This window comes from Phalangium opilio, unplaced genomic scaffold, assembly GCF_054372755.1.
Source record: "Phalangium opilio isolate 3A_F unplaced genomic scaffold, DU_Popi_V2 ptg000042l_1, whole genome shotgun sequence".
NCBI lineage: Eukaryota > Metazoa > Arthropoda > Arachnida > Opiliones > Phalangiidae > Phalangium > Phalangium opilio.
This window is the reverse complement of record NW_028324166.1, coordinates 8,261,648-8,324,176: the sequence shown is the minus strand read 5'-3', so window position 1 is coordinate 8,324,176 and position 62,529 is coordinate 8,261,648. Positions and strand designations below refer to the sequence as shown.

General features: G+C 36.7%; 3 protein-coding genes, 1 long non-coding RNA gene and 1 other non-coding gene across 8 annotated transcripts; 3 read left to right on the top strand and 2 right to left on the bottom strand.

Moving 5' to 3' along the window:
- Nucleotides 1–5,153: 5,153 nt before the first annotated feature.
- LOC149678973 (uncharacterized) lies at nt 5,154–10,315 on the bottom strand. The gene is made up of 2 exons (XR_016366176.1): nt 6,658–10,315; nt 5,154–6,133 (listed from the first exon to the last, which is right to left on the bottom strand). It is a non-coding gene; the product is annotated as an uncharacterized LOC149678973 (long non-coding RNA).
- A 5,501-nt stretch (nt 10,316–15,816) lies between these two features.
- Nucleotides 15,817–20,894, bottom strand: LOC149678972 (innexin inx2-like). The gene is made up of 2 exons (XM_089835958.1): nt 19,963–20,894; nt 15,817–17,234 (listed from the first exon to the last, which is right to left on the bottom strand). Exons 1-2 carry the CDS (start codon nt 20,892–20,894, stop codon nt 17,021–17,023), a joined length of 1,146 nt encoding a protein of 381 aa, XP_089692084.1. The 3' UTR covers nt 15,817–17,020.
- On the top strand, nt 20,634–36,468 carry LOC149678970 (innexin inx2-like). Of its 4 annotated transcripts, XR_016366175.1 has the most exons (4): nt 20,634–22,304; nt 29,871–30,063; nt 33,507–33,606; nt 34,112–36,468. XR_016366175.1 is itself a non-coding variant. In XM_089836803.1 (3 exons), the coding sequence occupies exons 1-3, from the start codon at nt 21,382–21,384 to the stop codon at nt 33,507–33,509; spliced, it is 1,119 nt and encodes a 372-aa protein (XP_089692929.1). In that variant the 5' UTR covers nt 20,634–21,381; the 3' UTR covers nt 33,510–36,468. The 4 variants fall into 4 exon arrangements, 3 of the variants coding, with proteins under 3 accessions (XP_089692929.1, XP_089692930.1, XP_089692928.1); XM_089836803.1 differs by having other exon boundaries at nt 33,507–36,468; XM_089836804.1 differs by lacking the exons at nt 33,507–33,606; nt 34,112–36,468 and having other exon boundaries at nt 20,634–20,908; nt 21,503–22,304; nt 29,871–32,545.
- TRNAV-UAC (transfer RNA valine (anticodon UAC)) lies at nt 24,286–24,358 on the top strand. Its single transcript has one exon. It is a non-coding gene; the product is annotated as a tRNA-Val (tRNA).
- Nucleotides 36,469–44,707: 8,239 nt separating the features above from the next.
- Nucleotides 44,708–57,065, top strand: LOC149678969 (innexin inx2-like). The gene is made up of 2 exons (XM_089836801.1): nt 44,708–45,591; nt 54,522–57,065. The coding sequence occupies exons 1-2, from the start codon at nt 44,921–44,923 to the stop codon at nt 54,937–54,939; spliced, it is 1,089 nt and encodes a 362-aa protein (XP_089692927.1). The 5' UTR covers nt 44,708–44,920; the 3' UTR covers nt 54,940–57,065.
- The last annotated feature ends 5,464 nt before the right edge of the window (nt 57,066–62,529 follow it).

Here is a 62,529-nt window from a genome sequence, read left to right as displayed (position 1 = left end):
AAAGTATGAAAATGGCCAAAAGTCGCGAGTCATCAGAGTTTCGCCGTAGTTGACCGTTTTATTGGCGTAGCTATACTGGGACTGTTCACTCCCTTAAAATAGGTCTTGTGTTAATTCGCGGTTACGCGGTTACCGTCGTCTGCTATTGTGTAATCTCGGTAATTAATCTATAGTGCGAGCAGCTTGCGTCGTGATGCGCGTGATCGAGTGGGCTATGGTTAAACCAAGGAGCATAAATATCTGAACTACTTTCAGTCGCGAGTTTGCAAGTCCATCAGTCACTAGTAAACTAAATAGTTATTGGCGAAACTTTGATGTCCGCGTTTTTTAACCCAGGCTCTATGGCCATCGTCATACTTTCCCTCTCATCCACATTTGACGTTACATAATGAAAGTATTAAGAGGATACAGAGTGTCATCCTTCTTCTCTTATCTCCTTCTAATCTAACTGACGGCCATAATTGTATTTAGAAAGATTTAAAATGCTTTATAATTGGGTTTCTTAACCTTTAATAAAATCCGTTGCACAAGTATATAGTAAGCACAGAATTCACGATTATTTCCATAGACTAAGACGGTACCATACAGGGCTGGATCGTGTATGGCGTTATTAGACAAACTCTACCGATGTATCGATTTGAAACAACGCATTTGACCATCTGTCATATGCAAAAAATTTATTTCTTTATAAAATAATAGAATACTAGTTAAGATATCCAGTATCATACGGGTGTTTAAAAAGAATAGAAATTGGAATGCGTCTGCTTCCAGTCTATGTAGACACTAAACATTTAATAGTCTTTTGTTCTTTCTTATGAAATATCTCCTCGATGTGATTTATTTATTTAATTTTAATAACATTTTTTTTACAACAAAAGACTAATTCAGTGACATCTGTTTAAAAATAGATTAAAGAACATTGTACTATTGCTGTTGAAAAACTTTCCATCATACGAACATATGCATGATAAAGAATCTGGGAGCACGGCAGTGCTCCCAGCCAAGTCGAGCACTGACACCCTTTTCTCGAAGCAACTCACGACACTTTTAAGCCCACTGTAACTTCGTGATGGGTATAGGTAAAAGTCTGAAATTTTGCTTGCCGCGAGGACTGTCAATCCTAGCCATATTTTCCAAATTTCAAGCTCCTACCCTATATACTTTTCGAAATATCGAAGGTGAAATTTACCTTATTTTGTCACTCACTCACTCACTCACCGATCATCAAAATTCTAAGGTACTTCTAGGATAGATAGAAACTTAAAATTCAGGATTTAGTTTTCATTTATTTTATAAAGCACAGAAAAATTAAAACATCCCGAAATTTTTATAAAATTGTTCTTTAGTTCTTTATTTTAAAACTAGATGGCGCTGCCGTCTTTTGAACAGAAATAGTGTGTGTTCTTGATGAAAGGACGTAATGGTCCAAAGTTAACCGAAAGTTAAATATATATTAAAGCTAATAAGAGTAGTAGTTTAAAAGAAATGTGTCGTAACTGATGCTACATTCTTATATTAGGATATCGCGTAAAATCTTTATTACATATTCTCTGCGGGTCGAAAGGGGTAATTCAGCGATTATATTGGCAAACGAAGTACCACGAGAGGGTCTTGTTTTAATATAACTACCGAAGTATAACGAGAGGGTCTACAAAAAGAAGTGAGATCCTATGAAAAACATTAACATGTACAAAAATGGGCCAAGCCTCGCCTCGTGCCCTTTCCGCCGTAAAACGTTCTGAGATCCCATGTAGAGCCAAGTCTGCCTTTTGTTCTCATTCAATCGCCAATTGAACAATTATGTTATAAATTAAGTCCTTTTCCTAATTAATAACCAATATTCTTTGACTCTATCATAATTATACATCTTTGTTCGTATCAAAAATATCGTGACTTGGCAATCGCAGGTAAGTAATATTAAAAGGAAGTCGAAGGGATATTCACTAAATCGTTGCCGATTTTAAAATAATCGAAGGGATATTCACTAAATCGTTGCCGATTTTAAAATAATCGAAGGGGATGACCTGCGCTTGCCAAGTCACGATATTTTTGATACGAACAAAGATGTATAATTATGATAGAGTCAAAGAATATTGGTTATTAATTAGGAAAAGGACTTAATTTATAACATAATTGTTCAATTGGCGATTGAATGAGAACAAAAGGCAGACTTGGCTCTACATGGGATCTCAGAACGTTTTACGGCGGAAAGGGCACGAGGCGAGGCTTGGCCCATTTTTGTACATGTTAATGTTTTTCATAGGATAATATTTACTAGGCATGTCTAGTTCTCACGATAAATAAGAGTATTAGATTAGATAAATTATAGTTCTCACGGTTTTCTTGGTGCCATAGTAATACAACTTCAACTTTGACGAAAATTCTCAAATTTTTTGTAATTGCTTCAAAGATAGTAACGCAAAATAAAATATTCGATTTACAAAGAAAAATATTTGAGGAATGAAAGTGGGTCGAGAAAAGTGGGTTATTCATTTTATTTAATACAACTCTCTCTACTTAATATTTCCTCGCAGCTATAAAATTATTGCTGATTTACATATTTATAGCCAATAATCTCGTCACCTATTATAAGATCTGTCTGCGAAGTTTCTTAAGTACGACCACCCCTCGAGCTATCCTTTTTCTTTGAAGATTTGAAAATAAGGTTGGGTGTTTTCTTTTATGGCGTTTTTGGAGGTGTAGAACCAGACGAATAATGTTATTAAAAAAACCTTCAAAATAAAAAAATTAATTCTTACAACATTACTTTTCCTGTAAAATGTTTCATAGTGTTAAGTTCTAAGTACTTTTTCTTGGGGTAATATTTAAATGACATGACACATTCAATTTCAATGAACACTGAGATTAAAAGAGATAATATTTTCATTTGATAATTGTCTTGATGTCATATTTTTTAGGAAGTAAAGGTAAGAAATGGTATATTCTAACCAAGCCTACACCGAGGGGTTAGTCACTTGAATAATCAGGAGTACAAAACCGCAGAAATCAATTGCTTGATTTCCAAACTTCTTAGAAAATCATCAGTAATCACTTTCATTTTTTGTGGGTAATCAAAGGTAATCAGAAATCTCCGATAATTACTGGAAATCACATGAAATCTTGAGAAAATCGGAAATAATCACGTGATTTACTAGTAATCTTCTGTAATCACACGTTTCGTAAAATAATCACACATTATCAATAGAGGAAATCGAAAACCCAAAATAAAAATCGTAATCTGTTGTAATAGAAATAATCACTGCATTCATCGTCATTCACGAAGAATCCATTGGTAATCACGGCATTCACCAAAAAATCACCGGAATTCATTGAAATTCAAACAGAAATCACAAGTAATCTGCGACAATAACGGGAAATCAGTGTAAAGATTATAAACACTCCAGGTTTCCTTCTCTTTAAACACTTTCGTAACGTTATAGGCGTCTGGGTAGCTGAATAAGCTATCTCAAGCGTTTATGTGAAATTTCAACCAGGATTTTGTAATTTTTACAAAAAAATAAACACAATATGAAACAAGTTGGGAAACCAAAATGAACCTCTCCGAGCCGAGACGAATTTACTTTCTAAACACAGGTCCACCAGCCAATGAGAAAAACCGGAAATACATAGTTCAAATTGGCGAAATATTGCCAAGCTCTTTAGCAAAGGCTTTTCCTATGTATCCTCAATAATTCTAATGAGGACCTAAATTGTATCACTGAAGGGTGTATTTAACTTTCGGCTCACTCTGAACCGTTAACACCTCCTATAAGAGGAGGCGAAACAAGGTCAATTCTAGTTTAAATCTAGGGTATCTTATTTCACAAATCCAATCGTTTCAACACTTTTGGATAGATGAAGAATTAACATCCATATTAACTAACGAATATAAAAAAATGCGATTACACTATATATAAATGTAGTAAAGCTGAATTAAAAAGTAAACACCAAATTTGAAATGTTATTATCTAAAGATGTTCTTGGAATATTAAGATGAAACAGAGCTTTATAGCTACTCAACTACTTAAAGAATCGTAATGCCGAAAAATATTTAAAATATTTCCATTTAATATTCTGCAAAAAGGAAATGTTATCGTTTTGTAAGAGATCTTATCATCCTACTCGCTTTATATTAACTTTGATATGCGTGTAGTGTTTTGATTCGGATGCAATCTTCATTACTCGTTCTATATAAACTCTCACTTGTGTCATTACATAGAAATAAGTTTTTCTTAAATAATTAATTAAATATAAGTGATATTAATTATTTTAATCGCCAGTAAATAACTTTAAAAATAGTTAAATCGTTTAAAATAAAGTTGTTCCTATTATCTTTCGAAACTTTGCTAATATTGACGTTTAAAGTGAAGGGTACCCCTCTTGCCCGCTTTCTTCAAATTTTGGGGTATATATACAATTCGTTTCCATTATAATAATAGATAAAAACGCATTCGCGTGAACCCATGGTGGAAGCCCTACCATTGGGAGGCTAGACGTTTCTCATAACCCTAGCCGATCGCCGCGTATATCTTAAAACCGAACGATAACGATGGAGAAGAAGCCGGAATGGACAAAGACCTGAAGATGGTGGTGCATAGAAGCTGGTGTCAATGTGGGATTGACGAAGAACAGAAGATGGTGGTGCTTACGAGCCAGCAAGTACAGGCTGGTGTCAATGTGGGATTGACGAAGAACAGAAGATGGTGGTGCTTCTGAGCCAGCAAGTACAGGCTAGTGTCCATGTGGGATGGACAAAGACTAGCAGATTGTGGTCTTAGAAGCCAGTTAGTAAAGACTGGTGTTGGTAGATGAATGGCCAAATTTCCGTGAACCGCGAACGCGTTCCGGAAATCGGGTATTTGTTTGCTCCGATTTGTAAACTGCGAACGCGGTCACGTGGGGTCTGACAGACAGACAGACAGACACACAGACACACAGACAGACAGACAGACAGGCACGGCCGGTGTAATACCTCTCCGTGACGTCATCGTCACTCGGAGAGGTAAAAAACCATCTTTATTCGTTAAAGTCGTTATCAGATCTTATCTATGAAAGCACACATAACTAACTGATGGAATTAACCACTCACTTTAACAAGGATTAAAGTTTGGAATAATTTTTGCAAACAATTGAATAAATACAATACGAAAACGTTATCTTTTAACATAAAAGTCTTTATCAGTTCATTTCGATGAATGTAAACACACATAATACATATTATAGTAAAAGTAAAGATAACATAACTGAGAAGTAAGGGTAAGGTGGGATATAGCCCACTCGATCACGCGTGTAAGAGGTACTGGCTAGCAGACACCATTAGACAGATGGTGGCGCAGTAGTCCTCCTTTTAAGACTAATTAAATGCAAATTATTTTTTAATAAGAGATGATTAAAAAAATTATTTTCCATTTATATTTAGACAGGGATATAATTTTAGAAGTGGGAATAGAGAACAGAGTTAAGAGGGCGAGCGTCATAGCCTCGGACCCCCTTCCACGGGACGGGGGCATGAAAGAAGAGGCGGGTCATAGTGACAGAGGTAACAAAGAAACTACGTATTTTTCGCCGTCCCCGTCGGCAACGCCATCAAAACGTAGTTTAAGTGAGCCAATAAGATAATTTAAACTTTTCGTTACGTGTTGAAGGGAGGGGCTCCATACTGGACTATGAGTCGGACTGAAGTAAATACTAACAGTTCTCCATTCCTACTTCTAAAATGTAATCTATCCCTGTTAAGACTAATTAAATGCAAATTATTTTTTAATAAGAAATAATTTAAAAAAAATTATTTCCTTTAATATTTAGAAAAAGGTCGTTCTTTTAAGGTATAAAATTATGTTAAGTAAACTTTTCCTTTAAGCAAGCTATTCAAGGGCGAGATGTTAAAGCTATAACCAACCTTGTTTAAAAGCAATTTTGAGCTTGACATATCAGTTAATCTCATATAACGAAAGGAAGTATAAATATTGTACCCTCCGCTCACTACGTCTACTCTGATGGGATACAACCATAACAACCAAATATCTTTATCTATAATTCGTTTCGGCAGTGTTTGGAGTTTAACGTTTTTTGATTATCCACCTCAGCATCCCTATTTGGAAAATACATTTTCATCATCTAACCAGAGCATATCCTACGATTAGAAATATAGAAATTCAGTTTAAGTGGCAGTGGAACTAGATTCGATTTTGTACAGAATGGAGGCTCAATTTCATACAGAGAGTGTAGTGCTGGAATTAAAGGGCCTTATAGTGGGACGGACACATATCAGATCATACATTGCAATGGTGGCGACATCTCTCGAGGTTGGAAACTTACCGGCGTTTAGCCTATCATAATATACTTCGTACAGATAAATTATATAAACCAATACGAATATTACATGGAGAAACAAACTTCCAGGGGTACGTCTCTATACTGTATAATTTCTCTACAGATGAGAAATTACCTTAAATTTTAAAAATGGTAATTTACCGGGTAAATTACCGATTACAATTTTGGAATAACAAATACTACCGTAATTTATGGTATGTTATACTTTCGCAGGTTTTTTACCGCGGTAATTTACGAAATATACCGGTAAAGTACCTTTTTAAAATTACGGTAAGATATAAATCGGTGTTGGTAAATAACCGGTAAGGTAAATTACCGACTCACATCTCTAAATTTCCCTCGTGTCACTACAAAGAACTAGAGGCAGCCAACTTGGTCATGCCGCCCTCTAGCGGTGTCTCTTGGCGTGTTACCACTTACAAGAGGAGGCCTAACTTTTGACTCCACCATGGAATTTGGCCTTCTTGTGTAACACCTGAATCCTGCATGGCCTTCTTGTGTAAATGATATGAATCCTCCTAATTTGAAAACTATGTACTATTTTTAAATTATATTTCGTATTTGGTGCTTTAGCCAAAAAGCTTGGCCACCCCACATCCAACAAAATGGGTTTCAGGCAAAGTGAAATCCATGTGTGGAATTAAAACCCTGCCGATGTCGTAGTTTCTGCAAGGGGGTAGGCAACCCTTAGTATCGGGAGATACAAGGGGTTTGCCGTGTTTGCGCACTCTCAGATCCAAAACGCCTACAGCGCAGGCGCTAAAAAGCGAGATTTAAGGCAGAGTTTTACCCCCGCGCCTTTCCCTCTTAGACTCGTCGAAAGGGTGTTGTATTGTAAAACTTCAAGATGCTCTTATTTTTCGATAATAGAAATCTGTGTAAAGGTGGAGTTCTAGCAAAAGGGTTCTAGCGACCTGATACCGAGCATCGAGACTAAAAATGGAGCGACCGTGCTGCTTTTTGAATCTTCGATGTGACAAAAGAAAAAAAATTGGGTGTTCTACCTAACTGAAAACCGTGCAATGTGGTTCTATCGAACTGAAAATAAGATTTCCTAGATAAGAATGCAAAAATTATGAATAAAAAAAATTAAACGCTTTCTATTGGTCAAAATTTTCCACGGCGTTCAGTTTGCATTCTACTTTTGCTGGAAAATCTTAGTTTCGGTTCGCTAGAAACCTTTTCGTTGGAACTCGCCCTTTCAAGGTAATTTTATGGTAAATAGTAAGACGTCCCTTATCTTTTGATAAGTTAATCTAACTACTCGAAAGTTTACAAAATAGAAAATTCGGTGAAATATCAAAAACTATCTTGTTAATCAGTTGAAGGCGGTAAGGATATCCGAAACTAAAACTTATTTTCAGACAGCTCTAAAGAATTTTGAAGATTTTGTATTTCTTAGAAAACGTTTTATTGTGGGATTTAGGAAAGTGGCAAACGCCTGCCAGATTTCTTTTCTAATGATGCTAACGATTCATAAACACGTGCAAATTAAAATTATTCTGGTTTCTTTCAATTCTTCAAAGACTTTCTTCTGTTTCACACTTTCACCAGAAAAACTAATTAAAAGTTTATCTTTCGGCAAGACTTGAGTGTTTAAAAAGAAACACTCTACATACATTTAGGAGTTCATTAAAACACACCCTGTCCATTCCAGTGGCATCATTAATGCTAATTTCCTCTGCTTTTAATTTTCTCGGTAATGACCGTGAAACAATTGGCAGTTAAGATTTTATTTTGTTCGTAATGTTCAACGGAAAACGGAATAATTTTAAGTGAAAGTTCAAGAACAAAGCTTGTTTGTTTCATTGAGTTTCGGAACAAGATTTTCAAGGCTACGTTAAAGGCCGACTTCCACCGAAAAGGGTTCTTACGAACTGAAGACCGTGCATCGATTCTTAACAATAGAGCGACCATGCCAATTTTCGAGTCCCCACTGGGGCAAAATTTCGAGGGGTTCTTACGAACTGAAAACCTTGCTATGCGGGTTCTTACGAACTGAAGATAAACAATAGAAAGTCTCTTAAATATTTTATTCCCGATTTTTACGACCCTCTGAAGGAAAATATCTATTGTTTATCTTCAGTTCGTAAGAACCCCCGTATCAAGGTTTTCAGTTCGTAAGAACCCCTCAAAATTTTGTCCAGCGGGGATTCGAAAATCGGCACGGTCGCTCCATTGTTACTCTCGATGCACGGTTTTCAGTTCGTAAGAACCCTTTTCGATGGAAGTCGGCCTTTAATTTTTTTGGCAAAAAGGCTGTTGAACCTCAAAACAGTGCCTCTTTCTATCAGCCCTAATAATTCTAACGGCTTTGTTTCCTAATTTCGATTGGTTCAAAGAACTATGTTGATAAATCCTTACGTTAAAAGTAACGAGCAATTAAGAAATGTGATTAAAAGTTTAAAACATGAAGTTCGAAGCTAAATACTGCACATGGCTTGAGAATTTCCACCAAACTTGTAACTTATTTGAAGAGGTCTAAATGGAAAAATCTTGCCTACATGAAGGTGACATATTTAGAAACGTAGATTAAAGATTCGGGTTGTTCAAGAACCTCGGACATCACATTCTTTAGTGTTTTCAAAACTAATATCAAGGAAGAAATCAGGAAATTTCAGTTGATAAGTAAAAATATTTTATTTTTATCGATATGTGGTCGCCATGTGGGTGGGAATGTGCTTAACACATTGCTGTTTAATTTTTTCGACACGCCCTTCATAGTGTTTCTTAAACGTGGTAAGCACATGTCGGAAAAACTAAAATATTTACATTAACTTTGTTACAATTAATCGTATTTGCTACGATTACACCACACATTTCCTATTCCCAAAAATATTAACCCCTTTGAAATTTAGCCAAATCAAACTTGATCATAATCTTACGTAGACTGAGTTTCTAAACCCATTAGTAACACGTCCTTGACCTGTGAGCACCTATAAGAAGGAAGCTCGGAGAGACCAACTACTCCGTTAGGTCCCCTTTCAAGACCGGTATCAGAGCACCGCACCTGCGCAATCGGTGCAACAGAGGGAATGAAATCAGAGAAGTTTGTTTACGGCCAGTAGGTGATCTACTCTGATCTGGTGTCTTTTCGTATTCACCCTTTTGAATTTCCTTCTTAACGGATAACGTGACGTCTGGCTTCTCAGCTCTGCGCCGAGGTAGGTGCGCGTGAGAGACAGATCGGACTGTGCCGTTATGATCACGTTCCCCCTTTGACACTCCTTTCTATACGTGCTCACTGCACCTCTAAATTGCCTCTTAACATGACGCCATCTAGATGCTCTTAATAAACGAACCGGACTTCAAGAAAATCTTACCTATGGGGATTTAGCATTATGATCCACTCATAAATAGGAGCGCTATCTGTAAGACCTGTTGATTATCTTGGATTTTCTTCTCAAACAATCGACACTCAAAAAATATCTCAAGAATCTCAAGTACAAAAATTGAGATGACTTACTGGAGTATACGAATTACTTATCTTGAGGTACACCGTATCTACAAGGGCTTACCGGTCATTTAGAATATTTCTAGAAACGAAGTGGGTTGATATGATAAGTACAATTGAAAATTTATATACTTACTTAAAGGTAAAGCAACCATAACTTCGACTCCCATGAGGTATTAACAGTTTTTAAATTTGACCCCAAAAGTTAAATTTCTTATTTCCAAAATACGAAATGAAAAGTGGCAGAGCGTTTTAACTGTGTCTCTCTCTGGTGGAAAAGATTGGTAGGTTGCGGCTGGTGTTTCGTCCAAAAGGCATGCCGAGTTCGACACCGTAACTATAGCAACCATAATACAGCGCCATTTTCCATTAAACTTGTTAGTTGTCTGCTACCATGGAGCAATAATTACGGAGACTAAGTGGCAATGTAATTCACTTTAAAGCAATGCTTTACTTCCACTCCAATGGATCTTCTTTTAATACTCGGCAAATATGTTTCCATGGAACATTTTATGATTCATTGATGGACTACTATTCCTTTAAACTGAGCTGAGCTTAAGTCTAAAATATGTTAAGATATATGGTCGGTAAAACTCATGAGTCAACTATACTTGATTCGTATTATCAGAGGTAATATAAAGATTAAAAGTTAAGATCAGGAACAGAGGTCATTGAATGTGTCGAGTGGTACTCTTTGGATGAGTGATAACTGAACCTTTCAAGAAGCCTTGATAGAACCTAAGACCATTAAACACTGATGCACTGGAATGGAAATACGGCGCTTCGTTCTTTTAGAGCAGCGCCTATCTAGCGCCGCGCAGCGACCAATATTGAAACTTTTTCGACTCAAACCATAGCCATAACATGATCTATGAGTCGAAAGGTTTAGGGACTCTCCCGCCAGGGGCGACAACAGGCGATGCCATTTGAAGAACGGGGTTTTTCGCTTATCATTCCAGTCCATTAATGTGTTTAATGGTCTTCGATAAAACCTTCGGCAGTTTAAGCACGCACATGGATTTCAAGAAAGAAAAACATGATAAATCCTTCGCTTTAAAAGATTATAAAATATGCCAAATCTTAAAATTTGATTTTCAAATTTCTAGAGTAATTGACATATCTTATCGTTAATAATCCACAATACATTTTGAAATAAGAAAAAACTGTCATATATCTAGGTAAGCCAGATGAACAAACATGTCGGAATACTTATAAATTCTTCTTAAGTCATTGTTCCAATCATATCCAGGACGCAGTATTTTTATCAGAGTCTAATCATATTTTATTAAATTATCGTGAGGCTCTTAAAAGAACAGAGAATTTTTTCTTTAATTTATTCGATTAAGCAACTTAAGTTTTGTGATGACACTTATTTTCTTCCGTGTTTTAAATTTAAAGCCGTTGGAAACGGTTGAAGTTTGATAAAAACCAAGCGCGGCTTCTTTTCAAATATTAAACTTAGAATTTGAAAAATAATTTCTCCATTAAGAACCCAATTAAAATGAGCACGATTGCCTTATTTTGTTTTTTAGCGCCGAATAACATTACGAAATTTTCTTTTCTTAAGAGATCCAAGAATCACCCACGCCTAGAATAAAACACTCTTTTTCTATCTAATCAAATCTATGGACTATTTACACCCACAGGGACTCACAATCACCTGCAGCTTTAGATTTCACAACGTTTTACGTAATATCAGGGGAATTTCTTAAGAAATATTTTTGTGAAATACCTGTGACTGTTTTCGAATCGAGGTTTCAATGAATACGGTAACTTTGAAATTTTAATACTAAATTTCAGGACAGATCTTTGAAGGAACAGTTCAGCTATCATAACATTATACATTAAAAGAACGGCCTATTTCTAAATATAAAAGGAATAATATTAAAATAAAATAAATGATCTCTTATTACAAAGTAATTAGCATTTAATTAGTCTTAAAAACAAGGACTACTGCGCCATCCGCCATTGCAGGTTTATTGGCGTCTGCTAAATCGAACCACATACCCCTTACCTCTCTCAGTCTGTGAGGATTCAAACAATCCCGTAAGGGTAAGAGGTTTGATCTAACCATGGTTGAAAATGTTTCATAAAATATGATTTACAATTTGTTGAATTACGAAATGTGGCAAGAGTGGCTTTAGTAAAATCAGGGATAGATTTAATTTTAGAAGTAGGAATGGAGAACGGTTAGTATTTACTTCAGTATGACTCATTGCCCAGTATAGAACCCCTGCCTCCAACACGTAACGAAAAGTTTAAATTATCTTATTGGCTCACTTAAACTACGTTTTGATGACGTTGCTGCGGGGACGGCGAAAAATGATTAATCCCTTTTTACCTCTGTCGCTATGACCCGCATCTCCTTTATACCCCTCCGTCCCGTGGAAGGGGGTCCGGGACTTTGACACGCGGCCAGATTATTCTGTTCTCCATTCCTACTTCTAAAATTAAATCTATCCCTGGTAATAACGACGTATTTTTGAATTTATAGTAGAATATAGCTGTACCATTATGTTTAAGGTTCATTTTCGATCTTATAATTGGAGACATGTTGTGCGCAAACTGGCAGAACGCCATTTTATCGCTTTGTTAACTATGAAGAATTCTCAAACAGTTTTACACGAGAAGACTTGGTCAACAAAAAGGTTATTACGATTCCCTCTGTGTTTAACTGGTCTTAGAGTTAATGTAATACTGGTAATTCCAATTTAGGTCAATGTACTATATCTCTTGCAAAACCTTTAAAGGGCTAAGAAACGTTTTTTTCTCTGCAGACATATTTAGGTCGACGGTACCCCTGTGAAAGAGTGTATTATCAATCAACGCAACTGTGAGCTGGTCGTTCGAATTTTCTTTTTTTATTTACGAATCTATTTTGATAAATATTTCTACAAACATTTTCTATTGCCGGGATACTATCGTAGCTTATTTATGATTGATGGAATACTACAGGTGTTTGAAGGAAATATTTTATTGTTTGTGATAAGAGAAATATCAGTTATCCTTCCATAAACTTTGAATTGTTACACGTTATAAGCTGGCGAGTTTATTTTTATTAATAACCTGCACCATAAATTTAAAGTACAGTTAAGATAAATGCATATGTTAGGCCGAACCACTAGTAGGTTTTAGTTAAACCAAAAAGTTATATCTAGTTTACTAAGGAGAAGGTATAAATTCGCCACATTTCTAGCTTTATCTCCAGTCTAAACGTAGGTCTGGAGTTAATCCCCGCCTCTAAATTACAAACAGCATCTCATTGGTTCTTGAAAACTCACGTCAGCGCGACGCGAATGACGAAAATTACTGACGACTGAGGAGAGGCGAAATAGCCCGGCCTCCATTTACTTCCCCACTTGTATTTTGAAGGGGGGACTGGGATTATAGTGCGCGAATACTTAGGTATCTTATATCTTCTCCCTAGTAAACTAGATATCTCTTCTTGGTTAAACACATTCAACGTACTGCGAGCTCGTAGAGAAAAAAATAATTTTATTTAATTTTGGGTTAAAACTTTTAGCATCATTGGAAACCATAATTTTATGAATTTAAATATTCACTTTCGTTCGACAAACCTGTAATTTTTAAACTGCTAGAACTATAGTTTCAGGCTTTCAGCCTTCCTGGGACAAAGAATTATTCGATTTTCTAAAACACCGAAACGAGAGACCATTATCTCGAAAAAATTCTTAACAATTCTTCGAGCGCTTGACAGCGGGTAATTAGATATTCAGATATTCTTCTTTCGTTGTCAACGCCAATGGATTTACTAATATCGGTTTCGGATACTGATCGAGAGCGCAACGATACCTTAAGTTGACAAGAATAAATTCCTGAAGGCTAACTTTGTCTGATCAAGAATTACATTAGTTAATCTCGTATCTTAAAAAAGGCATATTATTCCTTTTGTACCTTCTCATTTGCATCAATAAAACCTGAAGTCCAAAACGTATTTAAGGTCTATAATATAGTATAGTAACGTCATTCGTTGGCAGTATTAGAAGTTGTCCACACTTTATAATAAAATTACGAGAGTAATTTCTTTGAGTTTAAGTGAAACGTAAAAGCATAAACTTGCTGATTATTAAAGTTTCTTATTGGCTTAATCGTTAAACGATCGTACTCGTAGTTAGCTCTTCAAAATATCAAAAAAATAAAGGTGGCATGCATATTTCAACATAAGAAATCAGAATAGAAATACTAAATATGTCCTTTAAGGCGAGGTGACCTAGACTGATTCATTCGCCTCGCAGCAAGAGGATCCTGGGTTCGAACCTGGAGTGTGGCACCAGGTGAAAATCAGGACACAAATCCTTCTAAGTAGAGTTTGCAAGTTCAAACCCGGTTTCTCCTTTCCATTAAAACTTTCTGAGGTTAACGGTAATAGTTGGTACAAGTAAGAGACAGGGCCATGAAGAAATAATATGTTACGCCTTTGTTAAAGTCTGGCTAGGGAACGGTTTATGCGCATTTTGATTTGTGACTATTTTTCTTTATAAAAATAGTTTTATTAACGTCATAAATAGTGAAACAATTGAAAAAATCAATTTCGGCCCGAGTCACTTCCTGTTCCACAAAACATTTTTTTATTTTAAGTTTATCGCTTTTGATCTGATCAGTTTAAATGAAAAAAACAAGAAAATTCCTTTTGTGACAAAACCAATATGATTCGAACTATGATAAGATTGAATTAGATTGGAGATAGAGTTCTCTGTAAAAGGAAGGAACATGCCGTTTAATATCACACCAACGCTGTGTGCATATAGCAACGCGATTGGAATGAGACGCGGAAATATTTCGGATGAAATCTTAAATCGTTGACGTCACCCTGAAGCTTGAACTATGATTATTAATTATTACTGTTTAAGTTAGTTACGAGATAAAAACTTTGGGCCTCTCGTCTCCCCTGACGTTTAAGAATTGGTGGCTCAAATTTCGCTGATTGTCGATATTATATTTCTGTCACTCTTAGTCGCGGGCCCCTTTATTTTCCAAAGATTTTGGGTTCAACGATTTTCTAACGAGCAATGCCGGAAATTTCTTATAATTAGCTTATAATTTTATGTTTTCTATTTTTAATTCTCGAAACTAAGGGTAACAGACCTGCACACAAACTCTAGCTATTCAAAGAAGAGTTGTCTAGTCTCATAAACAACTATCGTTTTATTTCCTGATGTACTGCTCTTTAGGGAACTGCTATAACGATACACCGCGTTTACGAGAACCTCTGTCTAGGGAACTGTCGTAATGAGTAAACTGTGTTTTCAGGAAACAGTTATAAGAAACCGCCCATACGGATTTAAATGAGGGCTTCCCTTAAAAAAAGTGTTACTACACAGCGGAATATTTTTATTATTGTAATCACAAATTCAAAATATATGTTCCATGAGTTTGTCACCGGTTACTGAGACCGTGTCATGAAGCAACGTAGGTCATAGATTCTCGTAAAGCGACGCCTGGTGAGGCACTGTCAAAGGCTTAGTACATACTAAATAGGAAGATGTGCTGCAAAACCACGTGTATAGTCAATTATCGCTTGTCTTTCTGGAACTAGCTCTCAGTAAGTCTCTCGCATTACGAAGTATAGGAAGAGTCATACGTATGGAACGTATCTTTTGAACTTAAGATGAATTTATCTTTGCAGTTGGCTGTCTTAAAGATAAGACCATAAACACAGGTGACTGGATTGGAGATAGAGCGCTTGGTTATTTTAGGGCAGCGTCTCTCTAGCGTCACGTAGCGACCAATACTGAAAGTTTTTCGACTCAAACCAAAGCCATAACAAGATTTTTGAGTCGAAAAGTTTCGGGACTGTCAGGCTAGGGGTCCGACAAGTGATGCCATTAAAATGACCGGGACTTTAGCTTATCATTCCATTCCATCTGTGTTTAATGGTCTTAGCTTACTCTTAAGATAGCGTATGGTTAAGACTTAAATTTGTCCGAAAAAAATACTCTTCTATTTTACATGATTTCAACTAGTCGAATTGAGAGCGTATTTATTATCATAAGTTTATAAATTGTTACTACATAATTAAAATTCAGTGTAAATTTTATTAACGAGTGTTGTAAGCAATAAAGCAAGTCACAGTCTGGAGTGTGACTAACTCCTGTAGATCCAGCTTCTGGGCGACAAAGAGTCAGGGAAATACGGGACTGCTGAGTGCCACCGGTCCGAAAGAAAGGACATGTCTGTTACCACCGATCTAAGCCCCAAATACTTCCCTGATTAGTCCACTTGCTGAGGTCTGATTAATCTAATTATTCGGACACATTCAGCCCTAAAACCTCCGAAAAAAACGATTGCCCAAAATCCAAGTGAAGATTTTTATAAGGAAATAAATATTGAAAATATAGTAATATTTATTCGTCAAAATATAAGAATATGCGTTTAATCACAGGAGGTAAGCCTGTACGTGGTGCTAATATGTTCGAACTAAAGGAGCGTTCACACTATCCAACATTAGTCAGTTAACATAGCTGACCTAACAACTCGGGCCTACAAGTCGGGTAGTCGGAACACTGCACCCGAGCCAACTTTTGCTAGATTATGGACACGATTTTTGTCGGCCAGGCAGGCACCCGACTTGAGGCAGGTCGACTAACGTTGGATTGTTCAATAGAAAATAAAAAACGCGAGAATATCAGGGTGACCAATGACGTAAATAAATTTTTACACTCGCTTTCGGTTGTGGTCTGCTTGACTAGTATAGGGCAAAGAGGCTTGAGTTTGTACTGTTAAATATTGAAATACTTTATTTATAATATCCTGATTCCCAACAACGCTTCAGGTTTCTTCAATTGATGATCCATATAGAAATTCATTATATGAAATTTCTAATGTACGCAATCGAGAATAAAGCTGAATCACAAATGAACCTCCAAGAGTCGATACATAGGATAGTAGCTGACTACTGTTCAGTCGTAGCTGACTACTGTTCAGTCGAAAATGCACCATAGATTAGTTCAGTTCAGTTTTTATACGCCGAAGAGGGATCAAATATCGTAATGACATCAGCTAATGTGAACGACGAAGTAGCTGACTAAAGTTGGATAGTGTGAACGCTCCATAAGAATGTGTTTAAAAATTTTCATAACATTTTTTATGTGTGTTGAAAAATGAAAAATGAAATATTTTCCGTTGAGCTATTGAAACTATGACAACTTTCATACGCTGTTGAGTTTATTTGATTTGGCTCATTCTCCGAAGTACGAAGAAAATGAAAATTTCTTATCGATCTTTGGACTTAAGAGGAAGAAATTCCTTTCTTTCTCCCAAGTTCTTCATCGGTGGTTCTTCCTCTAATGTTTCTGATAATTCGCTAATAAAGTCAGCGTAGTTCTTGGGGTCTATATTTTTACCCAAAAGACTAATGACCATGAAGTCTCCGAAATCGCAGTGTCGTAAAACGGATTCCAACGCGTATGAATCCAATTGGCGGCATCTAAATAAAAATAATAAAATCATTACTAGGTGATAGAAGCGGAATAGGCCTAACCAACAAATTATTTGAATTTTTATGACGACTCAGATCTCGTTCTCGGGTTTTGAGGCGAGTAAGGGTTAACCCGATTGGCTTGATTTTGTCATGCGCAGAACCTGTTTTATTCCAAGAGTCCGACTCTAATCCAATCAGAAAATTGATAGATTTATTTTCGTCGCTCAACGACAGTCAACTTTGTTAGTCACGTGCATGATCCTATCCCTTAAGCCTGGTTTTCACTGCCGAAATTTTCACGGAACAGAAAAGAAAAATCCGCAAAATTTTGCGGAAAATTCCTTAAAAAACGGCGGCAAAACGTTTTCACTTGTAATATGAAAGAGTGCGAGCTCGTGGAGACCAAGGCTTATCTGTTATGTTGAAAATGCACCAATAGCAACCTATCTATTTTCTTAGACTTCATTGTCTTTGTAAAAACGTTCAATTTTACCATATAAATAACGATTAAGCCAAATTTTTTTAGCAAATCGTTAACTATACATTTAACTCGACAACAGAAGCGCCTTGAAAAAAATGGCGTCGAAAAAAAGCCTCGCGAGCTGACCAAAACCAAGCCTATGACGTCACGCATTCGTCGATTCCTATAGGCCACCGCTTTCCTTTCCGTAAAAATTTGCGGAAAAATAGAAAACCAATTCCGTGCTTGCCGCCCAGAAAACGCGAAATTTTGCGGCAAGTTACCTCTAAAAAAACGGCGCGGAACGCGGTTTTTCCTGCGTTTCGGGCCAGTGAAAACCAGGCTTTAGATGGAGACGAGACCACGCTAACATGTTTATTTGTTGGTTGGATCTATAGCAAAGGTTCTTTGGGGTCGTGCAGTTTTACTCAAAAATATTATATGAATTTGTCTTTTGGCCAGCCATTTTTCAGTTTGGATATAATTAATGTATGAATAATCAATTGAAGAGGAAAATTAAATCGTAGATAATTCCCGTACATCTCAAATTTAGCGTATTAACCGTCTGCGGGGTAGTTGTATTTAGAGGACAAGCCTTGACTGCAGCATATATTCCACATCCAAATTGTTTCACTCCAACCAGGTATTAAGTTATATGAGACACTAACATCGTTAAAGGCTTCCCTTTAGTTTACTCTTAGTGTGAAACCTGAGAATTGATCAATTGAATAAAAAAAAGACGGCCCAAGGGCTCGTAATAGTAGCCACATCGTACGAGTGAATAGCCCCTCTATACCCTACCCTTATGAGTGGATAACCCCTCTATACTTTACCCTAATGAGTGAAAAGCGCTATCTTTTTCAATGCTTAAATGATTTACCGTGAATAAAATCAGAGTTAATAGCCCCTCGATCCCCTACTCTAAACAGTGAAATTATAACCGTATAAATTTACTTATGCTGTAATTCTAGTATTCCGGCGAATCGAAGAACAGATAGTTTTTGTGAAAATCCCCTCGATCAGTTTACAACATAGACTTATGCCGATGCACACTTATCGCATCTTATAAATTTCTAACAAGGACTTATGCCCAGAAACTTTTGAAAGAGAAAGTTTAGTTATAGTGATTACCCATTTTAGTGATTATCCCCTCGAATTACCTTTAGCAATGCTAAAATTATCAAACGCATAACGCTCATTTAACACTATGTTAGCTCTATCTAAACCCACATTTGAATTGAAACGTTCCAGTCAAACATAACATAGATGGCGATAGCTACCGAACGATAACGAAACACATGAGGAGCGCGGTAGGAAACGGGGAAAATCGTGATCTATTTAATTAGCACATAAATAAAAAGGAAATAAATATAAAACCCCAAACATACAAATTCAAAAGTATCCGACCCCACAGATTAAGAGGTACCCACCCCACCTCACCCCGACATTTTAGAGATAAAACTAAACGATAAAACTTCGGATGGATTAAGACTCTATGGCTCAGTGGTAGACTGTCTGTCCACTGCGTGAGCGACCCGGGTTCGATTCCCGGTTGCGTTTTGAAAAAAATTTTAATAAAATTAAATCTCTAACAGAGCCCAGTTACCCCTATGGGTGGGGTGTGGTAATATAAAGTTCCTTTTAAGCTAAAATCTGACGATAACGAAAGCGAAAACTCCGGCCACAACTACTACTACTATTACTACTACGGCTCGGGTCAAACTAAGAGCCTCATCGTATACTACGATGTGGCTAAAAATCTGTCCTTGATTGCGGGCTATGGGTTCATTCTTAATTTTTCTCCACCAAAATCTTTGCTTACAAGAGCGTGGGGCGTTTCTCATTTGATGGCCCTTGACACGTGACATGCAAGTTACTGCACGCTCGTTCGAAATACCATAGTAATAATATGTTCATTCTTCGTCCTATTTTTCGTTCGAAACGTTTAAGCATTTGTAGTGTAAGGAGTGGAAAATTACAGCGATCCCGGTAATAAAATTTAGGTCGGAGCTACATGGAAGAAAACCATGTGATAAAAACAGAGGCCCTCAACTAAAAATTTCACCCATCGAAAGGTACGAAATAAAGCTAAACAGTTTAGTGAAATCAGGGATAGATAACCCTCGTTTGGCAAAGAGAGTTAGGCAGTGTGCAGATTACTTTTCTAAGAGATTAGGTAGGGATATACGATATAGCATAGAACATAACTCCCGTAGTTACAACGTACACTTTAAAAAACCAAATTAGATTTAAATTGTTAACAAATTCTTATACCTGTAACTCAGCATCATTAAACGCAAGTTGCGAAATACAATCAGCGCCGAACGGTAAAGGAGACCAATTCCAGTAATGACAGCGACGATGATAAACCAGAACCAGAGAAAAATGTACAGCTTCTCGTTGAGGATATTAATCGGTAGAATACACATGGCATCATGACGCGTCACGTCGCCGGAAGGACCGTATCGATGAAACGTGCACTTGGTCAGTCTTGGGAAGACACGTATCATAGGGTCATCTCTGATCTCATAGTCGTACTCGGTCATTGCCATGACCTTTGAACCGTATGTCGTGAACTCTCCACCGAGGAATTTGTCCATGAGGAACATTTGTCCCACAACATTTGCAAAGTTAAGGGCCTCTAGTATGACGAATGGGTAAAAATAAACCGCGTGGGACTTCCCAGAGTCCTCTAAGCTACTTTTGAAGTATTCAATTAAAAGTTTCGTGTCTTTTTCTCGATCTCCTTTGGGAAGAACTGGATTTTTTAATCGGAGCACCAAGTGGCGTAAACGTCCAGCCTCGATGACTTTCCACACGTAGTGTGGAATGTAAAACAAAATTGCTTGAATGGCCAGCACCCAGCAGACCCACTGGTAGTAAGCGTGGTAAACTTTCTTTCCGCCATTTTTGGAAGGTCCTATTCCGGGATATGGGACATCCTCGCCTACCTTCTTATCCCAGGCATCATCCATCGAATATGTGGTATGAATCCAACAAAATGTATTTAACAGGGGAGGCGGTATATCGTCTCTTGATAGGCATTGTATATTATCTCCGAAGTATTGACCCGTGACTACGAGTATTGAGAAGAGAAAGAGTATTACGAAAGTGAACCTATAGTGCAATTTGAAGACCAGATTGTCCGCTTCAACTTTTTCTTCTCTTCTCTTGAAAAATGGGACAAAATTTCGAAAAATTTCCATCTTTTTGAACTTATGTTGGTTATTCTAAGCTTGATTCATGAGATGGTTTCTGTCTTTCGTAAGATCGCTCGTTAACAAACCGCCACTTAGATAAACGTAATGTAAAGTGGGGTGAAGACAAATGTAGGTACTTCGATTAGACCATAATTGTAATTTTTCGCCCTATCTTAGCTGTCTAATAATTCGAAGCACACAACAATGTGAGAATTTATCTCGTTGTTATTCACGTCGATAAGATTAAATTAAAGGTTTCTCATTGGAAAAAGTGTCACAAGCTTTAGCATTCTAGTAGAGAACTATTATCCCCCCACTACCTTTGGGGAGGAGTCTCATATTTTCTCACAGAAGTATCTCGCATTGCAATTGAAAACTATTGGTGAAGAGCTACGGGAAGTTAGCTGAAACGTTTTATCGTGAGAAGAAATTAACACGTTAAATTTTCACCAATTTGACTCTATATTGTTTAAGTTAACCGCGGCGATTCAATATGGATGTCTTAGGCGGTGTTACGGGATTCTTCAAAAGAAACCCAGAAAAGACAGAAACTGACAATTTAGTGTTCCGGATGCACTATAAATTCACGACAGCGTTGCTAATCGTCTTTTCAGGTATGGTAGCTGCCAAGCAATACATCGGTGACCCGATAGACTGCATAACGAGAGACGATATTCCTAACTACATGCTTGATGCTTTTTGTTGGATACATACGACATACTCTATGAATGAATCATGGGACAAAAAGGTTGGAGAAGAAGTGGCTTATCCCGGTTTAGGCCCGACCAGAAACGGAGGCAAGAAAGTGTATCACGCTTATTACCAATGGGTCTGTTTGGTGCTAGCTTTACAGGCCATAATGTTCTATCTACCTCATTACTTCTGGAAGATTGCGGAAGGAGGAAAGATTGCAAAATTAAAGATTGATTTGAACAATCCAGTATTGACCCAAGAACAGAAAGATGGCTCTCGTAACCTATTGGTCGATTATTTTGATAGGAATTCATCGCAAGCCCATAACTCATACTTTTACATATTTGTGGCACTAGAGATAACAAACTTTATTCACGTCATTGGTCAAATGTTCTTAGTTGACCGCTTCTTGGGCGGTGAGTTTATGAAGTATGGCACCAAAGTTTTGTCGTTCACCCAGTACGACTGGAAGGCCAGAGACGACCCCATGAAAAGGGTTTTTCCGAGATTAACCAAGTGTACATTCCATCGATACGGTCCATCCGGTGACGTAACACGTCACGACGCAATGTGTATTCTACCCATCAACATCTTGAACGAAAAAATCTACGTAATACTGTGGGTCTGGCTCGTCATACTCGCCATATTTTCTGGTTTAATCCTCGTCTTCCGTGCCGTTAATATAATATCAAGGAGAGCGAGACAAATTTTCCTAAAATCTAGGTTAGTAATTTTTTATTTTATTTTGTTTTAATTTCTAAATTGTGTCATCTTCGATTTGTGCAATATAGCTAGGCATAACATAACGAATAACATATAGACATACATATTAAGCATGATGTTAAGTCAATCTCGGACAAACCTTTCTAGTTCCTATGTAAGTGGTTTAGTTTGGTAACATGAAAAAAAATGAAAACTAGAATGTCGCATTCGTGAACAACGAAGATCTACCGCGATGAATTACACTGAGTAGGTAAAATTTCCATTATTTTTTCAAATACTGACGTAAATTACCAATTCATAACAAAACGTAATTTTACCGTGCTAATTCATCCAGAATATAAATTATAAATTAACAATTATGTTTGTTAACGATTTTGATATTTTTGGGGCTAAGAACCATGGACAAAGCAATAGCGAAGGACGAATGGCAGAGGGAGAAAGTTGAAAAATACGTGTTTATTCGCCTTCTAGCGGCAGATAGTAGCAAACCGGATAATGGGGGAATCAACGTTCTAAAGAGGGAAGTAGCTAACGTCTTATTTTGTATAGATGGCGCTAGCTTTGCCCGAGATTTGACTCGGTATTTTTCATAACCACCCGTCCATTTTGGGGCTGAAAAGGGGGAAGTAAGTAAGTTGTTTACTCGCTTAGTATGGGGCTCTATGGGTGCAATATTTCGAGAAAACCGCACAACGAATTTAAAATCAACAACGATAGTTTATTACATTTAAATTTAGAAGAGCTTAAATTACAAAGCGTCAATTCAAAAACCCAAATTAATACTGCCGTTCTTATCTTTTCAGTCATTAGATTACAATTCGGTTATCAAAATTACATAGATATTGTTTTATTTTACAGCTTGACCAATTTTTTGCGTACAGATTATAAATTTTGAACATCCATTTTTTACAATGAGCTGCCATTCGTCCTTCAGTATTGCTTTGTCCATGTAAGAACCCTGTGAAAATATAGAATTTTAAACATTTCAAAAATGATGCCAAATTCACATCAATAACTGGGTGATATAATTCACAAACGTAGTTGCTTTCAACGTAATCTTTAAAATTTATAACTTTAGTCATATCAATGTTGTTGTTCCTATTTACGGTTTAAGCCTATTTTCTTTGCTGTTACGCTTCAAACGAAATCAATTGGCAAACGTTCACCATATTCTGAAATTTGAAAGAAATATGGAAATTTATCGCAAATTGGGCCCTCGAGTGACTAAATGTGGAACTGAGAAGAAACTCAGGTCTTCTTCCAAGGGCTCACGCAACTCTTTGGATATCTCATTCGCGAGCTTAAATACTTTCGATCAATAATTTTTGAAGTGTTCGGAGACCATGCCAGCAACCCATCAACCATCTCTATTATTGTATCTTATTTCCCGCATCGCTGAAAGAGGTCAAAAAGTTCTGCATGGGAACTGCAACTGACACTAACATCACCATTGTGGGGCGTTGGTTGACGATCGAAAAGAGGAGGCGGCAATACTCACGCACGTCAAGACAACAACCGCTTACCAGCGTGACGCTTCCTGTCTCACGACTCTCACAATGAGTGAATTGCTGGATAGTTTCCAATCTTATGTTGCGAAACACAGCAAAGGTTTCCACGAAGCTCTGATATTCTTACAAAGTAATATATTCTACAGGGCCGGTAGGCCCTTGTAGATATGACTTGATACTCTTTTGTAACGTTAAATCAAAATTCACATGCTTTTACCAATTTTCCTATGGAGATTAACATGGGGTTTTTCGTGATATTTAACCACCTCTAACTGAAAAACTAGAGCGAAGTTACTTTTCGGAATACTCTTAATTTAACAATTAAGTATTCAGGGTGTGCGATCGGCTAGTCTAATCAGAAACAATTAAGTCTAAGTATGTTAATTTTAGTTAATTACAGAAGTACTTGTTTCGACCATCGTGATTGGACATAATAATAATGCTAGAGCTCTTCGAAAACTCAAAATAACCAAGTATCTATGGTGTAGTGGTTATCACGTCCGCTTTACACTCGGAAGGTCCCAGGTTCGAGCCCTGGTAGATACATGACTTGACTATCGTTATTGGACACAATAATAAGCTAGATCTCTTCGAAAACTCAGAATAACCAAGTATTCATTGTGTAGTGGTTATCACGTCCGCTTTACACGCGGAAGGTCCCGGGTTCGAGCCCTGGTAGATACATGTTTTGACCATCGTGATTGGACATAATAATAAGCTAGATCTCTTAGGAATCTCAGTATTACCAGGTATGTGTAGTGTAGTGGTTATCTCGTCCGCCTAACACGCGGAAGGTGCAACGTTTGGGCCCTGCTAGATACATGTTTTGACCATCGTAATTGGACATAATAATAAGCGGTAAAGAAAACATAATTACTCAAAATTTAATTACATTAAGACTGAAGCTACAGATATTATATAAAAACGTCTTGGTTTGGACCAAGGCCGAAAAAACAAACGATATGTGTGAGGTTTATCAATTGACTGAAGTATCAGATATTGAAATTTTTTCTAGTTGTTTTTATACACTCAATCCTTAATCAATATTTAATTCAATCAACTGATTTTACTGTTAATCGACCTAGTCCCTCTAAATTAATTGAAAAAATTACATATCTACGCTTTTTCAAGAACAATTACATTTTCCGAAAACATTTTATAATGAAATTAATTATTTTGAAGGGATTTCGGGTCAATGCTCACTAACTTGTGAGCATCTTGACCGACATAGTTTTAATTGTTGCTGGCTTGACAAATTTTCAAGTTTGCACCAAAAGAAGTTTAAATCTGTTTTAAGTTGTTGATAAGACTGTCGTTTAGAGTGAATGTCGTCTACTTAAGACAAAGCAACAAAGTTTATCCTGTGTGGTAAAGGGTAAAGATCACATAAACAGAAATACTTCTCAGACTTGTTATATTCATTTCCCGCGGAAATAATATGGTTAAACACATCATTCATTACTAGTTATGCCAAGAAGGTCACATTTAACTCCGACACCCCCTCCCTTCCTCTATTTTCAAAATATATGGCATTTTATAATCACCAGTGGTTTCAGTGTATGGGTCATCTGAGCCGTCGCAACACACTCAGCCAATATTACCATAGACTGAGTTATGACCAAGAAATTCTTAAGTACGGAAAAGGAAGTTCCAGTGCAACTTTACCATCAAAGAGGCGACAATAGAAATGTAGCATTTCGATATACGAAATTAAATGTATAAATTCGCGCAACACCCTTGTTTGGCATCCACGATCAAATATTTACATTTTCCATTCGAGTTATGCCAAAGTTCGCTTGCTTTTTTTAGACATCCAGTAGAACATTTCAAATATTCAATACTGTATCCTCAACATGATAAATTAATTTCACGATAAAATGTTTTCGGAAAATGTAATTGTTCTTGAAAAAGCGTAGATATGTAATTTTTTCAATTAATTTAGAGGGACTAGGTCGATTAACAGTAAAATCAGTTGATTGAATTAAATATTGATTAAGGATTGAGTGTATAAAAACAACTAGAAAAAATTTCAATATCTGATACTTCAGTCAATTGATAAACCTCACACATATCGTTTGTTTTTTCGGCCTTGGTCCAAACCAAGACGTTTTTATATAATCTATAGAGATGAGATGAGAAGGGCGTTTTTGTAACAGAGAGAATGTACGCCCTCAGTGGAGGTGACATTGTGGTTAAAGAAATTTATTATATAAAATTAGCATAAACCGAAAACTGCAGTGCGCCGTACTTCTCCCTATCCTTAAGTTGGTAAGGACCATGAATCCTAAACACCATTTTCATTCATTCCTTTCATGGGTAATGTCCTCGAGATTTCGTACATTTGGGGGTCCTCCCCTCGATAAATTCCGATTTATTCAAGACCGCCGCACTAGGCCTAACTGAGGCGTCACAGATTGCAATGACGCCTAACCAACACTGCGCGGTGATATTTATCGATCTCTTTTAGTAGTTTCGCTCACTGCATGCGGAGCCAAAGGTTGAGTACTCAATCAGTTTTATCAGTAACCGTAACTAAGCATTCTGATTAAACGGCGAGCCGGTCGAGTTTCGCGCTGTGAAATGTTCATCGAGCCACTTGCCCGCTGGTCTATGCCACTGCTACGTCGTCGATCTGCCTCACTTCGTGGTGAAAAGGAACCTGGCCACTTTCGAAGGCAAACTCTAACTTGAAGCATATGTCGATGCGTGAAGCTTCTAGTTCCAACTGGGCAAGAGCAAATCTCTGCTTTTCTCCCGTCGATGGGATAGCCATCCTTTGTACTGTACTTGGATATAGAGCCACCTTTTTTGTCTTCAAAATATATATGGATTATTTTCGTTGACAATTACCTCTGGTGCGAGCGTGTCGACTACTTCGTCTTCTCTGTGAAGCGAATCAACCGTTTACGTGCGTTTTCTGAACGCGGTCAGGATCCTTTCGACGCGCTGTTACGGAAAGTTTCACTACGCTTACTTTGTGCGTTTCAGATTGGACTATTCTAGTACTGACAAGCCGAAAATGCTTGAAAGTATACGTGATAAGACTTTGGTCTTTCAAAGCGGGTGTCTACAGTTTGTAATCCCTGTGGTTATGTAAAAACCAACGGAGTAATGCTCTGATACCCAGTTATTTAGTGTGATGTACGCGAAAAGGCAGTGCACGCGATTCCATGGACGTTGAAATCGTGAAGGAGACTGGTAAAGTGATAGCTTTGAGAGTTCATAAATCGTCGTGCCAATACGGTTATGAAGTTCTGTATGAAACTGGGGCTCTAAAAGGAATTGTGAAACGCATCTTAGAAGAGTTTGTAGAAGAGTAGAATAATTTTTAAGTTCACAATGGAAATGAAGAATTTCGGATTGTTTCATAGTCCCGTATGAGTATACATATTGTTCCTGATCCACCAGTTATAGTTTGTGCGTATTCAGCCAAGTATAATCATACCAGTTTTACGACTTCAGAACCAGTCTTCGTATCCATATGCATTTGTAATAAGTCTTCTCTCACTGGGGCCGATTAGTCTCGGTGAGGTTGCTTTGGAAGTTACATGGACAAAATTGTGAAATTTGTTACTGCAAGGTTTATTTATAATTGTGTTGATTTCTACGATTTACGCAAAGAGAAAAAATGTATTCTAAACTAGAAATGGCACCTTATGGTGTCATGATCACTGTATATCGCGATTTTTGAATGTGGGCAGGCATTTCACAAGTTTATGCGGCACTCTATATATATGCGACATCGTTGAAAACCACACGAGTATGGCAAAATGATTTTTGCCCTTGTACAAGATAAGCAGTTAAATCTATTGCCGTTGTTTGTGCGTCGAAACACTTGTGATATTCCTAATTGCTCCGGAAATAAACGGGATCTGGTGCTAACTAACATTGAAGCTCTTGATATAACTTCAGACAACATTAATGTCCTTCCATTGGACAAATTTACCTCTATTCACTATTGACATTAAGATTTTATTTATATTTCTTTTTTTTTTTTTTTTGACGTGACCCCAGTCAAAAGGACGTGTTTTCCCGCCGCTCCGATTGAGAGTGGTGGCGCGCTCTGGTAAAATTGCTTCTGGGTCAGTTTTCCACTACCAATTCTAGGTTAAGCCCTGTTTTTCACTGCGCTTGTTTTAAATTTTTAACTTCGGATAGGCCTTGTTGCATCGTGTTGGGTCGTGCTACTCGGTCCCCAATTTCTCGCTTTCGCTTCGCCTTCTCCCCCAGTCAAGTTTTTCTGGACCTGCCCATTGCAAATATAAGCAAACAAAGTAAAGCGAGCTCCCAGCAACCTGCCACGGACGTTACAAAGCAGACCCAAAGCGGAGATTTCACTGCCTTCACAACAGAAGTCCCCTTGCTTTGTCCACCCTGCGAGGAAAATATAGGAGCCCTCCAACAACATACAGTGCGAGGACAGTACTCGTCCTCTACCGTCAGGATCGTCACCAGTCCCTACGTGGCGGCGGTGTCGCTCTCTGTTTCCGCCGCCTTCAACTCACGTGACCTTTGCCTCCTTACCCCCACGGAGATCTCGGGCTGGTCCTCGAGTCATGGACTTGAGGCCCTCACGGTTTCCTGCAATAACACTCTAGCCTCATGATCTGCGTTGTCTATCGTTCACCATCCTTTGACAACCACGGTGAAGTTCTGCGGCTCCTGCCTCGAGTTAATGACTACTGTACACTTCAGTCCTGTAGTTTCCTCATTGTTCGGTGACTTGAACTACCCTTGACTCGACTGGTTCTTGCTAGTGCCCGAAAACGCTCACAACACCTCAGGTCAGGGTGTTCCTCAACCATGTTGGACCAACATCTCACTCATATCAGCTGATTACTTCACCCACTAGGCGGAAAGGTTCTGCTGACTCTCGTCCCAGAATTCTGAACTTTCTGCTTGCGTCTGACCCTGATCTGTCTTTCAACGTCACCCACCGGGCCCCCAGGGCTCTAGCAGACTAGCACCCACGATACGGTGCTCTTCCGAATCCCTTTCCCCACCTCAACCGCCACGCAGCCACTCAAGCCGATACTTGACATCTTCAAAGGTGACTATGTGGCGTTCAACGCCTATCTTGGGGCTCGGTCCTTGGGTGATCAATGACGTAAATAAATTTTTAAACTCGCTTTCGGTTGTGGTCTGCTTGACTAGTATAGGGAAAAGAGGCTTGAGGTTGTACTGTTAAATATTGAAATATTAAAATTTTAATATCCTGATTCCCAACAACGCTTCAGTTTTCTTCAATTGATGATCCAAATATAAATTCATTATATGAAATATCAATCAGAATAAAATAGATGGTGCTTCCCGAAAATTACTACAACAAAAGATTTAACAAATACACAGCTTAAATTCTAATCGACTACACTGTATTGTACAATTTGATTTTAACTCTATTGTTTTATATACACATTTTTATTTGTTATATTTACGATTCATTTTTTATTTAACTTATAATATATTTAATTAATGACGTATTCCTGGAAAATGTGCGTATGTTGTTATATAGCGCTAAAAAACATTCATCTGAATTGAATTAAAAGAAATTTTGTGGATTCTTTGGCACCTTCAATAAATACATATAATACCAGGAATAAATGGAGGGGAGTTGGAATGGCTAAGGTCAAATGATAATAGGCGTGAAATGATCTTGGAAACATCCTGCGTGGCTTATTTTATGTACGCGACGTCATAGACTGACGAAATACGATTATTCCCCGCTTAAATATTTCCATTGGCTACCAAAAAAGTGAAATTTTTTCTGCTAACTCCACCCTCTATCCGCTCGGTCCCTAGTTTGAAATGACTAGACATTTACCGCCTTCAGGAGATGGCTAAGCAGACGATGGGGGAGGAGCTACAATTTTTAAAAATAAAAATAAATAAGGCCTCGCCATATGTTTCCACCATCAAGGGAACACCGGGAGTCCCTTCGGCCCCTTTAGCCATTCCAACCCCCCACCATACATTCCTGATAATACTTCTGGGGGAAAGGATTTGTGGGTTATAATTGAATGACAATCTGTTACTTACTTGCTCATGTTATAATTTTCAGATATAGTCAAATCGACGCTGAGATTTTCTGGAAAATTTTAAAGAATTACAATTTCGGAGACTTTATGGTCATAAGTCTATTGGGCAAAAATATGGATCCACTTAACTACAAGGAATTTATCGAAGCCTTGGCCAAGCAAATTGAAGCAAAAAGAGCCTTTAAAGTTCCAATAGACGATTCTACTTTGACGAAAGTATAACCATGGATATAACTAACTGGCTTACCTTACGTCGCCTCTTACCTGGAAATAAGAGGAGCCTTTATTGTGTTGACGAAACATGTTAAGCTCGAGCTTGGTGTCAAAGTTAGACCAAGGCTTAAGTATTCTGTCACAGTTTCAATTTCCAGATCGACAAATACATGACATTCAAAAGTTCAAGATTACATTCCGACATTTTAAAATGTTGATTTTAAACTATTTCTAAATATTAACGAATATATTTCGCAAAAATTTGGGAATTTTACAGAATAGCTTTTGGTAGCATGTCACTTTATTTTTTATGTTTATTCTACGTAAAAAATCGGTGATAAATATTATGGTGGAAAAATGTTATCGGCGGAAATAATTATTTACAAAGTTACAAGCGTAAAATAATTTGGCTTGCACGAAGACTTTGAGTAGCACGTCGTCTGCTACAAAAGTAATACTAATTAGAAAAAGGATCATACACGTTTGCGAGTCACGACTAAAGATTTCTGCCGACGAACTTAAAAAAACCCGAAAAAAACTCAACCCAATCAAACCTAACCTTAAATTAAAATTTAAATATTGTCACACTGAAAGGCTATAGTGAATGTTAGTGACACCACCGATAAACAATTCCAAATCATAAATTGTTTTATAAATATTAAATCATTTCTGATTTGGAATTGTTTTTTGCAATTTTTCTCGATTATTTAGAATGAATGAATTAGCAATAAGTGAAATTGAATTTTAATATTATATACATAACATCCTGGACTCGCATCCACCAAAGGCCACCATCCTCCACTCGGCTGTCCAACGGCTTATCCATTACACCACCAGATCGCTGAAGCCTCCAATGTTAAGATTATGCCAATTTTTTACCACCTTTTCATTTTCACTACAGTCCTTTTTCTACTTAAAATTGCTGTTGTAGCAGACGACATTCAACTCTAAGCCAAATACTTAAACGCTTGTAACTTTTTAAATAATATTTGGGCCGAAAAAGTTTTCCACCATAATTTTTCTCACCCAATTTTACACAGAATAAACCGAAAAACCAAAAGTGATCTACTACCAGAAGCTATTCTGAAATATGTCCAACCCTTGTAACGAGAAACCGAAAGGCACGCCCAACTACAATATTCGGTTTTCTTCATAGTGGTTTTAAACTTACGTCACATGAGTCATGCGAAAAAGGCTCCTCTTATCGTTTTGTGAGAGTGCTCTATTTGGGAATAATCATATATGGTAAAGGCTACGAAAAGGGTTCAAGGAATTGAATACCGATCATCGAAACTAACAATAGAGTGACCGTGAACGTTTTTGATTTCCTGCCCTGATCTTCTAACGGCGGCGCGAATCGTCACCCCTAGTTGTAAAGTCCCGAAACTTTTCAAAGCATAGATCATGTGACCTTTACTATGTCGTCTGCTCTGTTGGTTTTTTTATGATTATACGGATACATCGACTTTCGAGCTTACCCAATAATGCCTAATGTCGTCTACTATATTACGCGCCTGTTTGTTTGATTGGAAAAAGTTTCAATATTGGTCGTGGCGTGGCGCTAGAGAGGCGCTGCCCTAAAAGAATTACGCACCCTATCTCCATTCCAGTCCATCTGTTTTTAATGGTCTTAGGTTCTGCGTAACCGAGGATCGTACAATGCGATTCTAGAACAGTGAATAAACAATAGAGGGTTTCTGTCAGAGGAATGCAAAAATTAAAAGACACATTGCACGGCAGCCATTACACTCAAAATATTTTTTGAAAATCTACACGATCGTCCTATTTATTAGTTTCGATGCTCGGTTTACAGCCAGTTAGAATCCATTTCGTCCTCTAATGCATAAGCTGCTAATATACGCAGTGCTGAACAGATAAGTCGAACACTTATTTTAAGTAGAAAACAAGTTATTGTTTTACTAGAATTTAATTGTTTGTACTGTATAATGTCTACGGCGAAGGATATAGAAATCGTTACAACTCGATCTAATCATTCATTCAAAAAATTAGTATTATTTAATGAATTAGGTCGGATCGATGTTTTCGTCCACAGTATAACAGCAGTTTTTACTTACAATAAGTCTTAGCCTCATCTGTTCCATATAATGTGAATCAACACATATCATAATGTTATTACATTGGTAATATTCAGCCGGGAAAAATATGCATGTATCATTTATAATAATATTATTAAAGAAAATTCAAATTGTTTGCAGAGTTCTCATGTTTCCAGGGTCCAAAACCTACATTTTTGTCTAAGTCAATTAATTTAGTTTTCTTATTTTAAGCCATGTGACTGGCTCATGATGTTATAACTGTTTTGCATTCAAGTGGGAAATATTTGTAGCTCGCGACTGCCATTTGCACCATAGAGCGTGTCGTGTAACATCCTTACTATAGCAACGAGTGACGGCTGAACTAGATGTTAAGATTACTAATTCCACAAATTTCACAATAGACATTTTTCAAAGCTTAAGCATTATCATAGCTCTTCTTTTATACAGGCAAGAAACTTTCGCTGACGACCAGTCTAGATACTTCGTATAAAATCCGATTCAGACTATTAATTAATTAATTTTAATTAATTATACCCATTCAGAATAGACCAAAAAAGGACGTTCACGTCGTTAAACTCGCTTTACGCATTTAATAAGACTATTTACACGTGTCAACGACTACTTAAAAGATTGGCAGGTTTCGTTTGAAAATTTTCCACTTCGTACGGAGTGTCGAGATGGTATCACATCCTTTGCGCCTTTTGTCTTTAGCCTTACCATGAGTTAATAATATGTTAGGGAGCTAACATATTATTAACTCATGGCCTTACCTCACTCGATTATGCCTTACTGACCCTAGCTGACGCATGATCGAATGAGCTATCAGTGAGCACAAATAGAAACTAGAGTCGGAGAGACCAAATTCTCCGTCAGCCCCAACCTTTCAAAAACGTCACCAGTGCTGTCACGGTGCTCTTCTAAGAGCGTACCGCACATGCGCAAAGAGGGCAACAGGGAGGAAAAAAATCAGAAAACTTTGTTTACGTTTCGGACAGTATTAAAGCCGAGGCTTAGGTGATATGGTGCGCGCTTACACTGCCTCGGTAAAAAAATGCTTTAACAGTTTAACTAAAGGTAGACAAAGCTACAGTTCCCACGCTGATCTCTGGTGTGAGACTGTGAGTGTGAGCCTCTAACCGTATTTTCTAGTTTACCGTTTTTGAATTTCCTTCTCAACGAATCACGTGACGTCTTATTAAACTCCTCGGCTTTGCGCCGAGGTAGGTGCGCGTAAGAGCCATGTTGGCAGGCCGTTATAGTTACTTTCCCCCTTCTATCGTTGACTCTCCTTTCTATTTGTGCTCACTGGAGCTATGCTTTAACACACGGTATAAGAAACGTTTTAGGATTCTTGGTGTAATTTTATCCTTTTGATTTCTACTATTTCAGTAGATGCTACTCGTTTTAAGTCGTCTGCTTAGTCGTATGAACAGGGAAATGAACGTACCGACACGACCGAAACTAAACTATCGAGGCGACCGACAGGAACGTAAGATTTTACTCTATTCTGGTCTGGGCTTAACGCGTTGATGTTCTGCAGGGATAATGTTTTGGGTATTTACACGGGCTGGTAGAGAAATTAAATGATTAGTCTCAACAAAAGTATATAGATATAAACCAAAAAGTGCATTTCGTTGAAACTTTCTCGCGCCGTGTAATACGAGAAGCCCTTCTTTATCCCCCCTCTGCGTATAATTACCTTCCCGACCGTAGCACAGGGAAAAAGCCGTGAATAGGCTCGTAAAGTAGAAGATGCTAGTTCTAGTACCAAAAACTAACGTTTGGATCGCCATCATCATGTACTATACTTTCTGTAAACATATGACGTCAAGAAGCTATTCCCTGGTTTGAATAGTTCATGTAGGAGGTTGAGAAGAGGGTAGTTTGCTTCTCAGTTTACATGTCGTCTGCAGCCAAAGGCAGGGCCTTGTTAATGAAGTGTACTTTTTGTTTTCATAACTATATACCTTTGGTCTCAATATGGTCAATTGCAGATCGACCAGTACTTTTTAACTTACCGGCTAACACGTCACCTGAAATTCAAATTAAACTCCAACTTCACTTTGCCAAACACATAAAGAGGACTAGAATGCATTTTATGATATAGATATGATATGAAAGACCAACATTTTAGTCAAACCTCAGATTAATAATTAATCCGAGGTCAAACTTCGAAAGTAAGAGTTTGTCTCTGTTACATCATTGCCTCCTAAATCTAGGAAGGCCCTATAGTAGGATATTTTAAGGTTGGGAAATTTGGCCGTATAGGATTGCCTAACTTTTAACCTAGATGGCGCTGTTTATCAGTTTATTCTCCCGCAATATGGATTGTGCGCTCTTTAACATCGATGATGGATTGATAGAAATTTAATTAGTGACGTCATTTCACCAGAACTCGAGGCCGAGAAAAGGTACTTAAAACGGGAAACCGTGGTGAACTGAAATTTCACTTTTAAGAAATAAAATTTTCACAATGCCAGGGCCTTGATAATTGTAGAAGGCAATGTTTACACCCTGAATTAATATCGCTTTATCTTTTCCAAAATTTACTGGTAAACTATTTCTACCGAGTCTAACACTGCATAAAGCTTATTTTCTAGACTTAACTTTCATATATAAACTATTAATTATATTTATTATAATTATTAGTATCAAATGACGGGTACTTTGCTAGTATTCGTAACAATCTTGACTTCTCAATACAGCGTTTGTTCATTATTATTCGAGCCATTAGATATTTAGAGAAACATTTTAGCTAGATAGCGACAGGCAAAGATCAAAGGCGGCAATTTGATACATTGAAACTTAATTATTAAAATTTTGGAAGAAAACAGAAATTTTAGACTTTCAACAAATAAAAAGTTTCCCAGATAAATTGTTATTCGAACTTTGATAGGATCTCCCCGGGGAAATCTAAAATAAAATAAACAGTATTTAGCTCAACGACCCACACGTAATTACATATAGCATAAGTAACGTCGCAACCATAAGTATGACACTCAGTGAAGGTGTGTTTCCGAGTAAACACCAAATTGCATTAATGATCTTCTTGTTTGTAAAACGTTCGAGCAAACAAAAATAATAAAGAAATAAAATCTATTTATTTTTACTGCAAAAGTGACTACTGGTGAGGCTGAGACAATAGGTATAAAGACCATGGCATTACTGAAAACGTCATACTTATTGTTAATATGTTTTCGTTATAACTTTGAATATTACCAGAAGTATTTTGAAGATTTACAGAAAAAGTTACATAAATTCTAACCTTCAAGTACCATTTTCATGGAACCGAATTATGGAGCAATATATCGCTTTCCCGCCGCTAATATCATAAGTTTATCATGCCTTTCGAAACGGAAAGCGTTTTTCACACAACGGAAATGAAGGGGCTGAAGCAAAACATTTATGCCATGCATGGTCAACATTAATACGGCCCTAATTTGTGTCTGCTCAATCGTGTGCTTTGTTTACTCGAGAAATAATCCTACCTGCAAATGAACGCCGTCTACTCTAGGAAATGGGAAGAATTAACAATATTCTATTGTTGCATCATTCATGAGGTTGTACAATCCAGGCATTTGATTGGCTGCTGTAAATTAAAGCACATGCCTATAGTCGTACGAAAATATATTTTTGGTTTCGAAGGGCCGAAAATTGTCAGTTAGCAGCAGGTTATTATTGGTCAGTTTCGCCTCGATTTCCGCCAAAAATCGTCCAAAAGAACATCTCCCTTAACTTATGGCAGGCTTATCAGAAACACCCTGTCAATTTTTGACCATTTCTGAATATGTCTCTATAAAGTCGCTTTGAAAACGCTGGTTTGGAAAGAGGAAGTTTTTGTGTTTTTTTTTTTTTTGCAAAATACCAATTCATTATCCGAAGTTCCGTTTTCGCTAATCGATTAATTGATTAAAGAATGAGTTAACCGTAGATAAGTAAAATAATGACAAACAATAATAGAGAGTATAAGATATCTACTCAAAAAATGTGTAATATCGTCAAGTGGTGAATCTCTCAAAGAACATCCCCTGAATTTATGGCAGATTTATCATAATGACTCTGTATATGATGTCAATTTCGTTAATAAACCTTATTTTTGAGTTTCTCATTCGAAATTTAAAGGTTTTTCTTAAAATGTCATGTTAAAGTCATTTAAAAATGCTATCATGATAGGAGGAAGTTTTTTTTTACAATATCCCAATTAATTTTCCGAAGTTCCGTTTTCGCTAATCATTATTATTGATTAAAAAGTGAGTTAATCGTTGATTGGTAAAACAATGACAAACAATAATCAAGATTTTAAGAGATTTACCCAAAAAAGTATACAAAATCGTCAATCGGTTATTTGCATTTTTTTTCGTGAATTTCGATGCATTCTTATATAATCACCATAACTTAATCTTTACGGTATACAAGAAGATTTTCAAAAATTTTTAAAGAAAATTTCAGATAACATAACATTATACCAGGGATAGACTTAATTTTAGAAGCAGGAATGGAGAACGGTTAGTATGTACTTGAGTCCGACTCCATCGCAACAATTGGTATAAGACTGCCATCTGTACGGATCAGCCGCTGGGCCAGGAGCCTGGTTTACTTTCCAGGAGGCCCGGATGGCAAACTTGAGGAGGACCCTGGGGCCCCAAAAACAGAAGTGTCGAAGCAATCCTTAAGGTAAATCAGTATTATCAAGGATAGATTTAATTTTAGAAGTAGGAATGGAGAACGGTTAGTATTTACTTCAGTCTGACTCATAGCCCAGTATAGAGCCCCTGCCTCCAACACGTAACGAAAAGTTTAAATTATCTTATTGGCTCACTTGAACTACGTTTTGATGATGTTGCTGACGGGGACGGCGAAAATTACGTAGTTCTTTATTACTTATGTCGCTATGACCCGCCTCTTCTTTCATACCCCTCCGTCCCGTGGAAGGGGGTTCGGGACTTTGACGCGCTCCCAGATTACTCTCTGTTTTCTATTCCTACTTCTAAAATTAAATCTATTCCTTGATTATACATTAAGAGAATGGCCTGTTTCTAAACATAAAAGGAAGTAAAATATTTAAAAAATATAAATTATCCCTTAATTATTACAAAATAATTAGAATTTAATTAGTCTTAAGAACGAGGACTTCTGTGCCATCCGCCATTGCTTTGGTGGCGTCTGCTAAACCGAACCTAATAAGCTTAGCTCTCTCAGCCTGTGAGAATCAACCAATCGCGAAGGTGTAAATGGTTCAATTTAGCAGACGCCGCTAAAGCATTAGCGGATGGCGCAGTAGTCCTATTGTTTAAGATTAATTAAATGCTAATTATTATGAAATAAGAAATCATTTATTATTATAATATTTTTCCTTTTATATTTAGAAAAAGGCCATTCTTTTAAGCTATAATATTATGTTAACAGAACTTCTCCTTTAAAGTTTAATAACCTCTTTATTAAGTAGTGATTATAACGTTCATTTTAAAATATTGAATTGATAAACCAAATCAAAATACCGCAAATTCCACACACCCCAAAAAAAAATGGCTTTAAATAGTTGAAAAGAATGATCGATTGCGTCACCCAATTGTAAGAAATCAACATCCATATCACTTGTTAAGAAATAAACTCTCACTTGCCCCAGATACGTTAACAATATTTTTAACGCGCATCCGCCGTTGGGAAACCGTTTCTTTAAAAACCGCTAAGAAACTTTAATTATCCAAACATTTCTTAATTCAATTCTGTATTAACTTCGTAACAAACAAAGACGAATTATTGTTGACTGATTCTTTTATTCGAAACGTCAAACTCGAAAATGCTTCAAATGAAATAAACCACGTCGCTGGGTAAGTCTTGGGTTTTTTGTAAAACCAGACTCCCACCCATCAACCTAACTTAATTAATCTTGTTTCTTTTTATATTTTTATTTGTGCAGGCTTCTAAATTGTATAAATGAATCTAATTGAAACAATTTTTTACTCATGCTTAAAACCCAAAGTTTTATCATAAGTGTGTAAGATATAGAACTCACATTATTGTGGGGTTCTTGAACTTATTTTGGTTCAAATTTTAATTTATATCCAGCGTTAAAGTTAAATTTTGAACGGAAATATTTTTATCGAATAGAATTTATGGTACTCGAAAATGAACTGATAAAAATACTTCAATAAATGTTTGCTGAAATGAGAAGTTAAATTACCGAAAATACTATTAAAATAATTTTGAAATAAGTAATTGAAAATTTTTCCAAAAAAAAAACAACATTTTTTGTGATTTTTTTATTATTACTAATTTATAGGACGTTTACAAATTGTATAATTTAAATGACTTGGTAAATATTTCCCTAATTTCTAAATGATTCCATTCATTTAGAAAACTTCTCATACCTTCGAAACCAGACCTGTTACTCCGAAAGAAAAAAAAGCCCATAAATTTCAAAGTTGATTTTAAAGGGAATGCAAATTAACAATTTCATATCATATTTTAGCACGAAAGTGGTATTATGTTACACTTTCAAGTCTCTACTTTCAAAATATCAAGTTTTTAATGTAATTGAACCAAAGTTTCTATTTTTAAAATCCATTGAAAAATCACGAAAACTCAGTTTCGATATATCGATAATTTTGTCTTGTCGAGCTTGTTCGCCCGTTTGATGACATCACTATGACGCGAGGGAAAAAAGCGCGGCAATCCTATACGCGTCTCGAGCTTCTCGCCAGTCTAAACTTTGGGTCTGATAGCGGAGAGAGTGGTACCATCTCGCGTGAAAAATATATCTGTGACGTCAGCCTACGGGAAACGTGTTAGCCTTTCATAAAAAGTGGATTTCAAATGAAGAATTTTCAAATGCATATTGCGGCCAAATAACCAGAAATCGGAGAATTAAAAGCTTGATATTTTAGAATTCACAGAAATTAATTCTAACTTTTGTTATATAAATCAGAGGTTTTTGAAACGAAGCTTCTCATTCCATTTAAAAATATCGTTAAGATTTCTGAAAGTAACCTCATTTCTTTCACTAAATACAAGGATATTGGCAAGATAAAAAAGTTTCAACATGAACCGTAACATCAAACGGCCTTTTGACTTGTGATTGAATTTTTTTATTTGGTCTAATAATATTAGAAAGGGGTCTACGGCCTCTTAAAGATAGACAGGAGATCTAGCTTCGCGGCAGGATCGGCAGCAAATGTATTTTTAACCGACCGGTCAGATATTTGTCCAATTTATCCATCTTGTTGTTTTAATTTAATTACGTTACGCTCATACGATGTGGCTACTATTATGAGCCCAGCCCTTGGGTCATCTTGTTATATTCTTTTTCCATATGATGGTTTATGACACCCATGGTTCTATTCCAATACGCTTCATCTAAAGCAAAAATTAGCAGAACGACTCTATTTAAGTCAAGGAGTACACATCCTTGGTAGAGAAATTCAATAAGAGCTTCTTTAAAACTAGGAGGATATAGGGGTGAAGGAGTCTTCGACTGCCCGTTCTTAGAGCTCAGGTTTCGGCCTCTCCCATGGGAGATTCGTTTACGAGCACCTAGTGACCTTGGTTACGCGCATCACGTGACCACGCAAATCCCAATTCAAACAAGAGCGGGTTTTTCATGCTAGCTTAGGCCTTAGAAGCAACACCGCCTACATGTAGGTATTATCCCATTGGACCGAATCCCATTCGACCGAAACCGCTTTTTGGTTTTTTATGGAGAATATATTTAAATTTCCAGCCCAATGGCGGGTTTCTGCTGAATGGGAATTTATTTGAAAGAATTAGTTAATGAAATGTCTGTGAGGATTTCGAATCACCGCAGCAGCATGGTAGAATATCAGGCTTTTAATTCAGAGGCTCGGGTTCAAACCCAGAGAAGGAAATTGTAAGTTAAGTTAGGTTAATAATATTTTATAAATCATTTAACTATTCTACGCCTTTTCTAAAATATTTATGTTTAGCTTCATTGACTTCTCAAATAATATGCCTTTTCCAAAACATTACTGTTATGTTTGGTTAGGTTTGGTTTGGTTAAGTTAGGTTAGTAATATTTTATAAATCATTTAACAATGTTACGCCTTTTCCAAAATATTGATGTTTTATACCTTCATTGACTTCTCAATTAATATGCCTTTTTCAAAACTTTACTGTTATGTTATAGGTTTGGGTTCGTTATGTTAGGTTAGTAATATTTTACAAATCATTTTACTATGGTACGCCTTTTCCGAAATGTTCATGTTTAGCTTCATTGACTTCTCAAATAATATGCCTTTTCCAAAACATTACTGTTATGTTAGGTTTGGTTAGGTTAGGTTAGGTTAGGTTTGGTTTGGTTTGGTCAGGTTTGGTTAGGTTAGGTTAGGTTAGGTTAGGTTAGGTTAGGTTAGGTTTGGTTTGGTTTGGTCAGGTTTGGTTAGGTTAGGTTAGGTTAGGTTAGGTTTAGGTTAGGTTTAGGTTAGGTTTAGGTTAGGTTTAGGTTAGGTTTAGGTTAGGTTTAGGTTAGGTTTAGGTTAGGTTTGGTTTGGTTTGGTTTGGTTTGGTTTGGTCAGGTTTGGTTAGGTTAGGTTAGGTTAGGTTAGGTTTAGGTTAGGTTTAGGTTAGGTTAGGTTTGGTTGGTTAGGTTAGGTTAGGTTTAGGTTTGGTTTGGTCAGGTTTGGTTAGGTTAGGTTAGGTTTGGTTAGGTTTAGGTTTGGTTAGGTTAGGTTTAGGTTTGGTTAGGTTTGGCTTGGTCAGGTTTGGTTTGGTCAGGTTTGGTGAGGTTAGGTTTGGTTTGGTCAGGTTAGGTTAGGTTAGGTTAGGTTTGGTTAGGTTTGGTTTGGTTTGGTTTGGTTTGCTCAGGTTTGGTTAGGTTAGGTTAGGTTAGGGTTAGGTTTAGGTTAGGTTAGGTTAGGTTAGGTTACTTCTATTATTCGAACCTTACAGGAGGGATTTCTACAATTATAGTAACTAGTTTTATCCTTTTTCTTATTCAATTGAAACAAGTAGCCATTATTGATGTAAAGAAAGCCGCCTTTATTAGCAATTCTCTCCGTTATCAATCACTCTTAAAGTTAAATTTTGCATTTCAAACATCAATATATATATACAACGAAAACTGTAGGGTAAAAAAAGCCTTAAAAAAAGTGAAAACGTTTGCTTTTTAAATTTTGATATATATTTTCCTCAAACCGCACATTTGGGCTGTTTTCGATTGAATGGGAAACTCGTTCGGTCGATTGGGATTCGGTCGAATGGGACACAAGCTATATGTAGGCGGCGTTGTAAAAAGTAAGAGATTTGGGGAAAGAATGACATTTTTTAATGTTATCGGGTGTTAACTCTACTCTCCCACAGGCTTTAATCCATCTTAAACACTTTTTTACTTAAATTTTTGGTTTAGGGATAGAGTAAAAAAGCGTACCCTCTACAGCAGTTTTATCACAGAACAAATAATTTACAATTAATAAAAAATGAAATAATGATAAATGCTCCGTTAAACGGTTAAAGCACTAAAAAATGGAGCCTTTACCAAAAATGAAATCAGAAGAAAAGACGACGCCCGATGACGATGTGCGCGGAACTAGTTGCGCGGCTATGAATCTCCCAGAACGAGAGAGAACGGGGGGAAACCACGGCCGATAATCTGTAACCGTGTTTCAATGGGAAATCGGGCAGTCGAAGACTCCTTCACCCCTATATCCTCCTAGTTTAAAATGTCTTCAGTCGTTAAACATAAATTCGAAATAAAGTGTTTCCACGACCAGTTACCCCAATTGAATAGAGCTATCTCAGAAGACTTAGTGTGACGTCACCCATGCTATTTGCCCATAGAACCAAAGTGGCCCACTGACAAAGCTAAGCACTGACGCCACAACTAAGACAGCTCTATTGGTCAATTTTAAACTTTTCCATCCAATTAAAAAACTGGTTTTTGACCTTAGGGCAGTCTTACCCATTGTCCTGATGGGCACTGGCCCCTGGGCCCCCACCAAAGTATAGCCAATGAAGTGCCCTCCGTGATCACATATTTATCTCAATATGGGGACCAGTATACTGCATTATTTTCTCGGGGCCAGGCTTAAGACGTTACTGTTTCGACCTGTGCTATTTCCAAGACAGTTAGTTATCCAAGACTGATTAATGGCCGGGGGTTCGCGGACCCAACCTTGATCAACGCAACCAAACCACTTCTAAAACCGTTGCCTAGTGTTACTAATATCAACCATACAGTTTAGTCAAATTCGGTAACGGATTCTGAATGTGTATCGAAGAACTAAATTATAAACAAACAAACAAATCGCTTTCTAGGTTGTTTAAAGAGACTGGAAAGAAACCGGCACGAGTTTCCTGTCTATGTAGACAGTAAACATATTTAGTCTTTGGACCCAGCCGTATACAATATCTGTATGATGTTGTTTTTTAGAAACTAACCTTTTTTAAGTTTCTATTTCAATAGATCAATGCTTATTTAGGGGTTAATCGTAAAGTTCAAAATGCTACAGCTCTAGTATTGAACGTTATTAATAGGCTTAATGTCTAATCATTTAGTTCCGTCCTCACCTTGAGTGTGCTTAACCAAATTAATTTATTTTGCTAGTATTTGTTAGTGATTTGAACCAAGCTACACTGATTGAAGAATTTCGAAAATTAAAGAATTGTGACTTTGGATAAAGAAAATAAACATGGACACAAGCAAACAAAATCCACTTCGCAAGAAAATGCTTTATTTTTTTAAATATATCCAACCCAGTCTCCTCACACAAACTCTTTATCGAATCCGAATTAATCTGTAAAAATTCCAGTTACACTTAAAAAATAAAACCCTTCTTTAAAGGGAGGGTGAAGTGGAAAATCAAATGATTTTTTTATCGATTCTTCCACTAATTATAAGCCCAGTCTGCATAGGAAATACCTTACAATGATTTTAAATTCAAATTAGGTTCAGATTTTAAGGATAATTTGAAATAAGGACCTCTGACCAATCGCGTAACGCCCTGCCTTTCAGGTAACAAAATTCCAGCTGCACATCTCGCGCCACGATTATAACATTTTGTTAACAAGAAGACAGGGTGTTACGCGATTGGTCAGAGGTCCTTATTACAAATTATCCATAAAATCTGAACCTAATTATAATTTTAAAATAATTTGGAGGTATATTTCACTACGCACACTGGTCTTATAATATGTAGAAAAATAGATAAAAAATCACTGAGTTTTCCACTTCACCCTCCCTTTAACATGTGCAAATGCTTGGTGAGTTGGTATGGCGTCTTACCAAAGAGCATTTACGGGGGAAGTGAAACTGAGGGAGGGTTTTTAAGAAAATTACCGTTGACCCCACTCAAACATTTCTGCGAAAATACTAGAATACTATACTGATAAAGTAAAACAAGTAAGAAGAACTATTTTATTTCGGATGAGGTTCAGCATTGTGTATCAACACCCCTCTACTGTTTTATGAAGTGCACTTCTCAGACAAGAACTGGCCCTCTTCGTTTTTCAAAACTCCCTGGAACTAGCTTAGTTTAAAACTTTTAAAGTAGTAATAAAGTAGTATGATATTTAGTAGTAGAATAGTTTGAAAAATTCCCTCTAAACCTCCCAGCTTGGTATTATTCCATAGGGCATGGCCAAACCATTCGTTTGAAATAGGGTGGTTAGAAATTGTTTAGCCCCTATACTCTATGAAAAGGGCACAGTCATAAAGTGTTGAACTGCGAGGAAAATACCCACCAATTTTCGAAATTTTATAAAAATCACAATTTTCTTTTAAAGAAATTCTACGTCATACAAAATCACTAGTGCTAAAACATGCCAGGAGGAGTGACTGAAATAAATTTCATTCAGTAAAAGAACATACCAATAAGACTACCTCAGAAGCCTTAGTGTGACGTCACCCATGCTATTTTTCCTTAGAAATAAAGCGGTACCAAACATGGCCGCCCACTGCCAAAGCTAAGCCCGTGACATTTTACCTAGGCACTGACGTCACAACTGAGATTAGCTCTAATAGCGTTTTCCTTTGGGTCCTCGCGGAGCGCTCCCATGGAGGAATAAAACTAGGAGATCCTATTCTTCAAAAACAGTCTTTAACGAAGCTGGAAACTACTAATACCATTTTTATTGCTCCTTGGGAGCGCTCCGCAAGGACACAAAGGAAAACGCTATAAAAATGGCCCTATAGAGCTATCTCAGTAGCCGTAGTGTGACGTCACCCATGCTATTTGCCCGTAGAACCTAAGTGGTACCGAATATGGCCGCCCACTGCCAAAGCTAAGCCCGTGACGTTTTACCTAGGCACTGACGTCACAACTGAGATAGCTCTATATGCCAAATCCCTACATGGGATTTCCAATTAAAACATTTTCAGTAACATTTTTTGGAAATAATTCGCCCAGCCACAAAATTCGCTAAATACTTAATTATATGCAAATATTACATTTCCAAAAAATGCCCTAACCGTCCCACAGTACAGAATATATCCCACGACTTGGTAGCACATTTAAAAAAACAAACTTTATACTTTTGAGAAGAACATAATAAACTTTTGAGACGGTCCCCGGTTAGAAAAAAAAAACGAGTTAGGGGGGCAAAGTTTCATCAACGGCCTCCGGTTTTCCCGCTGACTCGAACTCACTCGGTGCCTTTCTAGAAAGTTTGGAAAGAGGAAATTTTTCGGCTGCCCCTGTAGTGTGTTAACTCGCGATGCGCTGGATGCCACGCTACTAAATTCTCTCGAGAACTGTAAAATTTTAGCGTGTATCAGTGCAATAATAATCCTTGATTTTATCGGTTTAATTATTTTTACTCCCCAAGTTTGAAAGTCCGAGTATTAGCTAACAATGGATCAACTCTTTGGTTCACTAAAGAGTTTTTTCAAGGCGGATTCGACCATAATCGATAATAACGTGTTCAGGTTGCATTACAAGTTAACCGTAATTATCCTGATCGCGTTTAGTTTATTAGTGACCGGTAGACAGTACATCGGTGACCCGATAGATTGTATATCGCGAGACGACATACCTTCGAACTTACTGGACACGTTTTGTTGGATCCATACTACATTTTCCGTCGAAGAAGCGTGGCACAAGAAAGTTGGCGAAGAAGTTCCTTACCCCGGTGTGGATCAGTACAAAAAGGGTGAAAAACGGACCTACCACGCGTACTATCAATGGGTCTGCTTTGTCCTCTTTCTACAAGCTATGCTTTTCTACGTCCCACGTTATTTCTGGAAGGCTTTCGAAGGAGGAAGGGTCAAGCATTTGATTTTGGGTCTTAACTGTCCTATCATGTCCGAAGACCAGAAAAGCGGTAACCGTCGTCTGCTCGTAGAGTATTTCGCCTTGAATTTGAACAATCACAACGTGTACTTTGTCATTTACGTTATTTCCGAGATGATGAATTTTATTAACGTGGTTGGTCAGATGTTTTTGATGGACAAGTTTTTGGGAGGTCATTTTACTTCTTACGGATCCAAAGTCTTGGCTTTCACTGAATGGGATTGGACGCTAAGGTAAGCTTTTTTTTCCTTATTATACTCGCAAATTAAATAAGCCTAAATTATGAATACAATATTTAGAATGACCTACTATCCCAAAATAAATAAATAAATAGATAAATTTATTCATTTCATTCGATTAAAAACCAAGTAGATAAATTGGGATATAAGGGAAATTTTGCGTCTTCTAAAATAAAAGCAGGAATTTATTCATTTCAACCATTAGTAAATAACTTTCTTACATTGGGCAGTTTTTGTGGCCGGCAGCGTGGGAAATGACCAGTTTAAATATTCCTGGTCCAGTTTAAAAATTAAATCGGAGTGGGGTCAGTGGTAGACCACTAAGTAAATTCAAAAGTAACCAAGAGTCCAGACATAAACTCAAATATTTTAGGCCTAATTAGCCACTCTTTAGTTTAGCAGACCACGTGCCCTTGTCAATGGTCATGGACCAGTTTATTTTTTACAAGCTGGCCTAATGTTCAGTTTAAAAAAAATCCTTACCCACCCTAGTGGCGGGGCATCTGACGTCATAGCTCCTCCAGCCAGAGAGAATTTAGAAGGGGAGTGGAAGGGGTGGTTTGGAATGTAGCGCAACGTCGTCTGCTAAACGTTATCTAGGCAGGTCGATTTCCGGTATGATGCGTTTGTAACAGAGAGATTTTAGAACACGTGACCGGAAACTCGCCTACCCCAAAAAGCTCAACGCGACATCTTGTTTGGGCGTCATCACGTTTAATAGAGTCAAAGGGGGGCTTTCCACTCCCCTTCTAAATTCTCTCTGCTCCAGCTTTCAGTTGGAGGAGGAGCTGAGTCTCGTGACATAATTTACGTTGCCATATTGGTGGGTTTAAAGCAGGAATGAAGCTGAGACCACCCAATATGGTTACCAGAACAGCGGTAAGACTTGGGAGGGTGTGACGTACTAGTATCCCATCTGAAAGCATGGTCAGATCAGGTTTGAGTCTTTAGAACTTTCCAATTGGATATTCATGGTTGAAATGAATTATTTATATAATAAAGTGGGAGGAAAGAAGTCCTTCCATCTCTGCTTTCCCCCGTCCATTTCTGAATAAGTTAAGCAAGTAAACAACAATATAAATAAATAAGTGAATAAGTAAACAACCGCTTAGATTCACAAAGCGACCATAGTCATATAAATAATTCAGTATCTCTCTTGTATCATGATTGTATGAAATTCTATAGAAACGATAGATAAGATTCAAAGTTCTGATAACGACATCATGATAATAGGTGAATTGATTAGATTAAGCTGCTGATTAAAAATGATAGAAATGTATGTACCTTATAGATAATTTACACAAATGGAGGATTCATACCATTTACACCAGAAGACTAGGCTACCTTGAGGACAAACAGACTTGTTTCTGTCCTCTAGGTAGCCCGGCCTCCAGGTGTGAATGGTATGAATCCTCCATTTGTGTAAACAATCTATTGGCCAAGAGAGGACTTTTATCTTTTGTATGATAGTTTGCACTAAAGAAGTTATTTCAGAAATCTTTAATCTACAAAGTTATTTACCCCTTTTGATTTTAACTTCTGCAAACAATTAACACCAATCGACAGATAATATCCGGTTTTACCCTGTCAATATTTAGCTAAGAAATTATGATACCCGAGTTTGGATTTTTTTCATATTTCTAACTTAGCGAATTTATTTAGTAATGATAGGAAATTGAAATGTATCACTATATCACGTGACCCGAGATCCGACTCTGCGTGAGAGAAAACTATAATTATGCCTAGAATAGACCATTCCATTAAATACTTGAAAATAAACAAACGCACATGGGAGGGGGCTGCTGTCCCTCAAGCAGCAACACTGCCTCTCGCGGTACTTCTTGGTGCGAGGGCTATACTTTTCGATTGCGGGTTCGACCAATGGACCATGGATAAATGATGCGCGTGAGGAAATTTGTTTTCACGCTGTAGGATAGGCAACTCACTATCGCAGACGGCAGATTATTCTTATTATTCGATATATACTCTGTTCCAGCTTCGTTTGTCAGCACGCGCAAGGCAAAGTCTCTATATAACGTAGCTTTATGTGTGCTGACAACAGACTAAAGCAATAATTTTTTTCAGGACCTAAAATCTCGATATTTAAATCCTGAAAAATGAGTGTTTCTTTCGTCTCTTGTCAGCACGCACAAAGCTATGTTATATAGAGACCTTGATTTGCTCGTGCTGACAACTGAAGCTGAAACAGAGTATATATCGAATAAGGTGCCGTCTGAAATAGGGAGTTGCCTATCCTACAGTATAAAACCAAATTTCCATTATTCATGCCTGAAACTTGTGTTTGCTTCTCTTATGGCGTTAATGGAATGGTCTAGAGATAGGGTAATCGCAGCCCTCTGCCTTCGACTGTATTAAGCTCTATGGGGTAATAACATGGGGTGCCATTAGTCTATAGTAAGCAATCAAGTGTTGACAGTCATTCGTGAATGCAATTCAAACGCTATCTACAAGACACTGAAAAGCTTGTTTATCAATTCGATTTTGATAATTTAGTTTAAAACCTAAGATGATTGCACAAATTCCTGGCAATACTGAAGCGCAGTTAAAATTAAGAACAGGGGTGGGGCAATTTTACTTCTTGTCCTTAAGTTTCCTGTGGCTGTATTCTGGTTGCTGGGCCTTGGTCAGTATTCACGCATTAGATGCTAGGGGCTAATGGAAGGGAGGTGATACTTTTCCGGCAAAATTCGACCTGGGTAAGCCTTGAAAAATATTTTGCGGTAGCGAGCAGTGTTGCCAACTCAGTATTAGCCCGGAATAGGTTTTTTAATTGAAGAAAAGCAACGTCACCTCAGCTTCCACGCATGCTTGAAATTCATGTAAGAATATTGAATAGTGTTGGAGTTGAACTGCTTCCGTTCTGCTGGAAAAACCATACCAGGAGAGGTTTATTTAGTTTAATTGAATTAAATTTCACCAACACATCGGATATGAAGTTTTCACCAAATTGGCTACGGCAAAGTGTTGTAATGTTCTCTGAGTCAAGCTGGTCAAGTACTGATTCAATGTGAACCGCATGCCTTTCTCTCTGCAATCTCTTCACTCACCAATGGCCTAGCAACACTGCGGGAACCAAAAAAAAGCTCCTTTAGTGGTGGAAACTTTATATTACTTGTGCAGAAGAAATACTCTTCTTGGTAAAACGACAAACAGAGATTAACACCATAGTTTCGTAAATCAAGCATTTGTCCGACCCCTCGTTATATTTCAGAACCGCGCTTAAGAAATTTGAAGATAGAGCAGGGCAGCATACTCTTATCTGTATGACCCTCGGGAGTTGTAAATAGAAAACAGGTGTGGCAGTAGAGAATGAGATCTCCCTGACCCTTATTCTATTCATCGTTTTTCGAGCTTCTTCTTTGAAGTCACAATAGAATTTTTTACCCCACTTTATAGGAAATTTTTTACTATGGAAGCATAAGTAGCAAAACTCTTAATAATAAGTATGCCGCTTGGAGAAATTAAGTGGACAGCTCCTTAATTTTGGTAGTGAAACCGCGAACCTTGCCTAATTAGTGCCATTAATAACACATGGCTTTTCCGGTCGTAGTACGTTACGGGATGTTCAAGAACATCAATGGCTTCCGGGCCGTTGTTTTGTAGGAGGCGCAATTAGAAATTTACGCGGGAACCAAGGCTTAGATTAGCGAGCGTATCGTTTAGGTTTAAAAATCTTGTCATTATGAGTCTGGCCAACTCGCCTCTTGCGCCCTGGTGTTGTTTGCTTGTCTTATGGAATTAAAGGGACTGCGAAGAAGCTATCGGCGGGCGGGTAAAAATTATTTGAAATACGTCACAGGCACCACGTGACAACAAGATGCAAAGACTCCACATAGTGGGACTGGACACCTTGTCCTTGTTTTTCGCGAGATTGCAGCGCCAATTCCGCAAAGTGCTTGTTTTCGAAATAAAACGAACCATGCTTCTTTGAACCACGCCTATCCTCGGTCACGGTGACTCTGACGTATTTCAAATAATTTTTACCCACCCGCCGATGCCTTCTTTACAGTCCCTTTAATGGAATGGTCTATTTGAATTCACTTGACTATTTGAAAATTGTATGTTAAATGCGATTTTCCGTGTCTTGAATAACTTGAAACACGGCAGGAATGTGTACCAGCAAGTACGACTACAATAGCTATTACAACAGAACCAAGGCTTACAGAACTGTTTTCACGTTCCTGAGTGAATTCTCAATAATTGGGTGGTGAAAAACTGAAAATAGGTTGTCCCAAACAAAATAATGGAAAGTGGCATACTTATCTAAGGGATTTAACTTCTTATGGTAGTGGAATAGTGAAAGATTTTGGAAAACGGTAGCTCAGAATAGTTTGTCGTGCCCTTGTACTATACCTGCATCCCACGGATGCTATGGTCCTTTCAGTTCTAGCTGTCTCTGATTCGTATAGTATTGGCTCTGTTGGTGGGATGACGCTCTTGTTATTAACAGCAATCGACCCTACCTTCTATTCCAGTAGTATTTTCTCTGCTGTAGTGTTTTTCAACCCTTTGTGAAATGTGTTTCAAAACCAAATGAAAATTTCCCGTGATTTTTATCTACACTATAGAGATATTTCAGATGGGATAGTAGTACGTCACACCCTCCCTAGTATTACCGCTGTTCTGGTAGCCATATTGGGTGCTCTCAGCTTCATTCCTGCTTTAAACCCACCAATATGGCAACGTAAACTATGTCACGAGACTCAGCTCCTCCTCCAACTGAAAGCTCTATGTGGTACGAGAAAGTACGTCCAGTTCTAGGGGTGTGCGATGCATTTGCCATTATATTTGGAGTATGAGCTTTTTTATAAGCTTTGGTATTTGTTACACTAATGTTTGGCCAAGAATTTAGTTCAAGCACGTGGTAATAGGGACTTGGCAGTACTCTGTAATGCAACCTGACTCTAGCTGCAACTCATTCTAGAAAGGATACCAAGAGGGGGTCGGAGAAGGGGCTGAAATAGCTTCTACTAAACCAAAAATATACTAGAATGGCGACAGGGGGTGTAGCTATGCCGAAATCGCAAGTCCCTATAATGTATTCAATATTCCTATAGACAAATACAGGCGTTCGATTTTATAAATATTCAACGAAGAGTCTAAAAACAGTTTTGTACGTTGAATGGTTTTTGCGAGGGGGTAGACGCTCTGGATCTCTGTGTACACGTGTTCAAAAGAGTTCAGCTTTGACTAGAGATGTGAAATTACCGTAATTTTTAAAAATGGTAATTTACCGGGTAAATTACCGAAAAATTACCGGTAAATTACCGATTAAAATTTCGAAATTCAAAAAATTACCGTAATTTATGGTATTTTATGTTTTAACAGGCTTATTACGGCGGTAATTTTGTAATTTACCGGTAAATTACCATTCTAAAATTACGGTAAGATATAAAGCGGTAATTTACGCGATATTTGGTAAAATACCAGTAATTTACGGACGGTAAATTACGGACTCACATCTCTAGTTTTGACAGTACATTGAGTTGAAAGCCTTCGGAACTTACAGTTCAGCTTTGACAGTGCATCGAGTTCAAGACATAGTGTACACCTGAGTTCTCAAGTGTCTACCCCCTCGGGTTTTTGAGATAGCAGCCCGTCCATGTCCCTAGTGTGGTGTTAATTGTTCTTCTATGAAAAATTCGACAAATACTATTGCACACCCTAAGTTTCACACGTGTTTTTCAAAGAGAATATAGGACTTCAAAGTAGGCATGGAGTTACAACCCATCGTTTTCAAAGTGTACATTTATCGACAAACTCCCACTTTTGCACAAAGTTACTTTCGTGTCTTGTATTTTTATACAAGAAATGCAAGTAACGGAGAGAGGGTTTTCGGGGGACAGATCCTGATAGGGGTGGAATAATGTTGGAAACATCTGTCGAAGCTTATTTTTCGTAAACAATGTTCATAGACTGAAGAAATCTCGTGTTTCGCTGTCATTGGTTTTGTGAAATTTGTCTGCTTGCTGAATTTCCTTTTGTAAGGCTGTGAAATAGTTTTTCAAATTGACATGGAGGCCAGTAAAATCTAAGGTACTTCATTTAACAAACTGCTAATTGTCTATTTAATACTGTAATCGTACTAAGCAACTTTAAATTATGTGTTCACCAGGATCACTAGCATCCCAAGCATGTAGTTCTAAATTTCCACCGTTTCTTAGTTTTTTTTAACTGGACATTTGAATTACCCAGTGGTCCCCACTCAAACCCATGTTCAGCAGACTGTAAGACAGATAACAGGGCAGTTGCTAGAGGCTATCAAAGGGACCCCGAGGGAACGCGCTTATCCGTAACAAGCCCCCTATAGAGAGCTTTCAGTTTGAAGTCTCGTGACATAATTTACGCCGCAATATTGGTGGGTTTAAAGCAGGAATGAAGCTCAGACCACCAAAATATGGCTACCAGAACAGCGGTAAGACTTCGGAGGGTGTGACGTACAACTATCCCATCTGAAAGCTCTCTATTTAAATTCCTAGTAATTTGCAAGAAGGTGCATCCATTCCATTGTACAGACGTTTGAAAGGACTTAACGTTACCCGGCCGCCAAATTCCATTTATTTAAAGCTATGTCTATTGTCTTTGGATCCGGCTATTCTGTCTTCAGAATACTCTATTTTAGCCCCGAATTTTAAAAATGGGCTATTTTTAGTAGACCTGCAGTTTTCCTCTAGTTAGGTAACTGTCCCATTAATCGTTGGCGCAGTGACCGCAGTCACTGAAATACGTACCGGTGTACGATACAGGGTTGCCACAGTACCTGGAATAGTCAGGGAATTTGATAATTGTTGTTAAAGTTAGGGAAAAGTCAGGGAATTTCCGTTGCATATCGACTTGAGAAAATGTGTAGTCACGGCCAACTTGGCGCACCAGCTCAAATACGGGACAATTATAAGGTTCTATAGGCGTACATTAACTGTTTCTGATAGTTCGTTATAAAGTTTTATTAACTACTAAATAGTGGTTTCAATTAAAAACAAGTACAAAGCTGATGATCCATAAGGAATTTTTGAAGGCTGCATCGAGGGGGAAGACACTTGAGAACTCAGGTGTACAATATGACTAGAACTCAATGCACTGTCGAAGCTGAACTCTGAGTTCCGAAGGATTTGAACTCTATGCTCTGTCAAAGCTGAACTCTTTTGAACTCAGGTGTACACAGAGATCTAGAGCGTCTACCCCCTCGGGCTGCATGCATTCTGTTAGTGTAAGTTTGAAAATTGGTCAGGGAAATTTCCTTTAGATGGTCAGTGAAAACCTGGAAAAGTCAGGGAATTTGGAATGAAAAATCTGTGGCAACCCTGCGATAACCAAGGTCTAAATCCTTAAGCTTACACGTTTATCATTTTGGTACGCCCGTTGGAACTATTAAGCTAGTTGGCCAGAGCCCAGAACGTTTTCCGAAAAGCCAATGTGAAAGTTGCAAAAATCTGTTTCATTTTATATTTATTTAACATTGGAATATTTCCATCCAAGTGAATTAGAATTACCCCTGGAGGCAATCACAGTTGGATACCCTACCTTATTTTTTTATTATTGAACAATCCCTTGTCTACTGTTGAGACTGATCGATTTGAAATAGCAATTTTCTACGGTTACCTCCTACTTAACTATATAGAAGAGGCTAATTTCGTGACGTTGGCTACGGTTCAAGGATATTTGAACAAATTCATTGGCATACGACGACAGATTTCGATAAATAGCAAGCTATACTTCTCGAGTCGTATCCGACTGGCCTATTGCCAACAATATCCCCTACTTAAATCCACTCCGTCTTGCTAAGTTCTGTCTCACAATAAAATCGTATTTCCTGGTAAACCTTTTGCAGTTTCATTAATAACACTGTCATTTTACGCCTTATTTTATTTCACTAAAGCGTGTGTAATCGTTAGTTAAGGTGTCTCGTACCCCGTGACAAATTGAAAATTCAATTATGCAAATTACTAAACCATAAAATTACTTTCTTTTTACTATTTGTCTTTATTCAGCGGGTCTGTCCTTTAAGCTACCTAAGAATCTACGTTTTAGTTTCAATTACCTCCTTGATTTAATTGAAAAATTCGATACTACCTTTGAGTTTAAAACTAATAGTGAATTTTAACTTAAATATAAATTCAATTAAACCTAGGTTATACTTAAGCCTCGTTTACACGAGACACTTTGGAACAGGTTTGGAAAGGCCTAACCCTTTTTGAAAAATATTATTTGCATTTTCTCGTGAAAAATATCTGCTTTTAACAGCGTAATATTATTTTTTTTTTTACTTTCCAAAACGGTTTAAAACGGTTTCAAAGTGTCTCGTGTAAACGCGGCTTTATAGAATTTGAGCGGCTGAAAATGATTATCAGATGTCACTCAAATACAATAGTCAAATTCCTTAATATAATAAAAGTTTGAACTCCTTTAATCTTGTTTGTTCATACCATAAGACTAATGTTTACCAGTATGTTTGGAATATTTATGTTTGCGAGAGAATTATTAGATAAAACTATGAACTACTTTATGTACACCAAAGGGAGGGTTTAAATTGAAGAGAAATGAATTGCCCCAAGAAACAAATATGATTAGACCAAATTTCGGTTTACATCTGAATATTTTGCTATGCCCAACCAGGATAAAATAGAAACAACTTAGGGAATCTTTCTCTCCAATGTGCAACTTTGAGAAGTGGGCGGGAATTTTGTAAGCCAACGACACTCCGTTAATGGTGACGACAATGAAGAATGATAAAAGTTCCTCCCACATCTCGAAGTATCCTCGTTGCACCATAAAGATTCATTGTGTACCTTCTATGTTTTCCTTCCCTTGTGCAAGCTAAATCCAGTTCTAGTTACACATAGTGGAAAATATTATTTTGTACCACTGCAGTTTAATAATAAAGAATACTCTTTGCTGTATTACAGATACGACCCCATGATCCGTGTCTTCCCAAGACTGACAAAATGTACCTTTCACCGATATGGTCCTTCCGGCGATGTCCAGACGCACGACTCAATGTGCATTCTACCCATCAACATCGTCAACGAAAAAATCTACGTATTCTTGTGGTTCTGGTTCGTCATTTTGGCCGTACTCTCTGGACTGGTGCTCGTCTACCGGGCCTTGGTCATTGCCTTACCGCGCATGCGTTTGGTCATCCTGCACTCCAGAGCCAGGTTGACTAACAAAGATTACCTCGAAGTAGTCGTGGACAAGTGCAAACTGGGAGATTGGATGATGTTAAGCCTACTCTCGAAGAATCTCGATCCAATGAATTTCCGCGATTTAATCGCCGAACTCGCTCGTAGATTGGAGACGAATAAACCATTGGAGAATCCTTGAACCCAAAAACAAAATTAACAATCAATCAATCATTAAATAGACCAAAATTTAACACCACGGTTTATTTCCAGTACACAAAACTGGTTTGTTTTTAAAAGCGGAGTATTTAAGTTACACAATCCACTTTTTCCACCGAAATTTAGGAAATTTAACCCAACACCCTAACCTAGATATTGGTTAAAAAAATACAGAAATCTCGTTCTGAACTTTAATGCCAATGCCCACGCGTTCGTTATTTATCAATCAAGTTTTAAACTTTTTTAAATTCAGAATATATGCTATGCTTTCAAACCAAAGCAGAATAAAAATCAAAAACCTCGTTTTTTTATTATAGTTAAGTTTTTGGGCAGAAGGTTAATTAAAGTTAAATCAAATTCATTTAATATGAATCTCAAAGATGATAGGTAAGTAAAGTTTGATTTTTAAGAACCTTAAATATGGTAGGTTAATTTTTTGGATTGTGTAACGGTTAAATGCTTTGTGAAATTGAAATCTCCGAGCATACTATTTTTATACTTAAAGAAACAATCGGAGTTATTTCATACATTAATGCTCTCAAATATTTCAGGAGGGTGCTTCTCTATTATTAAACAAATTAATTAATGCTAGTTCACGTATCGCGAACTTAATTAAAATTTATTTCAACGTAATATTTCATTAATATTTTTTTGAATTGATTTATTTTATCGTTTATTTTTTTGAAGGTCTAGCGTAGGGTTAACAACCTCAGTTTTTCATGGTCATTAAAAAAGGTATATCGACATTAGATTTTTACCTTTGGAAATCTTACAGAAATTAGCAACATTAAATCTTTATTCTTTATACAATTATACAAAATGTTTAATAACATTTTACAATTGTTAATTAAGAATTGTAGATTTTGAAATAATTATAGATGACTGATAGCAATCACGTTTAGTTAAAAAATTATGTTCAAATTTTGAAGTCTCAAATATTCTTTGAAATCATGATAAAATGTTACCAGATTTGCCTTAATTTAAGCGACTTTGGATCATTTATGCAAAATTGTTCAATTTGAAAAAATTCCAAACACAAATCATCGATAATTTTTTTGGGACTTCACAATGAATAATTTTATGTTAATTTTATGAATTACACTCTAGTGAATCTCTTTAAAAGGGTTAAAGTTCATAATGTAACGATTTTTTACACACAAACTCAAATCAATGAGGAGACATCTCAACGAAGAATTATGAGCAATTAAAAATTGTGCTCAATAAAATCATGTATTTCAATCATCAAATAGTTAGGGACCAAAAAATTATATTTTTCCTATAAAAAAACATCATTTTAAAAGCAAAAAAAAGATTCCTATAAATGTTTGTCATATTTTCATAAAAAGGCATATTTTACATTACAATTCGCGATACAAGAAAAGTGCCAAAAAAAATGCGACTAATTCCATGATAATTAATTTACCTTCAAAATATTTTTATGTATCTTAATTTCAATATCAAGTTATGTATTGATTTAATAACAAACGCTTTTAGCAATAAAATAGGCCGTCCCTTGTCACACTCACTACTTTAAGTAAGCATATTTTTGTTTTTGAAATTTGGTCTATTTTTGATCTACTACGTTAATTGAAAGACCTTTTGGTGCTATGTTAAGATTAACGTCAACGTAATAAGTGCAGTGCAGAAGTACCTGTCTTCAAACGGACCTGAATATGCTAATTAACTGTAATATGTTAATTTAATGCAATCGTGTAACTAAGGTGCCTTGAATTTCTGCATTTAATAGTACCTGTCTTCGAACGAATCTGAATATGCTAATTAACTATAATCTGTTAATTATAACGCAATCATGTATGTAACTTAGGTGCCTTTGAATTTCTACATTTTTATAGTTTATTTTTGTAATAAACAAAATTATATACTCAAAACTGTTGTAGAAGTAATTGAAAGCATAATGGTTTAATTTGAAATAATACTGCCCTCCAATTATTTTATATGCCATATTACTTATCTGTCTTAGGTTTTTATTGCAAATTGTGTTCATTTTTTTTTTCTTTATTTACGATATTTTTGAATGGTTTTCTACTTGTTAAGATCTTTTCGAAGTTTTCAAAAAAAAAACTATTTGAAATAAAATATTTAGACATATTTGCTTGTCTTAGTTTTTATCAAACTTTATTTTGTTGTTCATCAAAAAATTACAATGCTGATTAATAATTAAATATAGTCTTTGATCATATGGTTTGAGATCAAAAAGGATGAGAACCTTTTCAGTGGCAATTATGAGAAAGTAGTCACGTGTTTTAGATGCTATTAACGCGTCAGCTTCATGTGTGAATTTGTGAAAGTGCACGAGGCGATATTCATCCATATCTATGTGACTTGTTCATCAACGCATGGCTCATATACATTTACCATAAGATCATAAGATATGTTCCATAAGTTTGCCACCGATTATTGAGAGCTTGTCATGAAGTGATTCAGGTGAAACGTCATAGATTCTCGTAAAGCCACGCCTGCTTAGACTCTGTCAAAGGCTTAGTGTAGAGTACAGACTATATTGGAAGAATGACTGCAAAAACCGAAAGTAGTCAATTCTCGCTTTGTTCTCGAACTAGCTCTAGTATTACGAAATATACTTATTGTCATACTTATGGAACATATCTTATAAGCTTAAGATTTATATATATATATATATATATATATATATATATATATATATATATATATATATATATATATATATATATATATATATATATATAAATCTGACTGACATAAAGTATACTGGCTCACTTTATTCTATGTATAGAAAGAGTATGGTTTTTAATTAGCAGAAAATGGTATGTTGAAATATAATCAAAACATGGTAACGTCTCACATCACACCGGGTCCGATGTTTCAGGTTTGACCATTATTTAGTTCAATAGTAAATGTTCTATATTTGTACTGTTTTTTGTTTTTTTTTTAATTGAATCCGCAGCCATCTTGGAAATGGCGATCTGATATCCCGATGTGATAACTTATCTAAACTAACCGCTTTGACCGATGTTTCTAGTTCGACCAATATTTAGGTAAGTGAATTTGCACGATGTGAAGTTATGTATGGTAAATGGATTTAATCGTCGGCCATCTTGGAAAATGGTGGCCATAAAAGATTTCGACGTGATAAATTCAGTACCATATCCATTTTGAAAAAAAGAAAATAAAGAATTCGCGTAACGCCGGGAGCTTTCCATCTAGCAATAATTAGCCTTGTACCCTTGAAATCTTCTTCAAGGTCACATATTTGAGGTTGATGAAATATATCATTTCGCTTTCTAATAATTAATTCGCGTTTAAGCCACTTCAAATCAATTCACATAATTAATTCCAACGATATGAAATGAGCCTTAATGGAATAAATATAAATTATATAACTTTAGTATCGTTCGGTGGTTTTAGTCACATCGTTTGTTTTGCAATTATAATTGAGTATTTGGAAGTTAGCGTCGCTTTGTAAGAGCTGAAACTCGACCCTGAAACATAGTTTTTCGGGAATATCTTTATGGTAAATTTGCTTATCGAAGAATCAGTGTAGAGGTAGAGTATGTATGCCAAGACGTCGTCGCTTCTTTTATATCGGCAAGGAAAAAGAGACAATATTATTTTTTTTTATTTTTTGTAGTTTTCCATGCAGAAAGATAGTATTGTAAATACATTTTTTGAAGGTTTTTTTCTGCATCATGACTTTTCGTTCAAAGTTTCCCACACAGATTAAAATTGTCTCTAGTAAAACTAGAATGCCCAAAGTGTAGGCTACATACATTCTGATACAATTTTATATTATGTTTTTATTTTATTGATCAATTTCGCTAATGATAAGTTTGTTTAGGGTGTGTACTGTATACAAATTCTGTGTACTTCATCGAGGTCCCTCTCCCCCCCCCCCATTCCTAAAAAAGGCTGAATTCCACAGATTTATTGCATGAGTTCAAGAATAATTTAATTCACTTTTTTGAGATTTCTTAAAAAAAAACCTCCGTTTCTTATAGTAAAATTTTTGGAAAAATCCTCAAATTTATTTTATGAATTCAATTGATTTCCAAAAATATGCTTAAACTAGCAAGTTCTTCAATATATATTGATTAAAAAATATTAGTAGTACAAAATTGGTAAAATCACTTTGAAATATAAAGATAATTAATTTAAAGTAGTTTGTTTATATAATTCAAAGTTAAATTCATTGAATTAACTTAAAGCTTACGGTGAATTCCCTTGATAATTTATGAATTCAGTCGAATTAAGTTCTCGGTTCAGATTTGTGAATAGACCTGTTCGACGTAAAAAAGGGGGTAGGAAACCCTCAGTATCGGGACGTACAAGGGGGTTGATACATTGCCGTCTTTGCGCACTCTCGTGATACAAAGGGACTACAGCGCAGGCGCCAAAAAGCTAGATGGAAGGTGAAGTTTTACCCCCTGTCTTTCTCTTTTAGTTACATCGAAATGGTCTATTAACTTAGAAAGGTATGAATTTTGTAATAATTTGAAATCCACTTTCGAATTGAGTACCGAGTCGGGACGCGTCAATTCTTAAGGTTTAAAAATTAATTATGCAACAATTTGAAATAAGGTTTTCACCATCTAGAGAGAGATAGCGGCCCCTAAAAATTCGAATATAAACGTTATTATCAAGAAGTAAAGTTACGTCACACGGTATAAATATTTATTACATGCGATTTGAGGCGTCTCATTGCAAGAAAGTGATAAAACCGAGCAAAAAGTAACAAGTAGTTAGTGATTAAATCTCAAACAGTATATGTTAAGTGTAAGACAATCACTAAAAGTATGAATATTTCAATTTAAAGAGTTCATGGTCAAACAACTTAGTTGATAGAGATGAACTTTAAACTGTTTGTAAATAGTGAAATGTTAAACGAAAAGTTTAGGTAACATAACATTATACCTTAAAAGAACGACCCTTCTTCGGTTTAGCAGACGCCACTAAACCAATGGCGGCGCAGTAGTCCTCGTTTTTAAGATTAATTGAATGCGGATTATTTTTTAATAAGAGATCACTTATTTTTTTGATATTTTTCCTTTTATATTTAGAAAAACGCCGTTCTTTTAAGGTATAATGTTATGTTACCTGAACTTCTTTAACTGCAGTTTCAGTAACTTATCTACCAAAATGTAGACAGATAAGAAACCTTTTTCTAACATAATAAAAGCAATAAATATGACACTGAACGAAGGTGTGAACAGTGTGATTCAAAGTAATACATTATTTCTTCCAACCAGCTTCTTAATAATATTCATAGCTTAATGAAAGCGACCCCTGATGAGTCAGATCGAGAACATTGGCATAATTGAAAGTGTTGTTATCGTGTTGCTGATGTTAATATTTAATATCAAATTCTCTACAAAATTTCAGTATCGTAGGTCAAGAGCTCTCGACTCTCTAGAGGCCCAGATATCAGTCAGTAAGCATATTTCACAAATGTATAAGAATTTATCGTTAGAACTTCATTTCATAAGTAACATAAACACCACAAGTATGCCTACATCTATTGTTTTAATGCTATATTTTATGACAACTCTATGCACGGTGCCACTGTTATGACGTCATCAGCATTTTTTGATTTTCAAATAGCAAAACCAACTTATTAGGCTTAATTTTCACTTTTTTAAGCATTTAAAACTTTTAAAACCTTGAGGTAAACGAATAGTCTTGGTCCATATTGTAATAACGCCACCGCTACGGTGGTCGCATAATTTTCGTCGGCAAAATCTAGCACCATTTTCGGAGGTACAATGCTGCCAGACACTTTTCCCCTGTTTTTTTTTGGACTGATTGTCGGCTGCTACTCTTTCCGTTTCAGAAACAAAAGCACTATTTTTTGTTTATGGTGAACTTTAATTAGCTTAATTTCAATAACTACTTAATTAAATTGGAGTAGACGCTTCCATTATTACAATTGTGCCATCTAGTTCTCACTAAACAGCCCCACGCCCCCAAAGCGCTTACGGACGTGATCGAGTCTGCTATGCCAAAACCCATCCTCTTTCCGTAAATGGCGGCCGATCACGTGATTATATTTTTCCCGCAGAAAACTCCGCTAGTTTCTTGAGAATGAGACATCTGCGGCGCTCAAATGGACTATCATAGAATATCTTCGTCTCAAAACTGCCCATAAAATCCATTGGACTTCGGTTCAACCCGATTTTTGGGAACACATCAATAGGCTACTCTAGATTGAACCACAAAACTCTTATCATCTATCATGCTTCGTCTGGATCTTTAGTTCCATCTATGGAGTATTGCTTTCATTATTCTCTGCCCTTTAGTGTCTGTAATAATCAGACGTGTCTCCAGAAGTATATATTACTTCACTTCGCGAGAAGTGAACCAAAAAAGCGGTGTAATTGTAACATGATTCTTACCAACATCATTTTACATTTGGAGAAAGGTTACTAAACCGAATCACATAAACGATAAATCATGCGCTTGTGAATATTTGTCACATCGTCAAGACAAGGGTTGTGGGTTGATTGTTGAGGATTTAGTACCAAACTGTGATAGAATTTACCCTAGGACGGTTTGATGAGCTGGAGAGCAAACAAAAATGGTGAGCCTGGGGGAACAATCATGTTACATAACTAAAGTATTAAGAGGATACAGAGTGTCATCCTTCTTCTATCATCTCCTTCTGGTATCTCTCACGCATTGGGTGAGAATTAGAGATCTCAAGTGTTTTGTAAAATTTTAAATTATCTACGCACTTGAGGAAAATTTGTCTTCAAGCAGATTAATATATCCAAAAGGACAAAGAGTTTTATTATTTCTTAAGCTTATCAATAGTGCTTATATATTTTGCATACTTCATAAAACTATGATAATAATTAATAACCCTTTCGGATTAACATTATACAGTATCTCTCTTTTTTAGCCACATCGTAAGATGAACATCTACGATGTGGGTCTTAGTTTGACCAGCCCTGTTGTTGTTGTTGTTGGCAGTGGCGGTAGCGTCGTGAAAGAGAACCGCCTTTGGTAGTATACATTTTTCGTTCGTCATTGAAGGGCGAGTGAATGGGACAGAATTTTGATGAAGTGATATTTTTCGTTCGTGTATTTAAAAAGGGTGGGGATTATAATAGTAAGGTAACCATTGAATTTAATTGTACTAGTAAGGTTAATAATTGTGCCTTGTGTTTTACGTTTCTTAAAGCGAGAGAGGGGATTATGGTATTGCCTTCGCTTAAATGGATGGTTGAATACTCCCTTTAAAATTCCTGTCATCCGACGACAATAAGGGTTTCACGCTTTCAATCCCGCTCCCCTATTTCAAAATTCGAGGGGAATTTTAAAAAGCAAAACCAAGTATAGGGTATACCTACGTTATATTTTGAATAATAAGGCGGTGTTTATTATTAGAAGTTACGTGTATTTCTCCACAAATCTAGACGAATTTTAAAAGCAAAAGAAAGTACTAGCTAGCGGCCCCGTGGATATTACAATTAGAACGTAAGTAAATTTATTGGAATAAGGATTAAGGGCTATTTTTTTCATTGGTTAGGGTATCAAGGAGCTATTCACTCTGATTTTCTGTACTTATTTTAATCGCTAT

Coding starts and splice junctions, on each gene's coding strand:
- LOC149678972 (XM_089835958.1), bottom strand. CDS start 20,894: ATGGAAATTTTTCGAAATTTTGTCCCATTTTTCAAGAGAAGAGAAGAA. Junction 17,235..19,962: donor TTAATGATGCTGAGTTACAG/GTATAAGAATTT, acceptor ATTTTTATTTAG/ATGCCGCCAATTGGATTCAT.
- LOC149678970 (XM_089836802.1), top strand. CDS start 21,382: ATGGATGTCTTAGGCGGTGTTACGGGATTCTTCAAAAGAAACCCAGAA. Junction 22,305..29,870: donor CAAATTTTCCTAAAATCTAG/GTTAGTAATTTT, acceptor TATAATTTTCAG/ATATAGTCAAATCGACGCTG.
- LOC149678969 (XM_089836801.1), top strand. CDS start 44,921: ATGGATCAACTCTTTGGTTCACTAAAGAGTTTTTTCAAGGCGGATTCG. Junction 45,592..54,521: donor GAATGGGATTGGACGCTAAG/GTAAGCTTTTTT, acceptor GCTGTATTACAG/ATACGACCCCATGATCCGTG.